The sequence below is a fragment of the Gorilla gorilla genome, chromosome 16 (assembly GCF_029281585.2).
Source record: "Gorilla gorilla gorilla isolate KB3781 chromosome 16, NHGRI_mGorGor1-v2.1_pri, whole genome shotgun sequence".
Taxonomy (NCBI): Eukaryota; Metazoa; Chordata; class Mammalia; order Primates; family Hominidae; genus Gorilla; species Gorilla gorilla.
In genome coordinates this window covers 80,634,896-80,706,984 of record NC_073240.2, presented here as the reverse complement: position 1 = coordinate 80,706,984, position 72,089 = coordinate 80,634,896, and the positions used below count along the sequence as shown (strand labels likewise).

At 43.4% G+C, this 72,089-nt stretch overlaps 1 non-coding gene across 1 annotated transcript; it reads right to left on the bottom strand.

Annotated features, from left to right (window-relative positions):
• Positions 1-58,098: 58,098 nt before the first annotated feature.
• Positions 58,099-58,171, bottom strand: TRNAC-GCA (transfer RNA cysteine (anticodon GCA)). The gene has a single exon. It is a non-coding gene; the product is annotated as a tRNA-Cys (tRNA).
• Between the last annotated feature and the right edge of the window lie 13,918 nt (positions 58,172-72,089).

Genomic DNA, 72,089 nt, shown 5'->3' with positions numbered 1-72,089 from the left:
GGATGCTGGGCTTATACCTAGATGATGGGTTGATCTGTGCAGCAAACCACCATGACACATGTTTACCTATGTAACAAACCTGCACATCCTGCCCATGTACTCTGGAATGTAAAATAAAAGTTGAAAAAATAATAATGAAAATAGAAATCCTGCTCTACTCATTGGGTACCATGGGACAAAAGCCCAGCTTCCATCACATCTGGCCAAGGACCTCCAACATCAGAAAACTAACAAAGACAGAACTTTGCTAGAGAGTAGAATCAAGGTCTCCTGGTTTCTGCTCTGATAATATTAATCATCATGATCATAGTAGTAACTAACATTTTTCTCATAGGACAGCTTATGAAACATCATTCGTGTAAATTGCTGTATTTCATTTACTTTCCTACCTCTAGGTTCTCTGCTCTCCAGCACCACAAGGGACCCTGTAAAGATAACAGTTTGTAAGCTCAGCAATGTATGATTAATTTTACCTGATTACTATGTATGGCATATGCAAAGCATAGGTCTGGTCCCCGAAGGATGAACTCACAAAAATGCATTTAGTACATGGTGGAACCTGAATTTCAGCTATGCATTCTGATTCATAGAGTCAGCCTCCACTTAAAGTTCATGAAGAGGAAAAAATAAATTTATTTAAGGCAAAGTTAGTCCATTTTTAGAACACGGAGGCGAGAATGGTTTTCTATCTGATGTAATTGGATATACTAGCTATTTTTTATTTTTGTTTTTTATAGAGATGGTCTCACTATATTGCCCAGGCTGGTCTTGAACTCCTTGGCTCAAGCAACCATCCTGCCTTGGCCTCCCAAAGTGCTGGGATTACAGGCATGAGCCACCACATCTGGCCAAATATACTCGCTATTCACGCACCAAGGGACAGCTGAGGTCTATGTGAATAGTTAATCAGACTAAGGCATCCTCTACTATGTTTTTCCTGGGGGGAGAGAAGTTAAGCGATGCTAATTGGAATATGTAAATTTGGCCTATATAATATTATTCTGGCCAGGTGTGGTGGCTCATGCCTGTAGTTCCAGCACTTTGGGAGGCTGAGGCAGGAGGATCCCTTCAACCTAGGAGTTTGAGACCAGCCCGGGCAAGATGGGGAGCCATCATCTCTACAAAATAAATTTTTTTGAATTAGGCTAGGCATGGTGGCATGCACCCGTAGTCCCAGCTACCCAGGAGGCTGAGACAGGAGGATTGCTTGAGCCCAGGAGTTGAGGTGTCAGTGAGCTATGAATGCGCCACTGCACTCCAGCCTGAGCAACAAAGTGAGACGCTGTCTCTAAAAAATTAAAAAAGTATGTATGTATATACTTTGTTTATTATCATGTATGTACTATTAGAAGCCAATTTTTTCTTTTAAAAGAAGCCCCACAGCTGAGCATTCAGCTTTGCCAGGCCTCTCATGAAAACTATTATCAAATGAAAGAAAAAGCACTTTTCTTGATGTGATTGAACTTATCTAGAAGTTAAAAATCTGTGCAAGACAAACTGGAAATGCCTGTCTCTCTCTCTCTCTCTCTCTGTGTGTGTGTGTGTGTGTGTGTGTGAGAGAGAGAGAGAGAGGGGGGATGGGGAGGGTGGGAGACAGAGAGAGAGAGAGAGAGAGAGAGATGGGTAGCACATCCAAACAAATACAATTTAATGGAAGGGATGATTTATATCCATGCCTGGCTTCAAAACATTGATTACAATAACCATAGGGTTTCTGGTTTATAAAAATATTTGGAATGGGGGAAAGAAGAGGATTTTTTTTGTCACTGCTTCAGACCTCTTACCTTCAGGAGCTATAGGCTGTGGGCTGATGGAGTGACAAAGAGAAGGACAGGCTGGTTTGGCTCATTGGCTCTTAGGGCACTTTATAGACTTTAAGGTATCAGTTGGTATCACAGAAACAAACAACATAGCGGCTGTAGTTCAACGGAGTGAATTTGATCAAAGTGTCCATAAATCAAAATCCTGTCATTGAAACCAAATGAAGCAAAACAAGGATATGTAAAAAGTACAAAAGGGCAACCCTTATGAAGGTTTCAGCTGCCATTTTTGCAGAAATTGACAAGCAGATCCTAAAATTCATATAGAAATACAAAGAACCCAGAATAGCCAAAAAAATTATTGAAGAACTCAGCCTTCTCAACTTCAAAATTTACCACAAGACTGGGCGCAGTGGCTCACGTTTGTAGTCCCGACACTTTGGGAGGCCGAGGTGGGAGGATTGCTTGAGCCCAGAAGTTTCAGACCAGCCTGGGCAACATAGCAAGACTTCATCTCTACTGAAAAAATAAAAAATAAATATAAAAAAACTCACCACAGAGCTGTAGTAATCAAAATAGGGGTGGTATTAGCACAGGGATAAACATGTAAGTCAATGGTGTAGAATTGAGACTTCAGAAATAAACCTTCACATTTATGGTCAATTGATTTTTGACAAAGGTACTAAGATACTTAAGTGTGGAAAAAAATATTCTTTTCAACAAACTATGCTGGGACAACTGAATATCCATATGCAAAAGAGTGAAGCTGGACCCCTGCCTCACAGCATATGCAAAAATTAACTTGAAGGAATCAAAGACCTAAATGTCAAAGCTAGAATTACAAAATCTTACAGGAAAACATAGGAGTAAATCTTCATAATCTTGGGTTAGGAAATATTTTATTAAATATGAAATTAAAAGCAAATATGGGGGCCAGGCGTGGTGGCACATGCCTGTGTTCCCAGCACTTTGGGAGGCCAAGGTGTGTGGATCACCTGAGGTCAGGAGTTTGAGACCAGCCTGGCCAACATGGTGAAACCTGTCTCTACTAAATACAAAAATTAGCCGGGCGTGGTGGCAGGTGCCTGTAATCCCAGCTACTTGGGAGGCTGAGGCAGGAGAATTGCTTGAACCTGGGAGGCAAAGGTTGCAGTGAGCTGAGATGGCGTCACTGCACTTCAGCCTAGGCAACAAGAGCAAAACTCCGTCTTAAAAAAAAGCAAATGTGACAAAAGAAAAAACTAGATATATTGGACCTTGTCAACATTAAAAATTTTTGTGTTTCGGAGGATGTCATCAAGAGAGTGAAAAGAGAACCCATGGGAAGGAAGAAAATATTTACAACCTGATAAGGGGCTGGTATTCAGAACACTTACAACCCAATAGTAAAAAGACAACCCAATTAAAATAGGCAAAGGATCTAAAAAGACAACCCAATTAAAATAGGCAAAGGATCTAAATAGGCATTTCTCCAAATAAGATACAACAATGGGCTGGGCGCGGTGGCTCACACCTGTAATCTCAGCACTTTGGGAGGCAAGGTGGGCGGATCACTTGAGGTCAAGAGTTCAAGACCAGCCTTGACAGTGAAACCCTGTCTTTACTAAAAATAATAAAAATTAGCTGGGTGAGGTCGCACGTGCCTGTAATCCCAGCTACTCAGGAGGCTTGAATCACTTGAACCTGAGAAGCAGAGGTTGCAGTGAGCCAAGATTGCGCCACTACACTCCAGCCTGGGTAATGGGAGTGAAACCCTGTCTCAAACAAACAAACAAACAAAGAGATACACAAATGGCCAAAAAGCACATGAAAAGATGCTCAACCCACTAGTCATTAGGGAAATGCAAATAAAAACTACAATGAGATACCACTTCACAAGCACTAGTATGGCTAAAATAAAACACACAGATGATAACAAGTGTTGATGAGGATGTGGCAGAAATTGGAGGCCTCATACATTGCTGGTGGTGATGGAAAATCATGCAGCTACTTTACAAAAACAGTTTGGGGGTTCCTCAAAATGTTAAATACAGTTACCATGTGATCCAGCAAATAAGAGCTATGAAAACACACATCCACAGAAAAACTTGAACATACAGCCAAATATGTTGAATGTAAATAGCCAAAATTTAGAAACAGTCCAAATGCCCATTAGCTGATGAATGAAGACAAAATGTTGTCTATCCATACAATGGAATATTACATAGCCATAAAAATAATTAAAACACTGATGTATGCTATGACATGGATGAACCTTGAAAGCAGTATCCCAAATGAAAGAAACAGACACAGAAGGTCCTATACTGTATGATTTCAGTGACATGAAATATCCGGAATAGGTATATCTGTAGAGACAGAAAGTGCAACGTCTTGTTTGGGGCAGGGTGGTTGGGGGAAAATGGGGAGTGCCTGCTATGGGTATGATGTTTCTTTTTAGAATGGTGAAAGTGATCTAAAACTGCTTGTGGTGATGGTTGCACAACTCTGTGAATATACTAAAACCACTGAATTATGCAATTTAAACTACTTAATTTTATGGTATCTGAATTATATCGCAATAAAGCTGCAAAAGAAACAGGTAAAGCCTCGAATTACTCTCCCTATGTCAGCTCTCCTTTCAGAAGACAGCACTATCAACAGCATCAAGCCCATTTAAGTAAGTGTATACAACTCATAAGCTGTGATTACAAAGCCACCTATGACTCCTTTGGTCTGGAGAGACATGTTTATTCACAGGGCCACAGGCAGGGCCGCCCTTAGGGGAAGCTACAGCTGCTCTGGGTAGAGAAACGATCAGGAGCATAATAAGGAGCAGGTGTCAATTCGAAGAAGCGTCTTCTAACCAGTCAGGCTTAAAGTTGAGATTTCAGGAATTTGGTCTTGAGATGGTCCTAATTCTTACATGCAGGCAGTTAGACTTCCCTGACATAGCTTTGCGTTAGGGCAGCCCAGATGAATTCAGTGAAACTGAAAGACCCAGTGCTTTTTTATTTTTTTTATTTTTTGGCAGATGACCTTGGGAAAGGGAGATGGGTAAATGCTGTCCAAACTATCCTACACGTGGGGCTTCCATTCGTCTCAAGGTGCACCTGCCCCAAATGCTATCCTCTGATTGACCAAAACTGGCTAAAAGGATGAGAGGTAGCTCACTAGATGGAAAATGGGGAAAAAGCCATTTCAAGCAGAATGAACCACCTGTTCAAAAACAGTGACAGGACTAGACGCAGTGGACCGGCCTCCTCGAACCTCGCTCCCAGCTCCCAGTGCTACAGGTCTGTCATTTCGTCAGCCTCATCCCTCCCAGGACTCGGTTTTCTATTGATTCTACCACAAGTGAGTTCTTTATCCAGAGCTCTCAGCAGAGCTGGTATCTTCTTTGTTTTTCTACCTCCATGTCTAACCCTGTGCTTTATCCAGGGGAGGTGCTTAGTAGCTCCTTAGTTTATTTGTTTATCAGCGATTAATTATGATATAGCGTATAATGGTGTTTAGTCTTCTTGAGAAGACTAAGGACAGTTTAAACATAAAAAAACACTGAGGAACAGAGGTCTGTGATAACGTGATTTGATGATTGCACATCAGCCAAAAAGGATTAAGAATTTCTTGCTTTCTTTAAATTGACTTATCAACTTGAAAGTCTTTTTTAACCAATGAGTTTTTGCTGTGTTTGCTCCAGTTACCCCAGAGACTGTCAGGTTAGGGGAGGAATAAGAGTGAGACACCATATCTCACCCATCTTTGTAGAGAAGCTATGAGACAGGGTACATTATGGATGTGTCTACTGATTGGTTGGAAGATGTCACAGGCACAGATAAGGAAGGCCAGCAGTTCGGGACACATCAAGCTGACTTAAAGGAGGCTCCTGATTCAGCCTATCTTGGTGGAATAAATACAGGCGTCATCCCTGGATGCTGTTGCGTACTGACTCGCCTGGTTTGGCTGCTGTTCTCAGCAATATCAAGTCCAGGGAGAGTGACTCTGGGATCATGCATCCACCTAGGGGCATAGAGAGTGGCCTGGTTTCAGAGGCTTCTTTGGAATCTAAGAACAGTTCAGCCACAAGTCGATGGAACCCTTAGTTCTTTTTTTTTTTTAATTTTCTTATTCTTTTAATTTTTATTTTAGGTTCAGGGATACATGTGCAGGTTTGTCTTATCAGTAAATTTGTGCTGTGGGCGTTTGTTGTAAAGATTATTTCGTCACCCAGGTACTAAACGTAGTACCTGGTTATAGTTATATTTTCGGACCCTCTCCCTCCTCCCACCCTCCACTCTTGAATAGGCCCCAGTGTCTGTCGTTCCCCTCTTTGTGCCCATGTGGAATCCTCAGTTCTTATTTCCATTATTGCAAATAGAAGCCTAACTCAATTCCCCACGCCCTGTCTCTAAGGAGTGATTTGGCAGATGGTTAGAATGAAGCCTGAGCACCAGGACCCTCTAGATGGCCCAGAGGAGTATGTTGGGAGCTGGCTGGTTGGCCTCATTCATCTGCTGGCCAACTCAGCCTAGCAATGAGCACATTCAATTGTGAATACAAATGGAAGGAAGTGCTTCAGACCCTAAAACAAAGAAAATGATAAATAGCCTCATTTTATCTATCCAATTTCTTTTTACTTTCTTATCTAATTTTAAGTTATTTCATGATTTATTTAATAAATCACTGTTTTGGAAATGACAGAAAATGGAATTTGGCAAAGGGAGATTGCCTCTCATCTGCAATCAACTTTGGAACTTAGTAGCTGCTGTCCAGGGCTCTTTTGAGGTGGCACCCATGTCTCACCATCTTTCTTTCTTTTTCTTTTTTTTTTTTTTTTGTTTGAGGCAGCGTCTTGCTCTGTTGCCAGGCTGGAGTGGAGTGGCGTGATCTCAGCTCACTGCAACCTCCGCCTCCTGGGTTCAAGTGACTCTCCTGCCTCAGCCTCCTGAATAGCTGGGATTACAGGCACACGCCACCATGCCCGGCTAATTTTTGTATTTTTAATAGAGACAGGGTTTCACCACGTTGGCCAGGATGGTCTCGATCTCGACCTCAGGTGATCCACCTGCCTCGGCCTCCAAGAATGCTGGGATTACAGGCGTAAGCCACTGCGCCCAGCCGTCTCACCATCTTTCTAGTCTCCCTCCCCTTCTAGTCTTCCCCAGGAACCCAGTGCAATGCTCTATGCCATGTTATAAGTTGGAAATCTACGAGCATGGGGATCCCTGTGTCATCAATGGCTAGCTGGCTGACCTTGGGTGGTTCACCCACCAATCTAAAGCTGTTCTGATTATTACAGTACAGGACACTATATTACAGAATATGGTAGACTTTTATTTCTATCAAATGTTATCAGGGTTGGAACTAAGATGAGACAAATAACCCTGTGCATGTGTGACTCTGAGAGTGAATTCCTCATTAAATTTTGCACTCCAGGCCCCCCACTTGCCTCACCCCAATCGTGACCCTGGCTATTACACAAACATAGTTAATGAGCGCACTTTCCTCAAAGAGAACTTGGAGGATATGTCCTTATATCAGCAGTTCAAGCAAAGCAGGCAGGAACAAAGTCCACCAGAGGGATTCGGGTCCTGTTGTGTTTCAGAGAAAGGAGACGTCATTTCCTGCTAAGGGCATCCTGGAAAGCTTCATGGAGTAAGTGACATCTGATTGGCAGCCCTGAAGGATGGCTAGGATGAGGCAGCCGAATGATATAAATAGCAGCACAACCTTGGGAATAAGCATGACCAAGATTTAACTTTGCCATTAACTAGATATATGACCTTAAACAAGTCAGTTGGTAAATAAGAGATCTAATTTCCTGATTTATAAGGTGCTCTAGTGATTGCTCCTACAAATAGTGGCACAGGAGCATCAGAAAAACCTAGTGCTTCTGAAAATGATGCAGAGATGGTGAGTAGATCCCTTAATGTTTCCTGTGGACCAGTGGCCACCTGAGGAAGATGCTAATTGGGTTGATAGAAATTGGTTAAAGTGTTGAGCTGCGATTGGCATGGGATGTGTTTGGGCACTAATTTTAATTTTAGAAACAGAAAATGTTCATAGCATTTTCTCTCTTCTTTTTCCTCTTTTTATTTCTTTTTTTTAGACAGGGTCTCACTGCGTCTCCACACTGGAGTGCAATGACATGCTCACAGCTCACAGTAACCTTGAACTCCTGGGCGCAAGCGATCCTCCCATCTCAGCTTCTCAAAGCACTAGGATAACTAGGTGTGAGTCAGTGCACCTGAGCTAATAATAATATTTTCTTATTATAAAGGTTTTTGGAGCCGGACATCATGGCCCATACCTTTAGTTCCACCTCCACTCAGGAGGCTGAAGCAGGAGAATTCTTTGAGCCCAGGAGTTCAAGACCAGCCTGGGCAACATAGCGAGAACTCATCTGAGAACAAATTTTTTGTTTTGTTTTTTTTTTTTTTTTACTTCTTCATAACCTTGCAACTGATGTGCAACTTCCTGGATAATGATGAAGTCCTATTTGTAATATATAGCTTTAAAAAGATGGAATTGTATTATTAATATGGTTCTAAAATAACATTTCCCCTGTGCTTCATAATATAGCCTGGGCAGCTTTCCAAATCAGCATACCTAGATCTACCTAACTTTCTTTTAAAGGCTGCATAGTTTTCCATTGTATGCTGGTAACAATATTTTCTATCCAGTCCTTTGTTGATGGTCATTTTAGTTGTTTTCCAGGCAAATAATTCTGCAGTGAGCATACATGTACATACACCATTAAATATATAGGCCAATATATTTGTAGGGTAAATTCTTGGATGTGGAATTGAGATGGCATCTATATCATCTTGAAAGATGAGTTTGTTTTACTAATTACTAGTGAATTTACACTGAATGCCTGAATATGAAATATGAACTGGAAGAAGCTGAGACTGGGAGCAGAGAGGGAGGTTAGGGACTGCCCAGGAGGAAGGTACTGATAGGACATTCCTATAGAGTTCCAACTCTATAGGAATCATTTTTTGTGACTTAAGGCCTCAAGTCCTGTTAGTGACAGAACAGAAATAATGTATTTGAATTGGAGAAAAGGGATGGATTTGGCTAACATGGAGTTAGAAAAATATCTTTCTTCAGAGGAGCATTGTAGAAATAATCTTCTATAGTTGAAACAGTTTCATTTAATTTAGTTAAGATAAACAGTTTCTTAGACAACGATTTCATGTTTCATGTTTTTCCCTGTTCCTGATTTCTCGCACTCAGCTGATGACCTTGTTTCCTATTTCACTGGGAAACTAGAAGCAACTATAAGAGAAATTCCAGAAGTTCCCATCACTACAGTTATCTATTACTTGTGAAGATGATTCTGTGACTTTTCTCTTCAACTCTGTTATTATGGGGACTTATATTAATAGACTTCTTTTTTTTTTTTTTTTTGAGATGGAGTCTTTATCTATCGCCCAGGCTGGAGTGCAGTGGCACGATCTTGGCTCACTGCAACCTCTGCCTCCGGGGTTCAAGCCATTCTTTTGCCTCAGCCTCCCGAGTAGCTCGGATTAGAGGCACCTGTCACCACGCATGGCTAATTTTTGTATTTTTAGTAGAGACAGGATTTCACCATATTGGCCAGGCTGGTCTTGAACTCCTGACCTCGAGTGATCCACCTGCCTCGGCCTCCCAAAGTGCTGGGATTATAGGCATGAGCCACCGTGCCTGGCCAATAGACTGCTTAATATGAACCTTCCTTGCATTCCTGGAATGAATCACACTTAGTCATGATGTATTTTTGTTGTTGGCGTTAAACTCTAATAATTAAAAAAAAAATAAATTTTAGGCCAGGCACGGTGACTCATGCCTGTAGTCCCAGCACTTTGGAAGGCTGAGGCGGGAGGTTGGCTTGAGCTCAGGAGTGTGAGACCAGCCTGGGCAACATGACAAAACCACATCTCTATAAAGTATACAAAAATTAGCTGGGCATGGTGGCTTGTGCCTATAGTCCCAGCTACAGGAGGCAGAGGTTGGAGGATTGCTTGAGCCTGGGAGGTCGAGGCTGCAGTGAGCCGTGATTGCACCACTGCACTCCAGCTTGGGTGACAGAGTGAGACCCTGTCTCAAAACAAAACAAAACAAAATGAAAGCAAAAACAAATTTTTATTGTATATGTTTAGGGTATACAACATGATGTTATAGGATACATTCAGATAGTAAAAAGGTTTCTATGGGAAAGCAAATTAACATACCTGTTATCTCAAATTGCTACCCACTTTTCTGAGGCAAAAGCAGCTAAAATATATGCATTTAGCGTGAACCTATATTTAGGCCAATGTTATTATCTATAGTCCTCATGTACCTAGAGCTCTAAACTTATTCATTTTTACATCTTATTGTTAAGTGAGATTAGACTTTTTCTGTGAAATATTTGTAGGTTTTGGTATTAAAATATTTTTACATGTGTATCCTTTACTCCCTAGAATACTACCATTGCAAATAATCTGATCTTTAGAACTTTAGTTAGAACTTTCCTGTGAAACCATTTGCACCTAGTGATTGTTTAGGGGTCACTGGAGACTCACTTTGATGACTTTATTTCCTCAGTGACAGTGTCTTATTTGGACTTTATATCTCTATTGTGATCGGTGTTGGTAAATTATATTTTCCAAGGAAGTTATTCGCTTTATCTTTGAAAAATTATTTATATAGGTTTGTACATACTAATCTCTCATGATTTAAAAATTTCCTGTCACGAATATTTCTTCTTTGAAATTTCTTATTTTGTATACTTACATTTTCCCCTACTTCTTTTTAATTGATAAATTAAAAATATATTAATTTTTATTTAATAATTTCTGCTTTTATTCTTTTGAATGTTTTCCTTATTTTTTTCTGGTTTATTTCATTTTCCTTTCTCTAATTAGTTGAGTTGGGTATTAAATAACTTATTTTCATTTTTATCCTTATTGATATAGTTATTTAAGGATATATAGATTTTTTTTTTTCTCTAAAAGCACTACTTTAGTTGTATTTCTAGATACTAGTGACTAGTATCTAGTACTGTCATTACTGGGGTTTTCTAGAAATTTTGCAATTTCAGTTTGCCTTTCACTCGACCCGAGTTGTTTAATAAAGAGTTTTAAAACATTTCCAGGTAAAAGGCATTATTTCAAACAGTTTGTCAGTAATTTATAGTTTCATTGTATTGTGGTTATAAGCTTTTGACATTTCTATTTTTGCAATTAATTTAGATTTTCTTTGTAGCTTAAAATATACTCTTGTCATAACTGATCTATATGTACCTGAGAAGGAGATTATCAGGATATAGGCTTGAATATATAGTTGTTAGATATATCTTTTGATTGATTCAGATTTTCTATATCCTTGCTAAGTATTTCTCCCTTAATTTGTCTAAGTCTGAGGGAGGTATTTTAAATTTTCTTATTATTAGTGTGAGTTTGTCTATTTTTCCTTTTGTCTTCTATAATTTCTGCTTTGTGAAAGTTGTTGCTGTATTTTGTGTATACAGATTAACAACAATAACGTCATTATACATTACAGCTTTTAGCATTATAAAGTATCCTTCTTTATCTTGTCTAGTGCTTTTAGTTCTAAATGATAGCATATTTGACCATGACACCTGTTTTCATTTTATCTTTGCCATTTAAAATTAATTTTTTTTACTTTTTAATTTGATCTTTCTGATTACTTAGTTTTGTATGTGTTTCTTGAAAAAACATAGGGTTGTATTTATTTTGTTAACAGTTTTTTTGAGTGGGTGCATTTAGCCTATATACATTTATTGATATTAGTGGTAGGTTTTATGTCAATAGTCACATGTTTTCTGTTGCATTTACTATAAACACATGAAGTCCTTTACTCTTTGGCTTCCTGGTGTGGAAACCTAACCTAAACCAGCTTAAACAAAAATGTAGGACTTTTTGGAAGCTCATTAGGATGGCTCATGGAAGATAAGGTGGAACTAGAAACCAGGGCAGCAGATGGAAGAAACATTAATAGCCGGGTTGACAGAAACTTGGGGTGAAGCAGAGAAGAGATGGTGGGGGTAGGATGCAGAGACAGTGGTTGGGACTGAGACGGTGGATGGGTGGGCACCTGTGGAAAACCACCAGGGGAGCTTTCAGACTATTGAAGAAATGCCCAGTGCATTTTAAGAAGATTGTCTTATGTGTGATTTTAAAAAAATATTTAAAGATTTGACACAGAAAATGAATATTCAATGATGTTATCACACTTTTTTGAATAGTTTTTTTATTGTGGCAAAATATACATTACATAAAATTTATCATAACTTTTTTTTTTTTGAGACAGGGTCTCACTCTGTGTCGCCCAGTCTGAGTGCAGTGACACAATGATGGTTCACTGCAGCCTTGACCTCCTGGGCTCAAGTGATTCTCCTACCTAGCCAAGTAGCAGGGACTATAGGCACGTGCCACCTGCCTGACTAATTTATTTTTAATTTTTGTGGAGATGGGGGTCTTGCTCTGTTGCCCAGGCTGGTCTTGAACTCCTGAACTCAAGCAATCCTCCCTCCTCAGCCTCCCAAATTGCTGGGATTACAGGCATGAGACACCACACCTGGCGTCACCTTAACCATTTTTAAATGTACAGACTTTTAGTGCATTCACGCTATTGTGTGACCATCACCACCATATAGCTCTAGAACTCTTTTTATCAACCCAAGCCTGAACACTAAACACTAACTCCCTATTCCTGGCCTCCCTCTAGCCCCTTGTAATCACTATTTGACGTTCTGTCTCTATGAATTTCACTGTTCTAGGTGCCAAGATTATAAGTGGAATCCTACAATATTTGTCCTTTTGTGACTGGCTTATTTCCCTTAGCATAATGTCCTCAAGGTTCCCTCATGTTGTAGCATATGCCAGAATTTCATTCCTTTTTAAAGCTGAATAATATTCCATTGTATGTATATACAACATTTTGTTTATCCATTCTTCCATTCAACTGTCGATGGACGTTTGGGTTGCCTTCTCCTTTTGGCTATTGTCAGTAATGCTACTACAAACATGGGTGTACAAAATCTGTTCACATTCCTGCTTTCAGTACTTTGGGGTCTATACCCAGAAGTGAAATTTCTGGATCACATGGTGATTCTATGTTTTCTTTTTTTCTTTTTCTTTTTTTTGAGACGGAGTCTCACTCTATTGCCCAGCCTGGAGTGCAGTGGCTCGATCTCAGCTCACTGCAACCTCCACCTCCGGGGTTCAAGCGATTTTCTTGCCTCAGCCTCTCGAGTAGCTGAGATTACAGGCATCCGCCACCATGCCTGGCTAATTTTTGCACTTTTAGTAAAGATGGGGTTTCACCACGTTGGCCAGGTTGGTTACGAACTCCTGACCTCAAATGATCCACTGGCCTCGGCCTCCCAAAGTGCTGGGATTACAGGCGTGAGCCACCACGCCCGGCCTCTATGTTTGATATTTTAAGGAACCCCCATTCTTATGCACAATTTTAAGTTGTTGGGTCTATTGGACTTTCCAAGTTTCCAAACTTTCAAAGTCTGCTAAACACATTAATGCCTATGTTACCCATGACACCTCTCTCTCTCTCAAGCTCTACATCCAGTCCTTCATTATTGATGTTACCTTAGAAATAGCTCCCTCTGGCCAGGCGCAGTGGCTCACGTCTGTAATCTCAGCACTTTGGGAGGCCGAGGTGGGTGGATCACTCGAAGTCAGGAGTTCGAGACCAGCCTGGCCAACATGGTGAAACTCCATCTCTACCAAAAAATACAAGAAATTAGCTGGACATGGTGGTGGGCACCTGTAATCCTAGCTACTCAGGAGGCTGAGGCAGGAGAATTGCTTGATCCCAGGAGGGTGGAGGTTGCAGTGAGCCGAGATTGTGTCACTGCATTCCAGCCTAGGTGACAAGAGCGAACCTCCGTCTCAAAAAAAAAAAAAAAAAAAAAAAAAAAGAAATAGCTCCCTCCTCAATCTGTGCACTTTCTTTCCATCTCCACCATCACTATGGTTGTCTGAATGGTCTTTATCTCTCTCTGGGCCACTTCACATCCACTATTGTTTCTCTACAATCTGCTGTTCACACTGCAGCCATGGTATAAAATGTATGCCATATGATTCCTCTGTAGTCTAAGAACAGGCAAAATTATTTTATGGTGAGAAAAATAAAAACAGTGGTAATTGTGGGTGGGGGTGTTGGAGGTTGATTGGAAAGGATTGACAGAACTTTCTGAGGAGATGAACTATTCTGTATCTTATTTGGGTATTGGTTATACTGGTAATTACATTTGCAATACTCAAATACTCATTGATTTGTACATGTACCTTTTTTTTTCTTTTTCTTTTTTTTTGAGACGGAGTCTGGCTCTGTTGCCCAGGCTGGAGGGCAGTGGCGCAATCTCGGCTCACTGCAAGCTCCGCCTCCTGGGTTCACGCCATTCTCCTGCCTCAGCTTCCTGAGTAGCTGGGGCTACAGGCGCCCACCACCACACCCAGCTAATTTTTTGTATCTTTAATAGAGACAGGGTCTCACCGTGGTCTCTATCTCCTGACCTCGTGATCCGCCCGCCTCAGCCTCCCAAAGTGCTGGGATTACAGGCGTGAGCCACCATGCCTGGCCACCTTTTTTTTTCTTGAAAATTATAGCCATGCCTTTCATCACTCCTTAACCCACCCTAGACTCTCCCTCCCACCAACACCTGAAATTCCTTGCTGTCTTTGCTTTGCTCTCAAGTGAAAGACCACATGTTTGCCTTGACCTGCATGCCACAGCCCACCTACAGCTCCTCCCCTGTCTCTCATGGCACTTGCCCTCTTTCTGCATACTGCTCATGTGGCACTCTTTGGCTTCCTTGGCTCCCTCTTCCACGGGGCCTTAGGATATGCGATTCCCTCTGCCTGGTATTCTTTTCTGCCTTCTCTTCGCTGAGTCAATTCCTATGTATCCCTTAGAATTCAAGGATATGTCATTGACCCAGGAAAGTCTTCTCTGACCCGCCAGGCTGTAAGGTGCTCTCCAGCCTTATGGACAGCTCTTTTGTTCTTATGACTCTATGATTCTGTATCAAGTTGTATCATTATTTGACTCCTGTCCATCTTTTCTACTGTAAGCTGCACGACAGCATGTCTGAGTTCACTCATCAGTCTGTCCTCAGTGCCTAGCATAGTTGCTGAGTACATGGTAAATGCCCAACAAATGTTTGTTTGGAAGACTGAAAGACAGACAAACGGAAAGAAGGAAGAGAAGAAAGAAAGAGAGGAAGGCAGAAGAAAGAATGATACATAAATAAATAAAATTTGGAGAAGTCAAAGAAAAACATTGTGCTGCATGTTTGAGGGAGAAACAAATGGAGTGGGATGTGAGTGAAACCCAGAAGACACAGGGCATTTGAGCAAAGGTGTTCTGCGAGAATCTAGGGCTGAAGGAATTCACAGAAATCTTAGAGAGGGATTGGATTCCCCATAGAGCCCAAAAGAGGAAGTATGAGTCAATTCTATCTGAATTCAAAGGACGAGGTGACCCTTGCAGGGCGATTATCTGGGTGGCCTTGAGCTGATTTAGTTTCTCCCCTGCACCTGTCTCATTTGTAGTTCTCGAATATAACTGTAGAATGTGTTGGCAATGCAACATCCTGAGATAAGGGGGAATTGACTGGAACAGCCCAGGCTCTATTAAGTCCCCCCTGGAGAACAGGAATGCTCTTCAACACCTTAGCCCAGTATGTCATGTTACCCAGAGGTATATAATCCGGGACAGGCTGCCATTTGGGGTTCCTCAGCTGTGGTACAAGTGTGCCATGTGAAGATAAGACTCCATCTACCCCAGGCAGCTTTTCTAAGCTTGGGGGGACCAGGTCACAGTAAATGCTAGGCTTCTGTCATCCCTTGCTGTCTATCTGTAAGTAATGAACTTGCTTCTTGTCACTTGTATATGAATGTATTCTGTCTCACTGACTCAGACAAGTTGGGAACTAGTGCATGGTGAACCTACTTCACAACCATCCAATGAGGATACACATGCCGGTGAAGTTCTTAGTAGGGAGCAGCCTCAAAATAAATGTTAATGCCCTTTCTCCCTTCTTTCTCCATTGGGTGATGGCCTTAAGTGGCATTGTGGTACCCTTACTCTTTTGTTGGTCTTTGTTCATCTTTCTCTTGCCCATCAAAAACAGAAAGAAAAAGAGAACATGTTACCTGGCTGTTCTTTTTTTTTTTTAACTTTTAAGATCAGGGGTACATGTGCAGGATGTGCAGGTTTGTTACATAGATAAACATGTGTCATGGGGATTTGTTGTACAGATTATTTCATCACCAGGTATTAAGCCTAGTACCCATTAATGATTTTTCCTGATTTTCTCCCTTCTCCCAACCTCTGCTCTCTAGTAGTCCCCAGTGTGTATTGTTCTCCTCTATGTGTCCATGTGTTCTCATCATTTAGCTCCCACTTATAAGTGAGGACATGTGGTATTTGGTTTTCTCTTATTGCATTGGTTTGTTAAGCATAATGACCTCCAGCTCCATCCATGTCCCTGCAAAGGATGTGATATTGTTCCTTTTTAAGGCTGCATAGTATTCCATGGTGTATATGTACCACATTTTCCTCATCCAGTCTATCATTGATGGACATTTGGGTTAATTCCATGTCTTTGCTATTGTGAATAGTGCTGCAATGAACATATTCGTGCATATGTCTTTATAACAGAACAATTTATATTCCTTTAGGCATATACCCAGTAATGGGATTGCTGGGTCGAATGGTATTTCTGTCTGTAGGTCTTTGAGGAAGCACCACACTGTCTTCCACAATGGTTGAACTAATTTACACTCCCACCAACAGTATAAAAGCATACTGTTTTTTCTTCACAACCTTGCCAGCATCTATTGTTTTTTGACTTTTTTAATAATAGCCATTTTGACTGGTATGAGATGGTGTCTCATTTTGGTTTTGATTTGCATTTGTCTAATGATCAGTGATGTTGACCTTTGTTTCATATGATTGTTGGCTACATGTATATCTTGTTTTGAGAAGTGTCAGTTCATGTCCTTTGCTCACTTTTTTATGGGGTTTTTTTTTCTTATGAATTTGTTTGTTTCTTATAGATGCTGGATATTACACCTTTGCCAGATGCATAGTTTGGATAAATTTTCTACCATTCCATAGGTCGTCTGTTTACTCTGTTGATAGTTTCTTTTGCTGTGCAGAAGCTCTTTAGTTTAATTAGATCCCATTTGTCAAATGTTGCTTTTGTTGCAATTGCTTTTGGTGATTTCATCATGAAATCTTCACTCATGCCTATGTCCTTAATGGTATTACCTAGGTTTTCTTCTAGGGTTTCTATAGTTTTCGGTTTTAAATTTAAGTTTTTAATCCATCTTGAGTTTGTTCTTGAATATGGTGCAAGGAGGGGGTCCATTTTTAATTTTCTGCATATGACTAGCCAGTTCTCCCAGCACAATTTATTAAATAGGGATTTTTTCCCTATTGCTTGTTTTTGTCAGGCTTGTTAAAGATTAGATTGTTGTAGGTGTGTAGTCTTATTTCTGTGTTCTCTATTCTGTTCCATTTGTCTATGTATCTGTTATTCTACTATGCTGTTTTGGTTATTGTACCCCTGTAGTGTAGTTTGAAGTCAGGTAGCATGCTGCCTCCAGCTTTGTTCTTTTTGCTTAGGATTGTCTTGGCTATTTGGGCTTTTCTTTTGGTTTCATATGAATTTTTAAATCGTTTTTTTTCTAGTTCTGTGAAGAATGTCAATGGTAGTTTAATGGGAATAGCATTGAATCTATAAATTGCTTTGGGCAATATGGCCATTTTCATGCTATTGATTCTTTCTATCCATGAGCATGGAATGTTTTTCCATTTGTTTGTGTCATCTCTGATTTCTTTGAGCAGTGGTTTGTGGCTCTCCTTGTAGAGGTCCTTCACTTCCCTTGTTAGCTGTATTCCTAGGTATTTATTCTTTTCGTGGCAATTGTGAATGGGAGTTCATTCACGATTTGCCTCTCAGCTTGCCTGTTGTTGGTGTATAGGAATGCTAGCAATTTTTGCACATGGATTTTGTATCCTGAGATTTTGCTGAAGTTGCTTATCAGCTTAAGAAACTTTTGGACTGAGACAATGGTATTTTCTAGATATAGGATCATGTTGCCTGCAAACAAAAATAGTTTGACTTCCTCTCTTCCTATTTGAATGCCCTTTATTTCTTTATCTTGCCTGATTGCCCTGGCCACAACTTCCAATCTATGTTGAATAGGAGTGGTGAGAGAGGGCATTCTTTTGTGCCAGTTTTCAAGGGGAATGCTTCCAGCTTTTGTGCATTCAGTACGATATTGGCTGTGGGTTTGTCATAAATAGCTCTTATTATTCTAAGCTATGTTCTTCAATATCTAGTTTATTCGGAATTTTTAACATGAAGAAATGGCAAATTTAGCAAAGCCTTTTCTACGTCTATTGAGATAATCTTTTTTTTCTTTTAGATGGAGCTTTGCTCTTGTTGCCCAGGCTGGAGTGCAGTGGCATGATCTCGGCTAACTGCAACCTCTACCTCCTGGGTTCAGGTGATTCTCCTGCCTCAGCCACCTGAGTAGTTGGGACTACCAGTGCCCACCACCATGCCCAGTTACTTTTTGTATTTTTAGTAGAGATGGGATTTCACCATGTTGGCCAGGCTGGTCTTGAACTCCTGATCTCTGGTGATCTGCCTGCCTCGGCTTCCCAAAGTGCTGGGATTACAGGTGTGAGTCACCATGCCTGGCCATCATCCATTATGCGTCTTTTTGTTTTTGGTCTTGTCTTCTGATTATGTGATGAATTACATTTATTAATTTGCGTATGTTGAACCAACCTTGCATCCTGGGGATGAGGCCCACTTGGTTGTGGTGGATAAGCTTTTTGATGTGCTGCTGAATTCAGTATTTTGTTGAGGATTTTTGCATCAATGTTCATCAAGGATATTGGCCTGAAGTTTTCTTTTTTTGTCATATCTCTGCCAGGTTTTGGTATCAGAATGATGGTGGTCTCATAGAATGAGTTAGGGAGGAGTCCCTTGTTTTCAATTTTTTGAAATAGTTTCAGTAGAAATGGTACTAGCTCCTCTTTGTACATCTGGTAGAATTCAGCTGTGAAATTCTCTGGTCCTGGGCTCTTTTCGGTTTGTAGGCTATTTATTACTGCCTCAATTTCAGAACTCCTTATTGGTCTGTTCAGGGATTCAGTTTCTTGCTGGTTCAGTCTTGGGAAGGTTTATGTGTCCGAGAATTTATCCATTTCTTCTAGATATTCTAGTTTGTGCGCATAGAGGTGTTTATAATATTCTTTGATGGTTACTTGTATTTTTGTGGGTCAGTGGTAATATCCTCCTTATCATTTCTGATTATGTTTACTTGAATCTTCTCTTTTTTCTTATTTATTAGTCTAGCTAGTGGTCTATTTTATTTTATTTTATTTTTTCAAAAAAGCAGCTCCTGGATTTGTTGATCTTTTGAAGGGTTTTTCATGTCTCTCTTTCCTTCAGTTCAGCTCTGAGTTTGGTTACTTCTTGTCTTCTGCTAGCTTTGGGGTTTGTTTGCTCTTGGTTCTCTAGTTCTTTAGTTGTGATGTTAGGTTGTTAACTTGAGATCTTTCTAGTTTTTTGATGTGAGTATTTAGTGCTATAAATTCCACCTCTTAACACTGCCTTAGCTGTGTCCCAGAGATTCTGGTATGTTTTATCTTTGTTCTCATTAGTTTCAAAGAACTTCTGGATTTCTGCTTTAATTTCATTATTTACCCAAAAGTCATTCAGGAGCAGGTTGTTCAATTTCCACGTAGCTGTATGGTTTTGAGTGAATTTCTTAGTCTTGAATTCTAATTTGATTGCGCTGTGGTCCAAGAGACTGTTACGATTTCAGTTCTTTTGTGTTTGCTGCAGCGTTTTTACTTCTGATTATGTGATCAATTTTAGAGTAAGTGCCAAGTGGTGATAAGAAGAATGTATATTCCATTGTTTTTGGGTGGAGAGTTCTGTAGATGTCTATCAGGTCCATTTGATACAGTGCTGAGTTCAGGTCCTGACTATCTTTGTTAATTTTCTGTCTTGATGATCTATCTAATATTGTCAGTGGGGTGTTAAAATCTCCTACTATTATTGTGTGGTAGTCTAAGTCTCTTTGACAGTCTCCAAGAACTTGCTTTATGAATCTGGGTGCTCCTGTATTGGGTGCATATATATTTAGGATAGTTACTTCTTGTTAAATTACATAATTACCATTATGTAATGCTCTTCTTTGTCTTTTTTGGTCTTTGTTGCTTGAAAGTCTGTTTTGTCAGAAATTAGGATTGCAAAAAAACTCCTGCTTTTTTTCTATTTTCCATTTGCTTGGTAAATTTTTTTCCATCCCTTTATTTTCAGCCTATGTGTGTCTTTGCATGTGAAATGGGTCTCTTGAAGACAGCATACCATTGGGTCTTGATTCTTTATCCAGCTTGCCACTCTGTGTCTTTTAATTGGAGCATTTAGCCCATTTACATTTAAGGTTAGTATTGTTATGTGTGGATTTGATCCTGTCATCATGATGCTAGCTGGTTATTTTGCAGACTTATTTTTGTGGTTGCTTCATGGTGTCACTGGTCTGTGTGCCTCAGTGTGTTTTTGTAGTGGCTAGTAATGATTTTTCCTTTCCACATTTAGTGCTTTCTTCAGGAGCTCTTTTAAGGCAGGTCTCGTGGTAACGAATTTCCTTGGCATTTGCTTCTCTGAAAAGGATCTTATTTCTCCTTCGCTTATGAAGCTCAGTTTGGCCAGATATGAAATTCTGGGTTGGAATTTGTGTTCTTTAAGAATGTTGAATATTGGTTCCATCTCTTTTGGCATGTTGGATTTCCACTGAGAGGTCCACTGTTAATCTGGTGGGCTTCCCTTTGTAGGTGACCTGGTCTTTCTCTCTGACTGCCCTTAACATTTTTTTCTTTCATTTCAACCTTGGAGAATCTGATGATTATGTGTCTTGGGGATGATCTTGTGGAGTATCTTATTGGGGTTCTCTGCATTTCCTGAATTTGAATGTTGGCCTGTCTAATTAGGTTGGGGAAGTTCTCCTGGATGATATCCTGAAATATGTTTTCCAAATTGGTTCCATTCTCCCAATCTCTTTCAGGTACCCTAGTTGGTCACAGATTCAGTCTCTTTATATAATCCCATATTTCTTGAAGGTTTTGTCCATTCCTTTTCATTCTTTTTTTTCTCTATTCTTATCTGCTTGTCTTATTTCAGAAAGCCAGTCTTCAGGCTCTGAGATTCTTTCCTCTGCTTGGTCTATTCTGCTATTGATACTTGTGATTACATTGTGAAGTTTGTGTAGTATATTTTTCAAGCTCTGTCAGGTCAGTTATGTTCCTTTCTGTAATGGCTATTTTGGCTGTTAGCTCCTATACTGTTTTATCATGATTTTTACCTTCCTTGCATTGGGTTACAATGTGCTCCTTTAGCTCAGTGAAGTTTGTTTTTATCCATTTTCTGAAGCTTACTTTGTCATTTCGGCCATGTCATCCTCAGCCCAGTTTGGAACCCTTGCTGGAGAGGTGTTAGGGTAATTTGGAGGAAAGAGGGAACTCTGGCTTTTTGAGTTTTCAGCATTTTTATGCTGATTTCTTCTCATTTTTGTGGGCTTACCTACTTTCAATCTTTGAGGTTGCTGACCTTTTGGATGAGTTTTTTGCGTGTGTGTGTTTTTGTTGTCGTCTGCCTTTCTTGTAACAGGCTGGTCAGTTTTCTGTAGGGCTCCTCCAGTTTGCTGGGGGTCCACTCCATACTCTAGTCACCTCAGATATTCCAGTACCTGGAGGTATCACCAGTGAAGGCTGCAAAACAGCAAAGATGTCAGCCTGCCCCTTCCTCTGGGAGCTCCATCCCAGGGGGGTATGGACCTGTTGCTGGCCTTAATGCACCTATAGGAGATGGCTGGAGATCCCAGTTGAGATGTCCCACCCAGTTAGTAGAATGAGATCAGGAACCCTCTTAAAGAAGTGGTCTGACTATATTTTGGTAGAGCAGCTGTGCTGCATTGGGGAATCCCTTCAGCTCCCCATTGGTTTGGGCTCTCCAAGACTGAAACTCCCAAATAGCAAAGGTGGCGGGCCGCCCCATTCCCCAGGCACTGTGTCCCAGGGAGAAATTAGAACTCTTTTGGCTGTAGAACATGGCTGGGGGTAGCTGGAGGGCCTGGCTGGGAGGTCCCACCCAGTGCAGTGGAATGGATCAAGGTCCCGTTTAAAGCAGCAGCCTGGCCATGCCTCTGCAAAGCAGCTGTTGTGTGCTAGGGTATTGCCTCCACTTCAGTTGGTTTGGGCTCTCCAAAGCCCGCAATCTGGAATGGCTGAGTTGCCCAAACAGCAAAGGTGGTGGCCCGCCCTCCCTGCAGGCACACTATCCCATGGAGAAATCAGAACTCTTGACCAGTCCTTGGATATGGGCGGGGGTGGCTGGAAACCCTGGCTGGGAGGTCCTGCCCAGTGAGGAGAAATGGATCTGGGTCCTGTGTAAAGCAGCCTGGCTACGTTTTGGTAAAGCAGCTGTGCTGTGTTGCGGAATCCCTTTCTCCTCTGGTCCATTTGAACTCTCCAAAGCCCACAGGCTGGAAAGGCTGAGTTGTCCAAACAGCAAAGAGGGGGAGCTCCCTCCCATTTCAGGTAGGCACTACCCTGTTGCTGGTGGCTGGTTGGAATTCCATGCCAGTTGGTCTTTTTTTGTGAGGTGCCATGGAAGTGGGGCCTGCAGACTGACGCTGCTTGGCCCCCTGGATTCAGCCCCCTTCCTAGGGGTATGTACAGACTTTTTGCCATGCCCGAGTTGCAGTCACCTTTGCCGGGGATCCTGGGGCTGCAGTATATAAAGCTTCTGGGTTTCTGTGCATGCCTGAGCAGCTACTCTTCCAAGACTCCACACAGCTCTGTGTGTCAGACCCAAGGCCCTGGTGGAGTGGGTTCATGAGGGGACCTCCTGGTCCATGGTTGCAGAGATCTATGGGAGAAGTGTGGTTTCCTTGAGTTGCACATTCACTCACCACTTCCCTTGGCTGGGGGTGGGGGTTTCCCTGGCTCCGTGTCACTTCCGGGTGAGCCATTGCCCTGCCCTGCTTTCCTCCATTCTACATGGGTCAAGCTGTTTCCCTGATTAATCCCAATATGAGTACCTGGGTGTTTCAGTTGAAGGTGCTGTATTTACTTGTCCCTTTTGTTCCTTTCTGTGAGTGCCATGCACTGTAGCTGCTTCTAACCAGACATCTTGGCCCCCAGTCTGGCTGTTCTTCTTTTGCACAAAAACTTGACACATGCGTAGAATGTGTAATGACCACATGTACCACATAAATATGTACAAATGTTATATATCATAAAAAATCCATTAGAAAATACTTGCTACTATTTCTGCTCATCCAGGAAAAGAACCACATTAGTGGTCTTAAAAACTTGTGGGAAGCAGACAGGGATGTACATCACTATCAATCAACCAACCAACTATTGCTAAGCTATTAATTATTTTAAATCCTCTTCTTTAAAAAAAAAAAATCGATAACCAGCCAGGCACAACGGCTTATGTCTGTAATCCCAGCACTTTGGGAGGCTGAGGTGGGTGGATCACTTGAGTTGAGGAGTTAGACCAGTGTGGATGATGTGGCAAGAGCTTGTCTCTACAAAAAATGTTTTAAAAAACTATCTGGGTGTCGTGGCGCATGCCTGTGGTCCCAGCTATTTGGGAGGCTGAGGTGGGAGGATTGCTTGAGCCCAGGAGGTCAAGGCTGCAGTGAGACATGTTCATGCCACTGCCTTCCACCCTGGGCAACAGAGCAAGACCGTGTCACTTAAAAAAGGAAATTAATGACCACTTTATGTTGACGACTTATTTGCTTTATTTAGTTGTTTTACATTTGACTTTCTGTCAGATACTTCTTTTTTTAATTTATTTTTATTTATTTATTTATTTATTTATTTTTAACTTTTTTTTTTTTTTAAACTGTTCAGAAAAATATCCTTCCCTGTTAGGAAGTATCTGTCAGATACTTCTTAACAGGGAAGGACATTTTTCTGAACAGTTTAACCACAGTCTAAAACAGGGTAGCTTTGAAACTGGTTTAGTGGTTTTCTTGTGCTGGTTACATAGGTTATTAGCTGACATTACTGGCACCCAGACTCGGGGGTCCCTTTTAGAGTTCAAGGCAAATGTCTACAAGGCCATTTCTTGAGTTAGGCCCTTGACTCCCCATTTACCTTGAAAAGGTGGAAGGGCTTCCATGCAGACCTTGATTGTCTGGGCCAGTGGTGCTGGAACCAGAGGTGATGTTGCCCTCTGTGGGACATTTGGCAATGTCTGGAGACATCTTTGGTTGCTGCAGCTTGGGGGAGGGGTACTACAGGCACCTGCTGCTAAAAATCCTACAATGCACAGGATAGCCTCTCACAACTAAGAACTATCTAGCCTGAGATGTTAAGAATGCCATGGTTGAAAACCCTGCTCTAGACCTGATGTGCGTGTGTGCTGTGAGGGGTCAAGGCCAGGAGTCCTGGCTCACTGTGTTCTTAGGGCTTCAACGTGAGAAGGCAGGTAGTACCCATAAATACTGACTTTGCGATAAGACACATGATGATATTAAAGAAGGATTATGAGCCTCTCAGGTCAGCATGAAAGAACTTTCTATTCTTAGTTGAAAACAAAACACGAAAACTACGAAAACCACCACTGTGGGGCTTTAAGGCAGGTCCACACAGAAAAACAAAACCAATGTAAAAGTCAACCCAATTCCATCACCCATCTCCCTATTTGACTAGGCTATCTTTTGTTTAAGGGAGTGTCTAGACAATTATGTATGCAGTTATTTTTCCACTGTGTGGGACATTTTGGTTCTAAAGTAATGATGTTTAATTACTCTTAAGGCACTATGCTAATTTCTAAGTGAGGTGTATTGAAAATTTGGCTGTTTACTCTTAGCAAACATGATTTGCAAGCATTCTCAGTGATGTTATTTCAGATAGAGCTCATTAAATTCTGGCTGAATAACAGAACTGTCAGTGCAGTGGAACCACCTTACCAGTTCTTTGATGTACTCAGATGCTTTGTTTAATGAAAAACATGCCCATTTCAGCCTAAATGCCTGTATTTGACCTTCCCTTTACAAGTGTGGCCAGGTCCCTAGATTTAGAGATTACCTGTGGCAAGGGTAGTTATTTTTATGTTAGCATTTGACCTTTAGTGCTCACCCAGCTAAGGGACAGGTCTCCAAATACACTCATGCCCTTTGCACAAGTGTCTAGGTATGTGAGTTGATATAGTTTGGATATTTGTCCCCACCCAAATATCATGTTGAATTGTAATCCTCAGCGTTGGAGGTGGGGCCTGGTGGGAGATGTTTGGATCATTGAGGCAGATCGCTCATGGCTAGGTGCTGTCTTCGTGGCTGTGAGAGCTGGTCATTTAAAAGTGTGTGGCATGTGATACCCCTGCCTCCCACAATCACCTGCATTCCCTCTCTCTCGCTCCTGCTTTTGCCATGTGATGTGCTTGCCCCCCTTCACTTTTTGCCATGACTGGAAGCTTCCTGAGGTCCTCACCAGAAGCAGATGCTGCCATGCTTCCCATATAGCCTGCAGAACTGTGAGCCAATTAAACTTATTTTCTTATAAATTACCCAGTCTCAGGTATTTATTTAAAGCAGTGCAAGAACTGCCTAATACATGAGCGCAGAGTGTGGGGTGGAGAATAGGCAGTGTCAGGCCCTTGTTCTCCTGTAGGACCCTCTTGAGATTCCCATTACTGTTGGCTTTGCTACCTCTTCTTGGCATTTGATGACCCAGTTGATTGACTGTTTAGTATCCCATTTCCTCTGCCTTCAAAGAAAGACCAGGACGAGGACCACTGCTGTTGATGTAACTTAGCCTCTGTTCTTTCCACTATAGGTGCTGTCATCACTCCCTTCTCTCCCACTCCAAGTCAGAAATCCTGAAAGCCAGGTAAGGATTCCTTGCTAAACATAAACACAGCTTTCCAAGTCAAACTCTGATGGCTTGACTTCAGCCAGCACATTTGGTTATTGGGCTTCAACTTCCAGTTTGCTCAGGGCTGTCATGGGTCCTTAACTGAGAGAGTCTGGTGGAATCTCATGCCAACTGGAGGCTCTGCCATTTTCAGAGTTGACCCTAGGTCAGCAAAACATTTCAAGTACACACTGTCTCAGGCACGTATAGCTCTATCTATTCAGCACTCACTTTGATTACTAGCTTTCTGGCACCTCAATCCTCATAGATTATTGCTTCAGTCAATCAACCTTCCTGTAGTTTTCTCCAGTTAGGATTTGTTTCTTCCTTCCCTCCTGGTCCAGTTCTCACTTTTTGGATCAGACCCAGGACTCTCTCTTTGTATTTCCCCAGCAAGCATTCCATGGACAGCAGAATATGCTCAGCCTGGCTCAAAACTACATTTTCAGCAGGTGCCATCCCCCATATCTTCTGCCTCCATCCTTCTGCCTTTACCAAGCTTCCTACAGAATGTATGATTTTATGAATCTCTGTAAATAGGTAATCTAGATAAGAGCTCCACCTCCAAGCAGCCCAGCGTAAGTCAATATTGCACGCAGCAAAATATATCCAGCAGCCAAGAGCAATTTTAAGAGTTGCCGTCACACTCTCCTTAGTGTATATTAACAGGGATCCAGTTAGTAGCCACAGAAATAGTTCTTAAAAGTTACCTTTCCTGGAGATAATGGGTAGTTACTGGAATCTGGAATGGGGAGATGGGTGCAGAGGGCTGCCTGACACACCTGGGAGTGGTGATGGCTTCGGGCTGTTCCGGGTGTTGTATTTAATTTTTGCTTTCACCTTTGTAGATAGTCTCTTTCTTAGGCTGTCTTCAAATGGACCCATTTGAGTGCATCATATGAGTCCTACCAGGACCCTGCTTGACACAGAGTTAATCACATTCTCATCTATGCCCCCGATATGGTTTGGCTCTGTGTTCCCATCCAAATCTCATGCCAAATTGTAATCCCCATGTGTTGAATGAAGGGCCTGGTGGGAGGTGATTGAATCAGGGGGATGGCTTCCCCCTTGCTGTTCTCGTGATATAATTCTCCCAAGATCTGGTTGTTTGAAAGTGTGTAGCACTTCCCCTTTCATATTTTCTCTCTCCTGGTCCACCATGGTAGGATGTTCTTGCTTCTCCTTTACCTTCCACCATGATTGTAAGTTTCCTGAAGCCTCCTAGGAAGGAAACTTAAAATCAGGCCTCCATGCTTCCTGTATAGCCTGCAGAACTGTGAGTCAATTAAGCCTCTTTTCTTCGTAAATTACTCAGTCTCAAGTCGTTCTTTATAGCAGTATGAGAATGGACTAATATACCCCACAGCAGCCTGTATACATCCCTGCTTCAGCAATACTGCTTCAGCAATACCACATTTTTTTGAAATCATCTATTTACAAGTCAGTCTTTCTGAGAAGATTGTGGGTTCCAGAGGGCAGGGATAGTATCTTGCTTACCATTCTACCTTGAAACCAAGGAAATATCTGGTGGTGTCTTTGTGAATATAGGAGATGAGGAGGTGAGTCTCTTCCTAGGCAGGTGAGAGAGAGAGTTCCCAAACAATCCTACCAGGCCTGTTCCATCCCTGAGCAGGGACCTCCCGCAAGCCAAGACTGGGAAGAACAGTAATTGAGACAAGGGGCCTGGCTTCCAGGCGCAGGCACCCGCTGGACTGCAGGCAGTACAGTGTGTGCATGCTGTAGATAAGATAAGAGAGAGATAAGTTATTTAAACTTTGTATGCCCAAATTTCCACATCTATAATATGGATATAATAGTCCCCTTCTTATAGGATTCTTGTATAAATTAAATGTAATACCACATACTTGGCATATGGTAAGTGCTTAGTAGTTGTTAGCTGAAAAATACATGAATAAGCCTGTGCAGTTTCAGTACAGAGCACACGCTGGGGCACCAGGAGGTCTGGGATTTCACAGGAGCTTTCTTTTATGACCATGAACAAGTCAGTCAGCTTCCCTGGGGTCTTAAGATGCCTCTAGCAGCAACTTTCCACTGACTTCTGAAGAGTTTTAGGTAAACTAATTCTTCATATATTTCTGCAATGGAACCATTCCTTTCATCTCCCTGCATTGGGAACTTGCACCCTGAGAACCCTGGGTGATGGATTCTGTCTTTTCCTCCACCCCTTCTTTGTTTCTCCCTTGGAGGCAGGGGCAGGGCACCTGTTTCATGGGTGAGGTTTGGAAAAATGCCATCACACATGTGTGTCCTTGCCTGAGCTTTTTTTTTTTGAGACAGAGTCTCCATTGCCCAGGCTGGAGTGCAATAGCACGATGTCAGCTTACTGTGGCCTCGACCTCCCACCTCAGCCTCACCAGCAGCTGGGACTACAGGTGTGTGCCACTGCATACAGCTAATTTTTTGTAGTTTTTTTGCAGAGATGGGTTTTTGCCATGTTGCCCAGGCTGATCTTGAACTTCTGGCCTCAGGCATTCCATCCACCTCAGCCTCCTGAAGTATTGGGATTACAGATGTGAGCTGCTGTGCCCAGCCTATTTCGAAATCTTGCTAGCACCTGCCTCCTCTCCTCTTCTCTGCCTCCTGCACACAATGAGCAACGTGGGGCAGGCTCTGTCCCTGCAAGGGCACAGTGAGGAGGCCCTAGGGGCAGCGTGAAGTTGTCTAGATCCTCTGCTTGCAGCTGGGTGGGGAAAAAGCACTTTGCCCTTGGGTATAATTTCCATTTTCTAACCTCATCCAACTTTACCAGCAATAAATAGATATTTTGATTTCTATGAGATCGGTGTGTTCCACATTATGAAATGGAGAGGAGTGTAATTAACCACTGCCCTGAATCTTCAACATATGGTATACTGACTGGGAAACCCTAGCAAGAAACAGTAATGGCATGGTAACTAAAATCCTGCATGGTGAGATTTGATTGGCACAGCTTGGAAGGTTTAGTTAGACCACTTGGTATTTGTGGTCTGCAATAGTTTGTATCATGACTGATGTTTTTAGGTGTACAGTAGGTTGAAATAGGTGCTGGCTGAACAGGCTTCTTTCATATGAGTGGACCTCAATGGTCAGTTGGTTACCCAAGCAAGGCTTTGCCTTCTTTATCTTAGGTCAGGATGGACTTGTTTGGGACCTTAGCATGTAGAAGTCTAGTATCAGGCTGAAGTAGGTATTTCCTTCTCTGGGTCTCAGGACGATCTTTCTTAGGGAGCTGACACTGAGGAAGCAGCTTCACTCCTTGGGGACTTCAGAGTCCCACACGAAGAGGGCAAGGCCTTTGCCATCTCCTAGACTGTAGGGGAGGAGGTAGACCCTCATGGTGTTTTGCCCCAGTCCCTGGGGCACAAGGTTCAAGTGCACATGCATTGATTTCTAGCATTTACAGTTTGTGCACTGCTGAGGATTGGGGGTAAAAGGCAAATACTTTTTTTTTCTTGTTTCTGCCTTCCTCCTTTTTTTTCAGCTCTGGTTAAGGGATTGGCATCCAGGATAAATCAAATGTTGCTGAAACAGGAAAAGAGTGGGTGGAGAGGTTTTTTATACTCCCATCAGAGCAGAGAAGGTTAACTAAGGCATGAGAAATTAAAAGCTGAAAAGGCAAGATTTGGGGGAAAAGAACATGGTGGGAGGACATTGCCTCTCTTTGAGTTTCCATGGGAAGCCCAGGGCTGAGAGAGCTTCCACCTTCTGCCTGGTTGGGGAGGAGAAGGACTTGGGAGCACAGCTGCGCCCTTGATGAGAGGTTTCTTCCAATTGAGCGAATGCTCGCTGGTCGTGAACTCTAGATGACCAGCATGGACGGGCCAGCATCCTGGCACAACTGAAACAAAGAAGGCTTTTTCTTTCCTTTCAGAATTTTTCTCTTTGCCCAAGAGGCCACTAAATCTCTACTGGATTGTTTTCTGACAATAGCAGTGTGGGTTTGGGTGACACTGGGCACCGCATCCTGAAAAATGAATGTCCCCTGGGACAACTGCTCTGGTATCTAAGGATGTTGGTGGCTAAGGCTGGTGCTCTGATACCTTTCTGTAGCCTATGGACACTTAGAGTCTAAAATATTGAGCCTGAAAGAGTTTGAACCACTCCAGGAAAAGAGCCCAGACTGTGAGCTGCTGACAGAGGCTTCTCTCTACTCAGGCTGTAACCTTAACGGCTGGGATTGACAGATTGAATTGAAGGATCAGCGAGCAAAAGAAAAGAAGCCATGAGAATTTACATGAACTTTAAGTTACGAGGGAAGGGAACTTATGTTTTTGGACTTGAACTTTTCTTGGGAAATTAGACATGAGAGGAGGTCCACCTTAGAGCACTATGTATATGATTGGCATTGTAATTCTTGGAGAAATTCTGTGTTGTCATTTGTATTTGTTACTTACTCTCTGAGCGGGCTATCTAGACAATATGGGTGTGCATAGTTTAAAATTAGAAATAGAATAGTGACTGCCATCTTGGCCTAACGTTCCATATGGCCTTTAGCTAATATGCTGTTTAGATCCATCCCGAGTTCTGGAATGGCTGCAAAAACTGAACTGCCTTCACTCCCAAAGGAGAGGTTGCTATTGGCAGAGGAGCCACACAGAAAGGAGGAGCAGGCCTGTCTTGATGAAAGTCTGGTGTCCCTCTTCTGTCCCATTTCTCAGGGGACACCAACGCTCCTGGTTGGCCATGTGCTTCATTGTGAAGGCCATAGAACAGTCACCTTGAGTAAGGTAAACCATTGTTCCCTGACCAGCCTGGCTCCTGGGAACTTCCAGAGTTACGGAAGGGTTGAGGAGAAGGCACCGCTCTTCTTGTCCCCAGTGCCATTGGCACGGCTCACCTGATGATGAGGTTAGAATAGGGCATTGCCCCTGCAGAGCCTAATTTCCCCTCTCATTGGCCCTCTTTTTCTGGGCATTTTTCATGGCATTTTCTGGGAATTTTTCATGCATTCTTGTGTGTGGCAAGCCTAGCTTCTTGGTGAGGAGAGACACAGGTGTCCAGCTGTTCTCTGTGTAACTAGGAGTTACAGCTATTCTCTCTGTAACTAGGATTTCCCTCACGGGGAAGGAGAAGGAAGACTATTTTATCCTTGGAGCTAACTAGCAGCCATCAGACTGACACATTGATCGCCATCTGAATTCTGTGGCATCTCTCAATTGGTTAAAGCCCTAGAAAGAAGAGGAATGCTTTATTAGCACTCTACATTCCAGCACTTTATTCTATTCTCTTTCCAGTGGCTACGGGTGTCCCACAGAGCAATGCTAGAATCCCATGACCACAGACATGGTGTGGATTCATCCCCACCCCCTTCTTTGCATAGATTGTTCCTCTGCTGAGGGCCAAGAGCTTTGAGGACACGGAAAGCCTATCTTGTTGATGGGGCATTCTCAGCAGCTGGCTCAGTACCTGGTGCACTGTCAGCCCTCAATGGCTATTTGTGGAGTCCAGTTGTTCCTTAAAATTGCCAGAGAGGGAAATGCACTTAATCTTCCCTGGAAACACATTGCAAGGCACTGAAATTCTTCCAACTGCCCAACCTGAAATTCTAATGATTACACTATTTTTTTTTCACATTCTGCTAACTCTTAAAAGAGTTTTTTGAGAACTCATTGGTTAATTAGAGAAAGAACTTCCCAGATGCAAAAATAGAGCGGGCTCCCTCGCTGTCCAATATGGCAGCCTCAGGAGCTGCGTGCAGTTACTCCTGATGGAGATGTGCTGCAAATAGAAAATGCACACACACTGGGGTTTGAAGACTTAGTAAAGAATGTAAAAGACTTAATTAATAGTTTTTTCTATTGATTACATGTTGAAATGATAATATATTGGATATACTGATTTAAATAAAATATTTATTATTTGTGCTTATTTCCCTTGGTTCTTTTTTATCTTTTAAAAATGTGCCTACTGAAAAATTTAGAATGACATGTGCAGCTTGCATTTGTGGCTTGCATTGTATTTCCACTGGCCAGAGCTGCTCTAAGTTCTGCTGATCTTAATTCTCATCCTGAACCAGGAAGGAAGCCAGGAAGGCAGGGGCTTACTGTGTATCTTTAAGGAAGTCCTTGCTTTTGTCTGGCCTCTGTTTTCACTCCTGTGAAGTGGATCCCATACCCTGTAAGGTCAGTTCCAAATTTCTGTTTCATGACTTACATAGAAGAAGGGCCAATTTCCCCCGAGGCTCTACCAGAGAGGTGTTCAAATATTTAGTGTCTGGTATAGCATGGCTACCTACTTATCTTGGTAGTTCTTGGCCATCAACAACAGGATGGCTGTGATAGTGTGTCCTGACTGAACATGTGCTGCAAAGCCACCAACCAATAGGAAAATCTCATAAACAATAGATGCAAAATTGGCTTAAATAGATTAACAAAATGGGAAGGAGCATGAATGTTCCTTTTGCTGCCGATTTAGACATTTTGGTTTTTTGACCTTCGTGACTGAACTGCATCTTGACAACAATTAGAGGATGAATCAAGACCTCGTGTTCAGGCAAACAGCCAGAAGAGGTGCTTAATACAACACAGGAGAGAGATGCTGCATTTGAAACGATGACCCCCCACCCGTGCCCTAATCACTGTTCCTACAAATTTAAATGTGATACTCCGTCCTGGCTATGGAAACAGCAATCTAAATGGCTCGATTTTGCTTCATCAGACTTTGCTTAACACAGACTCATTGAAGTGGAAATCTAGTTTGTACAGAATTATTTACAGTTTGTTGGATTTTTAAAGGACCTGTTTATAAGAAGACACATAATGGGCTCCACTGAGCTGGCCTCTGGAATCAGAATCTCATTTCATAAACCCTCTGCTAATGTGTTCTGATCTCTTTACCTCATTCCTCTCATCGGCCCTGCCTGTTGGCCTAATTTCTGAGGTTATGTCCTCACAATGGGCATTCTTTTATTTTTTTTCAGCCTGGCATCTGATGTGTACGTCCTACTATAGAAGCCAAAATGGCCAGACATTTGCCATCCCATGTCTGGGGAGCTGGGATGCAGTCATGTGAGCTGGGATGCAGTCATGTGATCCAGGCTTGTCCAAGCAGATGCTCCTACCTGAGACAGTAAGGCTGGAGTTAGTGATGCTGAGAAGCAAGGGACAGAGAATTCATTCCTCTAGCAATGACCTGTACAGTCTCAGGATAGAAGTGATATTCATGGTCTCCAGTGGGCAGCAGGCAGGTGCCAGAAGTAGTGAGTGACCTGCGTGTGGCAGTGATGTCTCAGCTAGACTAAATCAGGCCTATCTTTCCCTATCCCCTCTCAGCATCCACGTCTCCCACTTATCTTCCTATACTTTTTAAAAAGGCTGCATTTGCCATTTTCTAATATACCATGTTACTTACTTTCTAAAATGTTTATTGCTTATGGTTTTCCCCACTGGAATGCAAGCTTCATGGGGATGGGCGCTTTGTCTGTTTTGTTTGCTGACGTATCCCAAGGGCCTGGCACATGGTAGGCACTCCATCCATCGTTGTTAAATTACATATTTGTTGGAAGAATGAATGAAGTTTTCCTGTGGTGTGATACCGGTGATCTGGCCCCCTCTGTTCCCTCCTCTTTTTTCCTGAATCTTATTCTACGGCATCCCCATGGATCTTATGAGTCATCCAATACCATTTCCAATGCATCCCTTTTTTCTCCCCTTAAGTGAACCAGGATCAGTTTCAGTTATTTGCAAGCAAGATCTGAGACTGGAATGGGGTCAAATCCTTTACACTGTGAACATCCATGGGGCATTTTGCCACCAGGGCTTATTTGGCAATTTTTATTTTTTGTTGTCATAACTGGGAGGTGCTACTGCCATCTAATGGGTAGAGGCCAGGGATGCATCTTACCGTGCCCAGCACAGCCCCTGTACAGAAGAATTATCTAGTCCAAAGTGTCAACAGTGCCAAGGTTGAGAAAGTCTGTTTCACCTCCTAGGAATGTCCCCGGTGGAATCAGGCGGCCCTGAGGGATGGAGGTGCTGGCTCCAGGGCCTGGGGACCTGGCATTGGATCCTGGCTCTGTCTCTGATTAGTTGTGCAATGAGCGATGAGTCCCTTGTTCCTGCTGACCTATGCTTTCCTGATCTGTTCAATGAGTATGATAATGCCAACTTTTGAGAGGAGTTTAGAGGCTTATAAGAGAAGATACATATGACAGTGGCTCATAGACGCTGATGGGACACGCTAGGTAGGTGCCAGCCCTACCTTCCACTCCTGAGGGTCACTATTCTAAAGTGGAGTGTTTCTGGGAATTTTGAACTTCAAGTTGAATCTACAATGCAGTGTTCCTTGGAGTGAAGAGAAAGGGCAATGGGAGCTGTCCTGTTCTGCAGATGGAGCCCAGGGAACGGGACAGCAGGCAAGGAAGGGTCCGGCCAGGAGCTGGGCCTGGCTGTGGTAGCAGAACACCAGCTGCCGCATAAGCTGTCACCTTAAGGGGCTACATTTGCAAGGCCAGCTCTCTCCTGCAGCTGCTTTATTGCTCTTTGTATGTCAAGACCCCACCCATGTGGTTTCAAGGTCAAGCTCACTACAGGTGGAGACAGAAGAATCTGAGAACAAGTAGAGTCTTCCTTGCCCGATTATGATTTTTATTCCTATGAAAGTGAAATTTATTAATTTAACTAATATTTCTGAGGGCCTGAATTGGGTCATGGATGATGTTATGAGATGGAGAAACAGAGAATACTTATCAAAGAGCTCAGATTCTCAAAGGGAAGAATTACTGTTCAATAATCATTAAAATAACTTGGGATAAATGGCAACAGATTTATACATAATGTGCCTTGAGGATAAAGGAGCAAGAAACTGTGCCAATGGGGTCTGGGGAACGATTCACAGAGGAGATGACACTGGGACTGGATCTTGTATGACGAGAAATCATGGGGGGGGATTTTCTACTCTGAGAGAAGAGCATGTGCAAAGGCCTGGAGGTGGAATAAGCAAGCCCCATGTGGGAGAGCCCCCAAGAATCTCTGTAAGGTTAGAGCAGAGCGCTTGGAAGAAAGAGGTCAGAGATGAGCTCTAAAGCAGTTGTTCTCAGCCTTGGCTGCACACTAAAATCCCTGGGGCTTTTCAAAAGCTATCTTCCTCTAGGCCACCCTCACTCCCACCTGCTCAGAAATGGTTTCCCAGGTGACTCCAATGTGCAGCCTAGGTTGGGAGCCCCTGCTCAGAAACAAAGGTTCCACATCAGGAAGGAAGGCAGCGAAGTGTAGTAGTGGGATCAGCTGGGCCTTGGAAACCGGGGTTCAGGTTTTAAGTTTAGATTTAGAATCGGGTTCAAATCCCACATCTATGCTTATAGCTATGTGCTGTAGGTAACTACTGAATCTTCCTGTGACTGACTGACTTTAATTAAAAACTTGGAATAATAAGACTTACCTCTCAAGAGGGTTATAACTTCAAATAAAATAACCCATGTAAAGTGGTTGGCACACTGTAGACTTACAGCAAATGTTAGCTCCTCGCCCCCTTCCTTTACAGTAGTTCCTATTAAGGAATTTAAGCATTGTCCTCTTAGTGATGGGGAGCTGCTCAAAGATAATCAGATGGCATTATTGAATGTGGTTTCTGTCTCTGAAATGCAGAAGATATACCAGAGAGGGGGAAGCTTGTGTGAAAGAATATTGATAAACGTGGCTTTCTGTGTTGTCTAGAATTGCTGTCAATGCCTTAAAGTTGAGGAAAATAAATACTAAATACTAAATATTCCATACTGAGAGAGGTGCCAGAGCCATCTCCCTGTGTCACGGAGAGTACCTTTCTGAAAAACTCATGCCCCGCTGCCTCTAACCTCCCCAAGAACCAGCACTTGAGTGCCTGCTACATGGAGGGCATGGATGGTCAGTCGGTGTAACTAAGAGAACACTTGGGAGAGGAGACAGGATAATAAGAAGTTGAAGTTTTCAATGCAACTGGACTTAAAAAGAAAATTACCTAAAAGTGACCAGAAAGCTATGTAGGTTTTGCCCTAAGTGTCATCAAGGTGTTGATAAGAGAAACAGACAAGGCAGAGTTGAAGACTCTGAAAAAAATTCACGTTTGTGTCCCACTGAGTTCAGACCATCAACAAACCAGTTTTATATCTTCAGTCTTTAATAATAACAGCAAAATGTTTTATGTAACTTTGCAAATAAGATTTAAAGAAATATATGTATTTCACAGAGATTTTGAAATTTATTTTTACGGAGCTGAACACAGCATACTCTTATAATTTGCATATGGAGAGTCCATATTTGGGGCTTCTGGCTTCTGCCTGGGATGTGGAGAGCAGGGAGGAAAATAGTTTTCATTTTTACAGCTAAGACAGTATTAGAAACCTACAAATACACAGCTTTTCTTGAATTCATCAGAGAGCTGAGGCTGCCGGACAAATGACTGAAATAAAATCCAGGGAAAGGCAGCATCACCAAGGAGAGATGGGTCATGAGCATTTCCTTACCCAGGGTAGATGGCAGTGGATGCTGGTAAGAAGAATTCAGCTAAAACCTTAACGAAATGTTAAAGGCAGAGTGTGGGCTAGTGAGTGAATATGTAGTATCTGGGACCACAGACACAAAGGGAATTCCCACCCACCTAAGACTCTTCTCCAAGGATTTCAACAGGTGCTCAGAAAAAAGATTAGGGGCAGGGTGAGAGTCCTAAGAAAGTGTCCATGCTGGTGCAGGACTGGGGGAATAGGACAGTGTCTTCTCTCTGGGACAAAAGTCCCAAGTCCTGTTGGGACAGGGAAAAATACTTTGCCTATAGGGCACTGGTGAAAACTCATTGCAGCAGGTGGAAAGAAATAGAAAAAAACCCTCTGCCCCTAAGAGATGGGTAAGGATATGTGACCAGTCCAGACCTACAAATGGGGGCAGGGAAGGACCACTGAAAATACTCCACCCTTAAGATTTGTGGATACTATGCCTGTCCATGTCTGAGGCTTAATTAAGAATACTAAAAATGCTGCCCCCCATTTTTCACTCACCTCTTCATGCTAGTAAATGTCAAGTAACAGTGGTATATTCTGGGAGAGGGACAACAGCATGGGAAGAAATCTCAGAAATTCAGTGCAAAGGGAAGCCCCAAAGTTGTGAGTAGAGCATATGTTAAGAAACCCTCTCTGGCATACCAGCCACTACTCTGAACAAAAAGCAACACTGGAGAATTTTGAAGACTATAGAACACCGAGATTAACCATAACAGCAACAAATTCCAAAACTTGTTTAACTTCCAACTATGTTGATTCAAACGTCACGTAAAAGTCCTGGCAGAAGGAAAGGCATTTCCAGGCATAATCCTTATTTAATACATTCTCTAATATCCTATCAACTTTCAACATGTATTTATGAAGCATACAAAGAAGCAAGAAAACCAACACACTGTGAAGAGACAAAGAAATAAACCATAGCAGACTCAGATATGACAGAAGTTGGAACTGTCACACAGGAAATTAAAAACAACAATGATTAATATGTTAAAAATGATAATGGAAAAGGTGGGCAACATGCATGAACCAGATGGTTGATTTTATTAGATGGAAACTATGAAATAATTGGATGAAAATGCTAGGACTGAGAAACATAACAACACAGAAGAATACTTTCTATGGGCTCATTAGTAGACACAACACAGCCGAGGAAATGATCAGTGAACCTGAAGATAAGTTAATCAAAATTAGCTAAATGAAATTTAAAAAGGAAAAAGGTTTTAAAAAAGCAACAACCCACAACAAACCCAGAATAGAGCATTCAAAATCTGTGCCACAATGCCAGTGGTGTAGTACAGCTGGCTTTCAGTAGCTTATGAGAGACAGTTATGCACATATATTTCCAACTCTTTGTTCAGTGACAAAGAACTGAACTGAAATTGACCTTAGTGGAATTATTTATCATGGAAATGAGCAAATGCCACAAATCAGGAACCATCTCTTGCTGCCTGGAGAGCTTATTGTTACACGTTAACCAGCATACCACTGGACAATATCAGGGACCAGCTGTATAAGCAATTTGAATCTCAGAGTGACAAGAGAAAAAGAATGGCTGAAGAATAGTTCTACTAGGGATACATCCACTTGCTGCCTACAAGAACTTTTTCTTTAGATGCTATCAACTAGGAGATAAGTAAAAATTTCTTCAGCCAGTTTCAATCTACATGAATTGTATAAAATTTCTTGCCTTTGATGGTACTCTCCATTGCACTGATACAGATTTTTCTGTCTTTATGTTCTTAGACATTTTATTAGAAAATTAGGAGAGCAGGAAGATGATTGCATGGGGTTCACTTTCCATCTGGGAACAGGCTAGTAAAGCTCTTGAGTAGAAGAATAACATCTTTTAAGTGAGATCGTGGAGCTACCTTCCACATACAGACAGATTCTCCACTTACCGTCTCAGCAAACCTTGGACTAACAATACTTGCAACTCGTTCATTCCCAAACAACTCCCAGGCTGAGGCAAAGCACAATTTCCTTGCCGTGATCTTCCTGAGGTCCGTGCTCAGATGATTGTTTAAACTCTCACCTTTGTTGTCCAGATCCCTTGTTTGTATCCCCTTTGGTTACAAAAATTCTCCTTTGTTAGATCTTTTATGGTGTCAGAGATCATTCATGCATGGTATTTTTTGACTACTCCTTGCCTACTTTGATTGGATTCTGGATATTCCAGTTGAAGACATAGGCTCTTCTTTCAATGGGAGTTTCAGCTCTCAACATTAAAAAGTGATATGGCAGAAACTTCTATTTTTCTACCCAGTATTCTCCTCCTTTTCCTTACTAAAACAAAACAAAACAAACAACCCCTTTGTTGAGAATGACATTGTGCTCAGATGAAAAACTATTATTCTATACCAGTTTTGAAACCAGTAGTTGTAAACAAAAACCTTTTGGGGATTATTGATAAAGTTTTGTTTTCTTAAAGTAAACACTATGCCTTCCTCCTTCTGGTCCTTCCCCCCATTATTGGAACTCAGACACAATGACTGGAGCTGAAGCATCTTTCTTCCAAATATGAGGAAAAAGCCAAGATAATTTTAGAGATCTTGGCCCTGACATCCTTGAGCCAATAAACCAAAGCCAGTGATTATCTATCTCTAGGCTTACTATTACAGGACAGAAATAATTTCCTTTCTTACTTAGGCTTCTCTCTCTCTCTCTCTCTCTCTCTCTTTTCCCCTGCCCCTCTTTTTGAGATGGGGTCTCGCTATGTTGCCCAGGCTGGTCTCAATCCCCTGATTCAAGGGATCCTCCTCCCTCAGCCTCCTGAGTAGCTTGGATTACAGACGTGAGCCACCATGCCTGGTTCAGCTTCTCTTGAGTTTTCTGTTACAGTTAACCAAATTCAATGACTGGCTGATATTGGTAATGTATAGTTTACAGTGTGTTCAAATGCAAGTAAACTCAAAATGGCTTAATGGGCCCAGGAATTTATCATCTCACATAGGAAGGAAGCCTATCGGTCAGACAGACTGGAAGTGTGATACTTCAGAGCTCCAGCTATTCTTCCCTGCATATCTTTTGGCTCTGGCCTTGTCTGCACATTGCTTTCATCTCCAAGTTGGCTGCAGTAGTTCCATACATCACATCCAAACCTGGCCACATTCACTTGAAAAAGGAAGATCACCTCTTCCCGTGTCTCTTTTTTATCTCTCCCAGGAGGTCCCCAGCAGACTTCTCCTTACATCTCTGGGCCAGCTTTGCATGATATGCCCATCCCTAAAGCAGGAGCCCGTGGCTGTGTGGGGAGGTTGTCGTCCTCGAACAAAATCAGATTTTCTTAGGAAGAAGAGGAAGATGACCGTTGAGTAGGCAGCCAACAGTGTCTGCTGCAGATAGGGGTGCCAGTGCCAGGATGCTGACCTCTGGCATTTAGTATTGCACTTTAATTTTCTGGATTTAAACCCATCAGTGATTCCAGAGTATAGCACACTGCATTAAACCCAGTAGTCATGTATCTGGGCACCAGCTCACCTGCTATTGCCTCTATGATTTACAAAGTAATTGTATATGTTTTATGGCAACCTAGTTTTCTGAGACAATATTTGCACAGACTAGGCTGAGACAGGCCTGAGGATGAGAGAATTAATATTCCTCATATACCTCACCAGGCAGTGAAATCTCTGAACAATTCTTCAGAGAAGAAAGAGAGAAAATGTTCCTACCACAGAAGGCAAGTTATTAGCTAGGTCACCCTGACCACATACATCTAAGTGGGAATCACTTAAGAGACAGTCATTACTGGCCACCATCCTATGTGGCACATGGTACCCGTACTTATCCAGGCCACTCTGACAATCTAAACTCTCTGAGTGTCAAAGTTTTCTTTGGTAAAACCAGGATTGTTGCGGGAAGTCAGGGACCCCAAATGGAGGGACCGACTGAAGCCATGGCAGAAGAACATGGATTGTGAAGATTTCATGGACATTTATTAGTTCCCCAAATTAATACTTTTATAATTTCTTATGCCTGTCTTTACTTTAATCTCTAAACATAAATTGTGAAGATTTCATGGACACTTATCACTTCCCCAGTCAATACCCTTGTGATTTCCTTTGCCTGTCTTTAATCTCTTAATCCTGTCATCTTGTAAGCTGAGGAGGATGCATGTCGCTGCAGGACCCTGTGATAATTGCGTTAACTACACAAATTGTAGAGCATGTGTGTTTAAACAATATGAAATCTGGGCACCTTGAAAAAAGAACAGGATAACAGCAATTGTTTAGGGAACAAGAGAGATAACCTTAAACTCTGACCACCGGTGAGCCGGGCGGAACAGAGCCATATTTCTCTTCTTTCAAAAGCAAATGGGAGAAATATCACTGAATTCTTTTTCTCAGCAAGGAACATCCCTGGGAAACAGAATGCATGCCTGGGGGTGGGTCTCTGAACTGGCCCCTCTGGGCGTGGCTGTCTTCTATGGTTGAAACTGTAGAGGTGAAATAGAACCCAGTCTCCCGTGGCGCTCCCAGGCTTATTAGGAAGAGGAAATTCCCGCCTAATAAATTTTGGTCAGACTGGTTGCTCTCAAAACCCTGTTTCCTGATAAGATGTTATCAATGACAATGGTGCCCGAAACTTCATTAGCAATTTTAATTTTGCCCCAGTCCTGTGGTCCTGTGATCTCGCCCTGCTTCCATTTGCCTTGTGATATTCTATTACCTTGTGAAGTACTTGATGTCTGTGACCCACACCCTATTCCTACACTCCCTCCCCTTTGGAAAGTCCCTAATAAAAACTTGCTGGTTTTGCGGCCTGTGGGGCATCACGGAACCTACCGACATGTGATGTCTCCCCCAGATGCCCAGCTTTAAAATTTCTCTCTTTTGTACTCTGTCCCTTTATTTCTCAAGCTGGCCGACACTTAGGGAAAGCAGAAAAGAACCTACGTGACTATCGGGGCAGGTTCACTGATACAGGATAATAAGAACCATATTACCAGAGTTTCCCCACTCAGAGAACAAACAGTTTTATACAAAGATACGCTGAATGAGTGCAGATCAAAACTGAAATCAAATATGGGGAAGTGCTGTGTAAACTGCTAAACATCACAGAATTTCATTTCTTTTCTTCAAAAACTGATTTGGCAAACATCAATGACTAGCCATTCTGTTCCAGTAGCTAGACATGCAGAGTTAACAATGACCCAGTACCTCCCCTCAGGAGATATAAACTGGTAGGAAAGATGGACCCATGAATATCTGTGTTATATAATAACAAAGCAAGTGCAGCCATGGACTCTTGTTCTAGTACAGCTTAAAAAGGAATATTAAACTATATGGGAGAGATTTGAAGGGTATATTTGTTATCATAATACTATCTGTAGCAGCAGTAGCAGCAGCAACAACAACAACAAAATCCAAAGTTTCAATGGCTTGACTTTATGGAAGCTATTTCTTATCCATCTAATAGTTTATTGCAGGTGTTTCTGGTAGGTGGGGATTGGGGTTGTGGGCAAGGGAGTAGGGAGATGGAGAAGTTCTACTCTGCGTGTCTGGAGACTCAATCCAATAGAGGCCATGCGTCTTCAACATGCTGTGGCTTCTGGGGTCTCTGTGAGGGTTGAACTCCAACCAGCTGATAGGAGAAGAGAGAGATTAAAGAAGATACGTACAGTTTTTAATTATCTTAGCCTGGAAGTGACACTCATCCCTTTTCCTCACATTTTATTGGCTAGAACCAATCAAATGGCCCCATCTAGGCTTTAGAGGGTTGGAAATTTATTCCCTGGCTAGGTAGCCTTTTTCCAAAATCAGCTCTGACTTATAGAAAGGAAGTATAAGTCTTTGATGGGCAGCGAGCCAACTCTGCCCTGGAGAAATTCCTGAAAGAGGTAGACTTAAGGTAGGGTTTTGAAAGACAAATTGTACTTAGCTAGAAACTCCGGATATTGACAAACATTCCAGCCACAGTGAAAATGTTTACAAGGGCATTCATCATGTGAAGATTTGGAAAGATTTAGAATCATCTTTGTCCATTATAAAGCTTTCAGAAGGCCGGGTGCGGTGGCTCATGCCTGTAATTGCAGCACTTTGGGAGGCCGAGGCAGGCAGATCAGGAGATGGAGACCATCCTGGCTAACACAGTGAAACCCCGTCTCCACTAAAAATACAAAAAAATAGCCAGGTGGGCTGGTGGGTGCCTGTAGTTCCAGCTACTCAGGAGCTTGAGGCAGGAGAATGGTGTGAACCCGGGAGGCAGAGCTTACAGTGAGCTGAGATCGTGCCACTGCACTCCAGCTTGGGCAACAGAGTGAGACTCTGTCTCAAACAAACGAACAAAAAGATTTAAAATAGCTTCCCAGCTCTGGATGTGAGGGGTATTTGTATTCAGGATGGCAAGGGGGAGAGGGAGGGAAATCAACCAGTGCACAGCGGGCTTAGGCAAGGCTGGCCAGGCCTGGGGTAGTGTGGCACATTGTAGGGGAGCAAGCAAAAGTGGGTAGTGATGAAAATGGCCTGGAGCAGATTTCCTCATTGCGGCTAACAAAGTGAGTAGATGATGTGGGAATTCCTGGTTTTGCCCAAGCTTAAATCTCAGGTTAGATCTGTCCTCAGGGGTACCTGGGAGAGGCAAGGACTGTCCTTGGCACAGAAGGCAGAGCATGGCCTGCAAGCTGTGCTCATCAAGTGCTCCCATCCTGAGCATCCACAGGGTGTTCAGTACCAGGCCAGTATGTCAGCACGTTCTTTCTTCTCAACCTCATCACAGCTCTTGAAGGTGGGTTGTTAAAGATGAGTAAGCCCCTGAGAGGTTAGCTAACCTTTCTTTTCTTTCTTTCTTTTTTTTTTTTTTTTGAGACAGAATCTCACTCTATTGTCCAGGCTGGAGTGCAGTGGTGTGGTCTTGGCTCACTGCAACCTCCACCTCCCAGGTTTAAGTGATTCTCATGCGTCAGCCTCCCAAGTAGCTGGGATTACACCACCACACCTGGCTAATTTTTGTATTTTTAGCAGAGACAGGGTTTCACCATGTTGGCCAGGCTGGTCTGAAACTCCTGACCTCAAGTAATCTGCCCGCCTTGGCCTCCCAAATTGCTGGGATTACAGGTGTGAGCCACCATGCCCAGCCTTAGCTAACCTGTCTTAATCCAGCAGCTGCTGATTAACCTGATCTCAATAGAATTGGGATTTGAGTGTCTGACTCCAGAGCCCAGACTTCTTTATAATTCCTCCAGGGGTTCTTAACACGGCTGCCCGTTCAGTTTACAAGGAGGGCTTCATAGGCATATAAATATCATGGAGCTGGGTGTGGGGGTGCGTGCCTATAATCCCAGCTACTTGGGAGGCTCAGGCAGGAGAGTCCCTTGAGTCCCAGGAATTTGAGACCAGCCTGGGCAACAGAGTGAGACCTTGTCTCAAAAGAGAAAGAAAGCGCACAGTGGCTCATGTCTATAATCTTATGCCTACAATCCCAGTACTTTCTGAAGCTGAGGCAGGCGGATCACTTGAGGCCAGGAGTTCGAGACCAGCCTGGACAACATGGTGAAACACTGTCTCTACAAAAATTAGCCAGGTGTGGTGGTGCATGTCTGCAGTCCCAGCTACTTGAAAGGCTGAGGTGGGAGGAATTGCTTGAACCCAGGAGACAGAGATTGCAGTGAGCCGAAATCATGCTACTGCACTCCAACCTGAGCAACAGAGTGAGACTCTGACTCCAATTAAAAAAAAAAAAGAAGGAAAAGGGAAAATCAATGCCTATGCTCCAGACCCAAAGACTCTGATCTGGATGTGAGTGGTGGAGCCTGGGCATCTGCATTTTTAAACAGCTCTGTCAGTGGTTCTGTGCGCAGTTGGGATTATAAGCCAGCAAGCATCTGAGGATACCCTCTTGCTAGTTGGGCCTCAGGGTATTGGGCTTTGGGTGTCCTGACCATTGTTCCCTGCCATAGGTTTGGTAAAGGATGTGGCCAGGCCTGTGTACTGGGCGCCTGACCATGAAATCCTGCACTCCACAAATGCTGGAAGGACTTCAGCATCAAGTTTTCCAAGCACCACTGCCTGGCCTGCAGACAAGTGCTCCCAGGGCCACCGGGCTGTCCCCTCTCGTGGATGGGACCATCCCGTCCGAGTCTGCTTCAACTGCAATAAAAAGCCCGGTGACCTTTAACCCCAGCCCCTCTCCAAGTCCTTCACAATTCCTTAGGTTCTCAGGGTTAGAAACAGTCTTGCGAGGTAGGCCCTCCTCCTGGTCACCTGCTGTGGTGTGTGTCCTCTCCTCTCTGCATCCCAGGGCCACTTTCCCTCAGTGGGGGTTAGCCTGGGGGCAGTCCTGAAGGCGTGAACCCCTCAGGGCAGGGGACCGAGCAACTCATCTCAAAGGGGAATGAACCTGAATCCGTTGCTTTTATTTCAGTTAAAAATAATGAATATATATGTGTATGTATCTCTCTCCATATATACTTATGAAGGGCACTCAGGGCATATCAAGGGTGCTGCTGGCTGCGAAGACTTTGCACAGTCTCACCTGCGCAGGGTGAGACGGCAGTGGCAGCACGTCTTCCTCACATGCCCAGCCAGGTCCATGCCCACCCTGTGGCTGGCCTCTTCTGCTGCTGCTCTCAGAGCCTTGGAAGCCTCTCCTGTCCTTGGCTCTTCCTTCCATGCCTCTCAGCTGCCTGGGGAGTGAGCCTCCCAGGTCCTTCCTGCCTGAAATGGCCTGAAGGGAATTCTCCCTGGGTCTTCTGGGAGTCAAATCCCAATTCTTGGCTTAAGCCTGTTTTAGTCAGAGACCACCCAACTTAGCGTGCAGGTCACTGGAGTGGGTGGAGGGTCAGAGTTTGGGTCTTCGGCCCCGAGAAGTGGAAATGCAGGGGCCGTGCTGCCTCTGGTCCCCCAGGGGACAGCAAGGAAGGAACTGAGTCTTCCCTGGCCGGGCTTCCTGCCCCGATGCTTCTGTCTCCACTTAGCTTTCCCAAAAGGTGGCACCCAGCTCCTCAATCGAAGCACCCGCCTTCCACCCCTCAGCCCCCTCAAGCCCACCATCTGCTTCTGAGTGTCGCACTAGGATTTTCATTGCTTATTTTAAAGTGTCTTAATCCTTTGGTCCCAGACACACAACCCCTCTAGCTCTTGGAGGGGCGATCATGAGAAACCTTCCAGGGAAACAGAGCACAGAATGGACTGTTAGTTGTTTTTTTAAAGTCTATATAAATATTTCAACAGATGGTAAAGAAGAAATTTCTCTCTTTGGTCCTTGCAAGAGAAGTCAAAGGAATTTTTGTTTCTTCTCAAGAGCCTGGACAGCTCTGTCTGTCGTGACTGGAAAGGGCCCGTTGTGCTGAAATCCTATCATCATGGTGGATTTGATCTTCAGTGGCCAAACATGAAGAATGAAAGTATAATTCTTGACTGAACTGGTGGGTGGGTTGAGCTTTAGGGAAGTATATGGAGGTCATTCCTGGCGTGTGTATCGGTGTGACATGAGCCCTGGAGTGTGTCGTCCCTCTCAACCCTGCTCCTCCTGCCTCCTGGGGCCCTACTCTAGAACTGTGTACCATCCAATTCGCCATCATAAAGGGATCTTCCTGCATCTTGACTGTGCTGGCTCTTTCCTCTCATTCCATCAGTGCCTTCTGGCCACCATCTCTCTCAAGCTGATGGTGGCTTTCAAAGCAGAGGCCAAGTAAGGGGCATGTTTCTAGGGTGGTAATATTTTACCTGCAAATACTGCAGTCTATTACTCTGACAACTAAGAGCTTTTTAAAAACCATAGCTGGCCGGATGTGGTGGCTCATGCCTGTAATCCCAGCACTTTGGGATGCCGAGGCGGGGGGATCACCTTAGGTCAGCAGTTCGAGACCAGCCTGACCAACATGGAGAAACCCGTCTCTACTAAAAATACAAAAAATTAGCTGGGTGTGGTGGTGCATGCCTGTAATCCCAGCTACTTGGGAGGCTGAGGCAGGAGAATTGCTTGAACCTGGGAGGCGGAGGTTGCGCTGAGCCGAGATTGCGCCATTGCACTGCACAGCCAAGTACCCCCAAACCATGATCCTGTGGAGTGGATGTCAGTCTCATGACCACAGCCTGTTGTCCCCAGCTCTTTGCTAGATAGCATGCCCCACCCAGATCAGTATGCTGACTGGGACCATAGCTTTGTGCTTGTCATGAATATTCCTTTATTTAGGGAAGGAATTCTCTCTAGTGACTAGAGGGCCCCCACGTTCTCACTCACCACTTATCCTGTACTTAGAGCTGTTCCTCAGACTTTTCTGCAGCCGGGGTTACCTGGCAGAGCCCCTTTCTGCAGCCATGGCATTGGCTGAGCAAGGCTCAGTGGTAGCAGTTTCACAGCTTGGGTTCTCCGGGTTACACTCTGGCAGCTGTCAGGTCAGGGTCTGTTGAGGAATCCTCTTGCACAGTAGAAGAGATCGGGTATTAGTCTTGATTTTCACTCCCTAGGTTTAAGATACATAGTCCTGGCTAGGCGCTGTCACTCATGCCTGTAATCCCAGCACTTTGGGAGGCCAAGGTGGGCGGATCACTTAAGCCCAGGAGTTCGAGACCACCCTGGGCAATGTGGCAAGCGAACCCCGTCTCTACGAAGAAAACCTCCTCCCCCCGAAAGCTGGGCATGGCAGTGCATGCCTGTAGTTCCAGCTACTCAGGAGGCTGAGGTAGGAGGATTGCCTGAGCCTCGGAGATGCCACTGTACTCCAGCCTGGGTGACAGAGCAAGACCCTGTCTCAATAACAAAAACAAACCTATTGAACTATTATACATTTATACTTCAGCTTGGTTTTCTCCAATTGAATACCTATATAACCAATGAGCACCCAGATTAAGAAACAGAACATGGCTGTCCTCCAAAAACTCCTGGTGCCTACCCCCGACCGGGAGTAACCACTATCCTGACATGTAGTAACAGAATCTAGTCCCCTCTCCTTTTCAGGGGGAGCCACGTAAATGCTTTTAATCACTTTCTGGTTTAAAAGACTTGCTCATAGGTACAGACAGTTGTTGAACATATCCCTGAGGGCTTTGACTGGAGATTGCAACTTGTGCTTGTGGCTGAGAATGATGCAGTCTCCTGATCAATGAGACCCAATGGGATCCTTACACATTCCTTGGGTTTAACTGCTGATTTATTTAGGAACTGGAAAAGCAAAGATAACCAATATTTAGGTGCCTGTTACATGCTTGGCACTATGCTAGGAGCTTTACATGGTTAATTCTCACAACCACACTGGAAGGTCCACGGTAGTATTCTTGTCTTACAGCCTAAGATGCTGGCTCCTAGAGGATCAGAAGCCCAGCATTGCTGGGCACACTCCAAGCTGGCCTGAGTCCAGGCAACCCTGGACCCCTTCCACCACCAACACACTGTAGAGCTTCTCTCCCTGTTTTCCTTCCCCTTCACAGCTTTTGAATTCTTTTACATTTCCAGGTAAGGTCAGTGCCTTTTCCTTAGGAGTAAAGTTAAGAATCAATGTACCTGCTAGTGTGATCAGCAAGCTTAGCTTTGATCATTTCCATTGGCCTTGGAGATTCTCATGGCTGAGGGCAGTAAAAGTTTGTCACTAAAAGCAACTTTATCTTTCACTAAAAAGACTCACTGGCTGAGAGATTAAGCAAGTTGATCTAGCCTATAACACAAGCTAAGCTTCCAGTTTTATAGAGATGGGCTTTTGCCGTGTTGCCCAGGCTAGTCTTGAACTCCTGGGCTCAAGCAATCTGCCGCCTTGGCCTCCCAAAGTGCTGGGATTACAGGGGTGAGCCACTACTGACCAGCTTCCAATTGTTAAAAAATTTCTGATTTAATGTTAATTTTGCAGTTATATTTGCATTTTCCATTTCAGACCTACCATAATTAGGGAGAGATGATGGAACCCACAATAGCAGTCTGTAATTCTTCTCATCATGAATAGGATGTTTTAGTTACTGTACAAAACTGGAGCACTTTCTAACTCCTAACTCTTAAATTGCACCTGGTATAATTTTTTTTTTTTCTTTGGAAATTGTCAGAGTCGTGACCACTAAAGTCCATGGGGTATAGGGTTTTGTGGGATTAGATAATCTGTAATTTAGTGACAGGCTCATCTGACCAGAGCCATCTTTCAAACTAGCATTTGTAGACAGTGGGCCCTGGAGTCCTCCAGTACATGATGCTGTACTGAGGGACTTATCCACTGCCACGTTTTCAACAGCCACCTTAAACTGGCCATACCCCTAACTCTAGCCAGAATCTCTCTAAGGCTCTGGCCTTATCCTTACATAACTCCATTTCATGTCCAAAGATCCTGGAACTCGGGCTGGGCACGGTGGCTCGTGCCTGTAATCCCAGCACTTTGGGAGGTTGAGGTGGGAGGTTCACTTGAGGCCAGGAGTTTGACAGCAGCCTGGGCAACATAGCAAGACCCTGTCTCTATGAAAACAAACACAAAAATACTGCAACACGAGCAGAGCCGATTTCCCAGCCACCATGGCACCCCAGTTCTGGCTGCCCTGGACTACCAGGAGCATTTGTGTCTGTGCACCTTTGCTCAGATTATGGCGTCTACAGAGAATATCCTTTTTGGTATTGCAATAGCTGCTTTTATTCACATGAAGCCAAGAGTACAAGCAGGGAGATGTGAGCAAAGATACGATAGCCAGGCCCAGGCCAGAAGGCACTGTGGGAGACAGGCAGTCTGTCTTAAGGAAAGAGGGAGAAAAGGGGAAACTGCTGAACTGAACCCAAGAAGATCTTAAATGCAACTTCAGTAAGAAGCCAATTCTTCCCAACTCAAGGGGCCTAATAGAGTCTCGAACTTGAGGAGGAGCTCAGCTGGCTCTGCTACACTTATTAGCAGAAGACCTTGGGCAAATCACTCTCTTGAGATTCAGTTGTTTTCTTCAGTAAAGTGTGGAAACTTATTTCCTAGGGTTGTAGGAATGAAAACGAAATCATGCTGGCAAAAACAACAACAACAAACAAAAACAAAAACATTGTCCATCTAACATAACAAGTGTCTAGTTGCGACAAGTGCTGGGGAAATGAAACTTCCCTGAGGTGTCTTTTACACTGAGCCTTAAAAGTTGGACTTTTCTGGATGAAAAGGAGTTGGGTGGCTTGAGCAGAGGCCCAGGTGTGTGGGGGACAGGCTTGAAATGTGGTGTCCCAAGAACACCAGGTGTGAGGCAGAGATGGCGCAACAGGATGGGGAGGCATATGTGGTCGGATCACAAAAGGCCACACACTCTATCTGAGGCACAGGAAGCCATCGAAAGCAAAGATCTAGAAATATCGTTCTGGTGGCAGTACAATGGATGAACTGGAGAAGACAGACTTAGAGTGGGACCAGAGCCTTTTAGCAACACGTACAAACGGAGAAATGCAAGAAGAAATGGAGTTTAGCCTGAAATTGTTTTTGGAGATGGTTAGGTGGAAGATTTAGACCAGGACAGATCTAGATAGGGAGGGACTGACTTGGTCTTAGATGAAGGATGTCTCTGAGGACCCTTGTTGGGGGATGCCTAGGAGGTTGGCAGTGCCCTCCAAACCATGTTGGGCCAGTTGGATTCTAGGGTGTCCACAGCAACATGGGACATGAGGCAGTATTTATTTGTGGGCATTATTCTTCTTCTTCTTATTTTTTTGAGATGGAGTCTCACTCTGTTGCCCATGCTGGAGTGCAGTGGTGCGATCTCGGCTCATTGCAAGCTCTGCCTCCAGGGCTCCAGGGATTCTCCTGCCTCAGCCTCCTGAGTAGCTGGGATTATAGGCATACACCGCCATGCCTGGCTAATTTTTGTATTTTCAGTAGAGACGGGGTTTCACCATGTTAGCCAGGTTGGTCTTGAACTCCTGACCTCAAGTGATCTGCCCGCCTTGGCCTCCCAAAGTGTTGGGATTACAGGCGTGAGCCACCATGCCTGGCCAGTATTTATGGGCATTTTTAATAACCGGTGTGTGCCATTCATTGTTATCTCTAGAAAGCTATAAGTAAGCAAACACTGAGCTAGTTAGCAAGGTGTCTATGACAGCTCAGTGCTGCTGTCAAAATCACCTGCTCATTTGCTACTTTTCATTGTCACCTGGGGAGTAGGGCAAAATGGAAACTCCTTCAAGGCCATGCACAGTGGCTCACACCTATAATCCCAGTGCTTTGGGAGGCCAAGGCGAGTTGATGGCTTGAGGCCAGGAGTTCTAGACCAGCCTGAGCAACATGGCAAAATCCTGTCTCTACAAAAAAACCCCAAAACCTCAAAAATCAGCCAGGTGTGGTGGCGCACGCCTGTAATCCCAGCTGCTCAGGAGGCTGAGATGGGAGGATTGCTTGAGCCTGGGAGGTCCAGGTTGCAGCTGCAGTGAGCCAAGATTACTCATGCTGTACTTTAGCCGGGGCAAAGGGGGAGACCTTGTCTAAATAAACGGAAGAGAAATGCTCTGAGATTGTAACATATTAATCTTTTTTACATCAGTGGTAATAAACAAACTGGCCAAAATGCTTAATCAACTTCTTGGCCAAGTTTAACCCCTTTACATGCAACCTAGACCACATTTTAGGTGCAGTGAGTGTTAACCAAGGACAAACTGCTGCTCTTTCCCCACCGCCACTGAGTCACGGAGGCAGAGGCTCAGGTGTGTTCAAGAATCAGCTTCACCCATAACCCACCACCATGGCCCAGGAAGGCATCACTGCTGGAGGTGTCATGGACCTTAATACTGCATTACAAGGGGTCCCAAAGGCTGCCCTCATCCATGATGGTATAGCACGTGGAATTCGAGAAGCTGCCAAAGCCTTAGACAAGTGCTGGGCCCATCCTTGTGCTGCCCCCAACTGTGATGAGCCTGCCTATGTGGCTGGCTGGTGAAGGCCCTTGGTGCTGAACACCAGATCACCCTAATTAAGGTTGATGACAAGAAACTAGGGGAAGGGATGGACCACTGTAAAACTGACAGAAGGAAAACCCCATAAAGTGGTTGGCTGCAGTTGTGTAGTGTTAAGGACCATGGCAAAGGATGTCATCAAAGAGCTTTTGTTTGTTTGTTTGTTTGTTTGTTTTTGAGACAGTCTTTCTCTGTCACCAGGCTGGAGTGGGGCAGTGGCATGATCTTGGCTCACTGCAGACTCCACCTCCTGGGTTCAAGCAATTGTCCTGCCTCAGCCTCCCAAGTAGCTGGGATTGCAGGCGCACACCACCATGCCCGGCTAATTTTTGTATTTTTGTATTTTTAGTAGAGACGGAGTTTCACCATGTGGCTCAGGCTGATCTTGAACTCCTGACCTCAAGTGATCTGCCTGCCTTGGCATCCCAAAGTGCTGGGATTATAGGCGTGAGCCACTGCACATGGCCCTTCTTTCATGTTTTAATTCAATGGAGTTTTGCGTGTACTAAGTTTTCAAAAATACATGTTGAAGGAACATTTTTATCTGTACTCCGACACACACCCAATTGTCAAATTGTCTTCACAGCTCTCAGACTTATAAATTTAGAATCTCCTCAGGGACTTGATCTTAATTGAAGACAAAGGAGATCCTAAAGCGACTTTTTGTCGTAGTGGTCAGCTGGAATGTGGGAGGAACAATTTCACCCCAAGAGCAAGTTGAAAGTTTTCTCGGGGAGGAGCCAAGATGGCCGAATAGGAAGAGCTCTGGTCTGCAGCTCCCAGTGTGAGTGACGCAGAACATGGGTGATTTCTGCATTTCCATCTGAGGTACCGAGTTCATCTCACTAGGGAGTGCCAGACAGTGGGCGCAGGTCAGTGGGTGTGCGCACCGTGCGCGAGCTGAAGCAGGGCGAGGCATTGCCTCACTTGGGAAGCACAAGGGGTCAGGGAGTTCCCTTTCCTAGTCAAAGAAAGGGGTGACAGACGACACCTGGAAAATCGGGTCACTCCCACCCGAATACTGCGCTTTTCCGACGGGCTTAAAAAACGGCGCACCAGGAGATTATATCCCGCACATGGCTCGGAGGGTCCTACGCCCACGGAGTCTCGCTGATTGCTAGCGCAGCAGTCTGAGATCAAACTGCAAGGTGGCAGCGAGGCTGGGGGAGGGGCACCCGCCATTGCCCAGGCTTGTTTAGGTAAACAAAGCAGCCGGGAAGCTCGAACTGGGTGGAGCCCACCACAGCTCAAGGAGGCCTGCCTGCCTCTGTAGGCTCCACCTCTGGGGGCAGGGCACAGACAAACAAAAAGACAGCAGTAACCTCTGCAGACTTAAATGTCCCTGTCTGACAGCTTTGAAGAGAGCAGTGGTTCTCCCAGCACGCAGCTGGAGATCTGAGAACGGGCAGACTGCCTCCTCAAGTGGGTCCCTGACCCCCAAGCAGCCTAGCTGGGAGGCACCCCCCAGCAGGGGCAGACTGACACCTCACACGGCGGGGTACTCCAACAGACCTGCAGCTGACGGTCCTGTCTGTTAGAAGGAAAACTAACAAACAGAAAGGACATCCACACCAAAAACCCATCTGTACATCACCATCATCAAAGACCAAAAGTAGATAAAACCACAAAGATGGGGAAAAAACAGAGCAGAAAAACTGGAAACTCTAAAAAGCAGAACGCCTCTCCTCCTCCAAAGGAACGCAGTTCCTCACCAGCAACGGAACAAAGCTGGGTGGAGAATGACTTTGACGAGCTGAGAGAAGAAGGCTTCAAATGATCAAATTACTCCGAGCTATGGGAGGACATTCAAACCAAAGGCAAAGAAGATGAAAACTTTGAAACAAGTTTAGAAGAATGTATAACTAGAATAACCAATACAGAGAAGTGCTCAAAGGAACTGATGGAGCTTGAAAACCAAGGCTCCAGAACTACGTGAAGAATGCAGAAGCCTCAGGAGCCGATGCAATCAACTGGAAGAAAGCGTTTCAGCAATGGAAGATGAAATGAATGAAATGAAGCGAGAAGGGAAGTTTAGAGAAAAAAGAATAAAAAGAAACGAACAAAGCCTCCAAGAAATATGGGACTATGTGAAAAGACCAAATCTATGTCTGACTGGTGTACCTGAAAGTGATGGGGAGAATGGAACCAAGTTGGAAAACACTCTGCAGGATATTATCCAGGAGAACTTCCCCAATCTAGCAAGGCAGGCCAACATTCAGATTCAGGAAATACAGAGAATGCCACAAAGATACTCCTTGAGAAGAGCAACTCCAAGACACATAATTGTCAGATTCACCAAAGTTGAAATGAAGGAAAAAATGTTAAGGGCAGCCAGAGAGAAAGGTCAGGTTACCCTCAAAGGGAAGCCCATCAGACTAACAGCAGATCTCTTGGCAGAAACTCTACAAGCCAGAAGAGAGTGGGGGCCAATATTCAACATTCTTAAAGACAAGAATTTTCAACCCAGAATTTCATATCCAGCCAAACTAAGCTTCATAAGTGAAGGAGAAATAAAATACTTTACAGACAAGCAAATGCTGACAGATTTTGTCACCACCAGGCCTGCCCTAAAACAGCTCCTGAAGGAAGCACTACACATGGAAAGGAACAACGGGTACCAGCCACTGCAAAATCATGCCAAAATGTAAAGACCATCGAGACTAGGAAGAAACTGCATCAACTAACGAGCAAAATAACCAGCTAATATCATAATGACAGGATCAAATTCACACAGAACAATATTAACTTTAAATGTAAATGGACTAAATGCTCCAATTAATAGACACAGACTGGCAAATTGGATAAAGAGTCAAGACCCATCAGTGTGCTGTATTCAGGAAACCCATCTCACGTGCAGAGACACACATGGGCTCAAAATAAAAGGATGGAGGAAGATCTACCAAGCAAATGGAAAACAAAAAAAGGCAGGGGGTTGCAATCCTAGTCTCTGATAAAACAGACTTTAAACCAACAAAGATCAAAAGAGACAAAGAAGGCCATTACATAATGGTAAAGGGATCAATTCAACAAGAAGAGCTAACTATCCTAAATATATATGCACCCAATACAGGAGCACCCAGATTCATAAAGCAAGTCCTGAGTGACCTACAAAGAGACTTAGACTCCCACACATTAATAATGGGAGACTTTAACACCCCACTGTCAACATTAGACAGATCAACGAGACAGAAAGTCAACAAGGATACCCAGGAATTGAACTCAACTCTGCACCAAGCAGATCTAATAGACATCTACAGAACTCTCCACCCCAAATCAACAGAATATACATTTTTTTCAGCACCACACCACACCTATTCCAAAATTGACCACATACTTGGAAGTAAAGCTCTCCTCAGCAAATGTAAAAGAACAGAGATATAACAAACTATCTCTCAGACCACAGTGCAATCAAACTAGAACTCAGGATTAAGAATCTCACTCAAAACCACTCAACTACATGGAAACTGAACAGCCTGCTCCTGAATGACTACTGGGTACATAACGAAATGAAGGCAGAAATAAAGATGTTCTTTGAAACCAACAAGAACAAAGACACAACATACCAGAATCTCTGGGACGCATTCAAAGCAGTATGTAGAGGGAAATTTATAGCACTAAATGCCCACAAGAGAAAGCAGGAAAGATCCAAAATTGACAACCTAACATGACAATTAAAAGAACTAGAAAAACAAGAGCAAAGACATTCAAAAGCTAGCAGAAGGCAAGAAATAACGAAAATCAGAGCAGAACTGAAGGAAATAGAGACACAAAAAACCCTTCAAAAAATTAATGAATCCAGGAGCTGGTTTTTTGAAAGGATCAACAAAATTGATAGACCTCTAGCAAGACTAATAAAGAAAAAAAGAGAGAAGAATCAAATAGACGCAATAAAAAATGATAAAGGGGATATCACCACCGATCCCACAGAAATACAAACTACCATCAGAGAATACTACAAACACCTCTATGCAAATAAACTAGAAAATCTAGAAGAAATGGATAAATTCCTCGACACATACACTCTCCCAAGACTAAACCAGGAAGAAGTTGAATCTCTGAATAGACCAATAACAGGAGCTGAAATTGTGGCAATAATCAATAGCTTACCAACCAAAAAGAGTCCAGGACCAGATGGATTCACAGCTGAATTCTACCAGAGGTACAAGGAGGAACTGGTACCATTCCTTCTGAAACTATTCCAATCAATAGAAAAAGAGGGAATCCTCCCTAACTCATTTTATGAGGCCAGCATCATCCTGATACCAAAGCCTGGCAGAGACACAACCAAAATAGAGAATTTTAGACCAATATCCTTGATGAACATTGATGGAAAAATCCTCAATAAAATACTGGCAAACCAAATCCAGCAGCACATCAAAAAGCTTATCCACCATGATCAAGTGGGCTTCATCCCTGGGATGCAAGGCTGGTTCAATATACGCAAATCAATAAATGTAATCCAGCATATAAACAGAACCAAAGACAAAAACCACATGATTATCTCAATAGATGCAGAAAAGGCCTTTGACAAAATTCAACAACCCCTCATGCTAAAAACTCTCAATAAATTAGGTATTGATGGGACGTATTTCAAAATAATAAGAACTATTTATGATAAACCCACAGCCAGTATCATACTGAATGGGCAAAAATTGGAAGCATTCCCTTTGAAAACTGGCACAAGACAGGGATGCCCTCTCTTACCACTCTTATTCAACGTAGTGTTGGAAGTTCTGGCCAGGGCAATTAGGCAGGAGAAGGAAATAAAGGGTATTCCATTAGGAAAAGAGGAAGTCAAATTGTCCCTGTTTGCAGATGACATGATGGTATATCTAGAAAACCCCATTGTCTCAGCCCAAAATCTCCTTAAGCTGATAAGCAACTTCAGCAAAGTCTCAGGATACAAAATCAATGTACAAAAATCACAAGCATTCTTATATACCAACAACAGACAAACAAAGAGCCAAATCATGAGTGAACTCCCATTCACAATTGCTTCAAAGAGAATAAAATACCTAGGAATCCAACTTACAAGGGATGTGAAGGACCTCTTCAAGGAGAACTACAAACCACTGCTCAAGGAAATAAAAGAGGATACAAACAAATGGAAGAACATTCCATGCTCATGGGTAGGAAGAATCAATATCGTGAAAATGGCCATACTGCCCAAGGTAATTTATAGATTCAATGCCATCCCCATCAAGCTACCAATGACTTTCTTCACAGAATTGGAAAAAACTACTTTAAAGTTCATATGGAACCAAAAAAGAGCCCACATCGCCAAGTCAATCCTAAGCCAAAAGAACAAAGCTGGAGGCATCACGCTACCTGACTTCAAACTATACTACAAGGCTACAGTAACCAAAACAGCATGGTACTGGTACCAAAACAGAGATATAGATCAATGGAACAGAACAGAGCCCTCTGAAATAATGCCGCATATCTACAACTGTCTTATCTTTGACAAACCTGAGAAAAACAAGCAATGGGGAAAGGATTCCCTATTTAATAAATGGTGCCGGGAAAACTGGCTAGCCATATGTAGAAAGCTGAAACTGGATCCCTTCCTTACACCTTATACAAAAATCAATTCAAGATGGATTAAAGACTTAAACGTTAGACCTAAAACCATAAAAACCCTAGAAGAAAACCTAGGCATTACCATTCAGGACATAGGCATGGGCAAGAACTTCATGTCTAAAACACCAAAAGCAATGGCAATCAAAGCCAGAATTGACAAATGGGATCTAATTAAACTAAAGAGCTTCTGCACAGCAAAAGAAACTACCATCAGAGTGAACAGGCCACCTACAGAATGGGAGAAAATTTTTGTAACCTACTCATCTGACAAAGGGCTAATATCCAGAATCTACAATGAACTCAAATTTACAAGAAAAAAACAACCCCATCAAAAAGTGGGCAAAGGACATGAACAGACACTTCTCAAAAGAAGACATTTATGCAGCCAAAAAACACATGAAAAAATGCTCACCATCACTGGCCATCAGAGAAAGGCAAATCAAAACCACAATGAGATGCCATCTCACACCAGTTAGAATGGCAATCATTAAAAAGTCAGGAAACGACAGGTGCTGGAGAGGATGTGGAGAAATAGGAACACTTTTACACTTTTGGTGGGACTGTAAACTAGTTCAACCATTGTGGAAGTCAGTGTGGCGATGCCTCAGGGACCTAGAACTAGAAATACCATTTGACCCAGCCATCCCATTACTGGGTATATACCCAAAGGACTATAAATCATGCTGCTATAAAGACACATGCACACGTATGTTTATTGCGGCATTATTCACAATAGCAAAGACTTGGAACCAACTCAAATGTCCAACAATGATAGACTGGATTAAGAAAATGTGGCACATATACACCATGGAATACTATGCAGCCATAAAAAATGATGAGTTCATGTCCTTTGTAGGGACATGGATGAAATTGGAAATCATCATTCTCAGTAAACTATCGCAAGAACAAAAAACCAAACACCACATATTCTCACTCATAGGTGGGAATTGAACAATGAGAACACATGGACACAGGAAGGGGAACATCACACTCTGGAGACTGTTGTGGGGTGGGGGGAGGGGGGAGGGATAGCATTGGGAGATATACCTAATGCTAGATGACGAGTTAGTGGGTGCAGCGCACCAGCATGGCACATGTATACATATGTAACTAACTTGCACATTGTGCACATGTACCCTAAAACTTAAAGTATAATAATAATAATAAAGGATTTTAAAAATTACCATAATAATTGACCTATTATCCTCTATAAGTCTCATCATCTGATAAAGATTTATTCTCAATTGTATAAAAATCATCAGTTATTGTGAAATAAGAAACTCAGTATATGTACACTCCTCCAGTCTCTTGGATTTACATATATAGTTTTAATTGTACAATATTATTGTAAAAGTTAATATCCTTTCAATGTATCTGATTTAAAATGACCACAGAGCATTGTGGGATTAAAGGAGTGCTGTGTCCAGGGGAAAAAAAAAAAGAAAAGAGAGTTTTCTCATCTTTTCTGGTGACACTGCGGCTGACGGTATCTACTTTAAAATGGAAGTAAGAAAACTTTCCGGAAGGGGGCACCCGGATTTGAACCGGGCACCTCTTGATTTGCAGTCAATTGCTCTACCCCCTGAGCTATACCCCCTTCACCTGTTAGAAGCTCCTTCATTGTCCATTTATGGTGACTCAATACAATCAAGTTCCACCCACACTAGAGTTCTGGCAAGCTTTGTGTTCTAAAGCCCCACCTTCTTAATTATCCATCATCTGCTTTGGCTTGTCCCTTGGCCACTAATAAACTGAAAGGGAACACATGAAAAATGACATCCTGGGCTGGGCACGATGTCTCACGCTTGTAATCCCAGCGCTTTGGGAGGCCAAGGTGAGGTCAAGAATTTGAGATCGGCCTGACCAACATGGTGAAACCCCGTCTCCGCTAAAAATACAAAAAAATTAGCTGGGCGTGGTGGCAGGCACCTGTAATCCCAGCTACTTGGGAGGCTGAGGCAAGAGAATTGTTTGAACCCTGGGAGGCGGAGGTTGCAGTGACCTGAGATCACACCACTGTACTCCAGCCTGGGCTAACAGAATGAGACAATCTTCTCTCTCTCTCTCTCTCTCTCTCTCTCTCTGTCTCTCTCTCTCTCTCCATATACATATATATGTATATGTATACATATTTTTATAGTACACATATGTAGTGCACATATATGTAGTGCATTATATATAGTACACATATATATAGTACACATACATAGTGTGCGTGTGTGTGTGTTTTGTAAAGGCAGGGTTTCAGCATGTTGCCCAGGCTGGTTTCAAGTGATCCACCTGCGTGAGCTCCAGCAATCCTCCCATCTGAGCCTTACTTCGGCCTCCCAAAGTGCTGGGATTACAGGCGTAAACCATGGAGCTTGGCCTTTGCTCTGTTCTTGATGGAAACAATAGCCACCTTTGACCTGGGGCCCTGCTGATAGCTGGGGAAGTGCGTTATTGAGGTTGAGCAGTGTGGCTCCTTCTTATCCCACTGGCAGGAGAGAACTGAAGCCTCTCCTTTCAAACCTGGCACTCGTTGGTATGGAGTGCAAGGGCGTGGGCCTGAGAAGCCCTTTCTCTTCTCACCTCCTCTCCAGGGAGAAGAGAAGCTGAGAGTAGAGCTGGCTCCTTCTCCAATCTCAGGGAAGAAACAACACACTTGGAGACACAATTTTTTTTAATGTAAAATAACATTGAGAGTTCATCTAAATATCTGTCTTAGAAATTCAGGTCAAGGGAAGAGATGCTGTTAGAACAGAGGGAAGTGGGTGACCTCTCCAAAGATGGACGTGCTCCAACAGTGGGCTAGGGTGTTCCAGCGATAGCCAAACCTTCCATTGAACCCATTGACCGGTTTCAGATCGGTATTGTAGTTGTCATGGCCAGTCACCTGCTGGAGAGGATGCCCTTGGAGGCAAGGAGAGAGAAGCCTGAGCCTGCATTCAGTCCATCTCTTGGCTTCCCCATTCCCCTGGGTGTGGTAAGGGATGCCAATCAGTGGTAGTCACCGAATTCCCCATGCGCACAGCCAACATGCAATCCTCAAATGTCCTGAACCTCTGGGCTGAAGAACCAAGGGCTGGTGAGGTTGAGGGACAGAAGGCTTCCTAGAGACAAAACGCCGCACCAGGAATAATTGTATGAAGACTGTGAATGGTTTGTGCTGGGACAGGAGGGGCTGGAAATTCTGGGCTTGGCAGAGCTTGCCTTTCTCCCATGAGAAATGAGAAAACTCTCACCCTGTCTCTGACCCATGTGTATGAGATCAATATCAATTGGGCCAAATGGTACAAAGGATCATGTGACTAGAGGAGTGGCCCAGGATGGTGGAGTTGGGCTGGGAGGAGGGTTTACCCTGTTAGAAAAATATTTCTCAACTCTTTCCCATTGTTGTTAATCTGGGCCTGCAAAATGAGCAGGATGCAGCAGTGAGGGGAACAGGGGCTTCAGAGTTGGGAAGAGCGGAATCTTAATCCCAGCTCAGCCCTTCTTGCCAAACCACTTTAACTCAAGAAATGTGTTTCCCCAACTGTGCCAGAGGGTTAATGTGACTGTAAAAAGTGCCTAACAAATGGCTCATGTCTGTAATGCCAGCACTTTGGGAGGCTGAGGCCAGAGGATCACTTGAGCCTAGGAGTTCAAGACCAGCCTGGGCAACATAGGGACACTCCATCTCTACAAAAATAAAAAATTAACTGAGAGTGGTGGTGCACACCTGTGGACCCAACTGCTCAGGAGGCTGAGGTGGGAGGATTGCTCAAGCCCAAGGAGGTCAAGACTGCAGTGAGTAGTAATTGTGCTACTGCAATTCATGCAGTCCAACTTGGGTGATAGAGTGAGACCATGTCTCAAAACAAAACAAAAAAAAAGCTTTCAGAAGTTTCATATTTGATAGTGTTCAACAGAGCAGTTTATTATCCATCTGTGTGGGACAAAGATCTGTAAACCAATTTCTAGGTTAAGAGAGATGACTTCAATTTTCTTGCTAAGAAAGCTGTCTGGATGTGGGATTTGATCATGAGTTCATCTGACGATTAGATAAATCAGATGGATAGCTGGCATGTCCGCCATTCTGGGCCAGAAGCTGAGTGAGTCGAGCATGAGGCTGGGGCAAGGAAAGATCCAGCCAAGTTGTAGAGCAGGACAGGCTTTGAGTTGCAGGGGCAGTACATGGGGGAGGCTCTGGTCAGAGGGTCAACTTAACAAATGGCCTTTCTGAATGTTCATTTCTTTATCTGCAAAACCATGCTACCTGTGAGCGCCCAATCCTGCCTGCTTAAGCCACATAGTTGTTGGAAAATAATAAATAGCAAATGAGGGAAGGTCCAAAAAAATAAATAAGTAGATAGAGACATTTGTGAATGATTAAGTGTTATGCAAATTGATGAATTAGTTGATTTGCATTTCTATTCAGCATTTGATGAATAGTTATTCTGGGGCAGATGTAGAGCTAGAAGCTGATGAAGGACCATGAATGTAGGTAGCAAACTTTACAGTATGTATATTCTACAAGGTGTGGGAAACTGCTGAACGTTTTTGTTCAGCCAAATGGCCGAATAAACAATGTTCTTTCAGGAAGATAAGCTGGTGGCCATGTGAGGACTGTGACTCTATCAATTCTGTTTTCTGAATTGCTCCTGAATTTGTTCCCTCCTTTCTAGTCCTACAGACACTGCTATAGTTCATACCTTACCATTTCTTATGTGCAATAACCTCCTAAATGGTCTTCTTACTTCTAGCCTTGACTGCTTTAATTCATCCTCCTTATGCACCTAGAGAATTTTATCCAATTATTTCTTGGCTTATGCATTCATTTATTTGTTCATTCACCCAGCATTTATTGAGCTCTATCATGCCTAAGGCCTTGGGACCATGGCAGTAATATTTGCTGACAGGTAGGTCTTAGCACATTGCTGCTTCCTATCCCCGATATAGCAAAGTGAAGACCTCTTAGCATGTCCCACAACGCCATTGACCAGCCTCTTACCATTCTCATGGCTCAGCATTCTTTTCTCTGCCTTACAATCTTTTTGCATTCTATATGCTATTTGCTATTAAAGTGGCAAGAAGGGCTCTAGGATAAAGATTGAGTAAAATTGTGCTTTGGAGATTTAATAGTGAGGTGACCTTGGGTAAATCACTTAGGCTCTCTGTTTTCTTACTTGTAAAGGTTGAGAATTATAAAGCATACCTTAAACATCCAGTGTAAAAATCAATGAGATACGGCATGTAAATTGATTAGCATGGCATCCTATATCAGTTAGGTGTGTATTTGGTTATAAGTAACAGAAAATCTGACCATTGATGTTTAAACAACTAAATATGTAACAAGAGACTGAAAGTAGTTTTTGATGTTGATTCGGTGGCTCACAAATGACAGAGTTGAATTTCTTGACCTTTCCCTCATGCTGGTTACCTCATGGGTATAAGATGGCTGCCAGAGTTCCAGACTTCACATCTACATCCAAAGTGGAAAGAAAGAGGAAGGGACAGTGCCTGCCATGTTACTTCCCCTTTTATCATGAAAGCAAAGCAAAGCTCTACTAGACCTTGAATGGGAAGTAGCAGACTTCCTATTAGATAATTTTGTACAGAAACAGATCATATGGCCTTCTCCAACTGCAAGGGAGGTTGGAAATTTAGAGAAAAAAATTTCCAGATTGGTTGAGACAAATCATGATTTGTCACTTGAGGATGAGCACATTAGCACTCCGAACAAATCTGGAGTCCTGTTAACAAGAAAGAAAAGTGAATAATATTCAGGAGCAATTCTTAGTGTTTTCCCCCGAAATGCCATGCATGTGCATATCCCTAGGCATTTGCACACGGTATTTCATGTTGGCTACAACACTCTCCTCCCATACTGTACCTATACAATTTTGTATCATTTTTTTTTCAATATCAGAAACAATTTTTAATTTTGTCACTTATTCAGTATCATTATTTTTAAAGGATACACAGGGGTCCATAACTGGTTGTAGCGTGGTTTATTTAACCATTTTTCAATAATTGGACGTTTATGTTGTTTCAATTTATTATTATATAAGGGGGGAAATTTGGTTTTGTTAAGTTTGTGTTCTTGGCCATACATTACACAGATTATCTCATTCAAACCTTGAAACATTTCCGTATGGTAGGTATTATTCTCATTCAGCAGTCACAGATATCTAGGTGCAGAGGAGTTAGTTTGCCCTAAGTCCTACAGCTAGTGAGTGGCAGAGTAAGGATTCACAGAGAAGATGATTTAACTGCCACGCCTGGGCTTCCTCACTGGAATCCACACTGAGATGGACACAGTGAAAAGCCACAGCCACACTGAGGTGTGTATCAGACCTCTTATGACCTTACAGCTTCCCCATCTCTATGGCTTTTGGGCATCTACTCCTGAACTGCCACTCCGGATAGACCCTGTCCAACTTCATGGGAGCACAGCCTATTGCACTTCACCTCCTGCTCCCGGGTTCCTTGTTGAATCTGGGGTGTGAGACACAGTGGGACCCTCTCAACATCCACACACGTGTAACCTGGAAGTATGAAGGAATTAATGCCTCATAGGGCAAAACTTTGACCAATGGGAGGCGGAAGCCATGGAATAAAGTCTTCACCTCACACTCCCACCCCTCCATGGACACCCTAAGTCACAGTCATGCTATGGCCTTGGAGAGGCTGTCTAGTGAGATCAAGCAATCAGTCTCACTTAATACCTAGCAATGGGGAGCTCAATAAGGCACCCCATGTTGGTTCTCCTCCGTTCTTGCTTCCTTTGCCTTTTTCCTCTCGCCTGTTTCCCTGATATTACACCCTTTAATAAAGTAATTGCACATAAATATTTGCAAATTCAGCCCAGTTTTCTGGGCAGCCCAGGCTAAGACAGTGCATAAAGTTTTTTCATTATTTGGGATGATTTCCTTTTGTTTAAAAAGCTTTCTGCTGTTGGGTGACTGAGTTTAAAAGTATGAATAGCCCCATGCCTTTGAGAACATTACAACAGCCTTCGAATCTACCCAGCTCTGGCCCTTGGGTCACCCCATAGATGATTGTGGGGTCAGACCACCCCATTCATTACCGAGCCAAGGGCAAAGCTAAGGTCCTACTGGCAATGAGTCACAGAAAAGGCTGTAAATAGGAATGTTTATGACCACATTTATACAACCAAAGTTGGTTCGATGATAATGTATGGAAAAATAGAATCTTTGTTGAAAAGAAATTTTAACTCCATTTGGGTATGTGTTCCCAAGAGAAAGAAAACCTGGGCACACAGCCTTAAAGAGTGTGCTGGACCCTGGTAATTGCTCTAATTACCTGTGACTGATAACTTAGACAGCTCCTTGTGGGGACTGCTTTTGAATTTGCTCAGAATCACAGACTTTCCAGGAGAATCCAAGTATCAGATACCTCAGCGGATAAGAAATGGTCATAGCCTAGGCCCTTATAAGAGTCCAGGGGAAGGCTTTCAGTTGTTCAGGTGGGGCCCGCTAAGGTGTGTGCAAAATAAATTATAACAGTCTTCAAATTTACCCAGCCCTGGCCCTTGGGTCAACCCATAGATGACTGTGAATCAGAGCGGCAGGCCCCACCCAAATAACTGAAAGCCTTCTCCTGCACTCTTAATAGGACCCAGGCAACGAGAATGTTTTACTCAGGGAGGTGTCTGGTATTTGGTTTCTCCTGGAAAGTCTGTCATTATGACTGAGAAAACTCAAAAGCAGTCCCTGCAAAAAGCTGTCCAAATTATCAGTCTCTCTTCAAATACGTCCTTCTGGGGCTAGACAGATTCCAGACCCATCTGTCTGCCCCAGAAGCCTGCTACCTCTTCCTGGCTTTTTGGGGCCCTGTCTAATGGACCTCTGATTATATCAGTCACAGAGTGAGCCTGGTTATATATGAGGAAAAGAAATCAGCAGGGAACACTCACCTTATGATGCATAGAGAATGAGCTGCTCGCTGGAAATGCAAATTTTGAAGGATGAAAATCTCACTTCTGAACACGTAATGGTCTCTAATTAACTCACAGGTAATTAGAGCAATTACCAGAGGCCAGCGCACTTCTTAAAGCTGTGTGCCCAGGTTTTTTTTCCCACTTGGGAACATATACCCAAATGGAGTTGAAATTCCTCCTCAGCAAAGATTCTATTTTTCCATACATTATCATTGAACCAACTTTGGTTGTATAAATATGGTCATAAAATGTTCCTATTTATAGCTTTTTCTGTGAGTCATTGCCAGTAGGACCTTAGCTTTGCCCTCAGCTCAGTAATGAGTGGGGCCAGCCTGTCAAGGTGTGTGTAACAGTAAGCATGGTGGCCTGAGGAGTTCTATGTGGTCTGTGAGCTGCTTGCTTCCTCTCTGCTTCTCCACTGACTTCCACCTTGTGTCTTGATGTCTTCTTGGTGTCCTGATGAGTCAAAGTCCAGTTCCCAGTCTTCTCACTTCATCCAAGAGTTGTGGCTTATTCCTAGCTTCTTGGGAGAAGAGAGGGAAAGGAGAAGGAAGAGATGGCCTCCTCTCACTGGCCGGTTCTGAGCAGAGAGTGGGTTGCAGGGATATAAGCTCCTCAGGGTGGATCTTATAAATATGGTCCCCAGGAAGACCTCAGTGCTCATGATGTGAGCCATGGGCTGCTGCCAGGCCCTGGGGGACTCCTGAGGTGCGAATTAGAACAGGATTAATATTTTAGCTCTGTTGAGTTTAGTAAACTGCACTGTGCAAAGAAAATTATATTTGTGTGCTAGGAGGCTTTGATTCCTAATTCTAGTCTTGATTGACTATGTAATTTTGCCCCTTCCCTGGGACTGCTGTTCCCAAATGAGTAGGCCAGACTAGAGTAGGAATAGCAAGGGTTTGTCAAGTATGCCGTCATCGCCAGGTCCTCTGCTCATGGCAGGTGTTGCTAATCAATTACAGATTTATTTTACCCTGAACCCAGGCTTGGCCTCACAATTCTTAACAGTCCATGCCTGGTAATCACACCAATTGATTCGAGTTGGCTTAAAATGCAGCCTGTTTACCCAGGGTCAGATGATCTCCAAAGTAGCTTCTACAAACATCTTGGAAACTGGTTAGTTCTAAGCAGGTGAACATCAGAATTGAAAGCTGGTTTACTCTAATAATTTGCTTAGCAGAGCTTCCCTACTCCCTCCACAAATAACTCTCTGTATTAGCTTCGTAGCAAATTACCTCAAATTTAGCAACTTAAAACAATATTTTTTGTCGCTCCAAAACTTCCATTTATTATTTTATAGTGTTGTAGGTCGGAAGTGGAGGCAGGCATGGCTAGGTACTCTGCTTAGAGTCTCACAAGGCTGAAATCAAGGTGTCTGTCAGTTGGGGCTCTGGGAGGCTCTGGGAGTAAATCTGTTTTCAAGTCATTCAGGTTGTTGGCAGAATTCAGTTCTGTGGTTGTAGGACTGAGATCCTCATGTCCTTGCTGGCTGCTTGCCAGGACTTGTTCTCACCTTTGAGAGGCTGCCTGCATTTCCTAGCTCGTGTCTTCTGTTTTGCAACCGGACATCAAATCTTCCTCGGATCTCTCCCTTCTGCCTCCCTCTTATGCACCCAGCCAGAGAAAGTTCTCTACTTTTAAGGGCTCATGTAACATTACACTAAGTTACTGGTTAACTCACCCTTTTGAGTTCAATTGTACCACATGACATAGCATAACCACAAGAGTGATATCTCATTCTAGTCACAGATTCCAGGAGATTAGGGTGAAACACCTTTGGGAGGTCATTTTAGAAATTCTGTCTACTGTCCTCAATTAGAAATATCACAGATTCTATGTGAATAAAGTTGGAATTAATGGGCTTAACCAAGATGGAATTAATGAGTTTGACAAAGATGGAATTAATGGGTTTGATAAAGATGTTGCTCCATTCACTTAACAGTCAAGCCCCTATTAAAACCAGGCACCCTGTCTTCAAGAAGTGCACAGTCTAGTGGGAGCCAATAATTATGCAACAATATAGGGGCTGTTTCTAATAGAGGTGGGTACAAAATATATTGATGGTGATGAAGAAGAAATAACCAATTCTGCTTGGGGCAGTGCAGGAGGGGTGTGATTACTGGGGAAAATTTCGCTAAGAAATAGACATTTTCATTGGGCATTAAAGGATGTAGTTTTGCCTCTGAATTGTATTTGGTAAGTACCCTTTCTTCCCCCCAGAATCTCAATTTCCTCAGAACTATCATGAGAAGTTTAAAGAAGATGGGCTCTATAGGCCATTTCATTTCTATTGCCATTGGAATTTAAATTCCAGGCACATGAGTGGGGAGGAGATGGTAGTGAAAATGAGTGAGGATAAAGAGGGTGAGAGGATTCTAGAGATGGTCTTTTGTCTGCCTGTCTCCTTAACTTTTAGTGTCAGCTGGATTCCTCTGTCTTGCTCAGGAGAGAGGTCAGTCTAACATCAACTGGGATGCAAAAGAAGATTGAAATTCAAACGGCATAAACATGAAGGGCCTCAAGACTAGAGATTCAGAGGTAGGGAGATGTGGAGGTTGACTTAATCTAGCGGCACACCTTCTACTGCCCTGCAGTCCTCTTGGCTCTGCTCTTTGCAGGCTAGCAACAGAATGAGTGCTGATGTTTTGCACCACACATGTGGTTGCAGCAATATCCAAAGAAAGAACCCCCAGCAACCTTTTCTAGAGTCTCACTGGCTCCAGTTGGACCAATCCTGAGGACATAGGAAAACCGTATGTTGAAAAATATTATCCTGGGGTCTCGATCTATTCATTGGTAAGGAGGATGGGAGCACCACGACTGACTTAGACCAATCAGGATGCACCTCTAAGCTGTTACACATTGGGGGAGGGGTGGAGCCAACCAAAATGTCTGCTCCCTGGCTCTGAGTCCTGACCTCTCATCTCAGAGCACTTAGGGCTCTATCTGGGGTCCAGTGATTGATCCAGCTTTGCTAGAGCACTAATGATGGAACAGTTAGTATAATATGACTCCTTCAGTATCAGAGAAGTATATGCAAAAGGGCCTTGCAGAGAGGTATGAGTTGTTCCAAGGTAGTGACCAAACAGGGTAAACGTGGGGCACTGTGTCAGTAGGTCAGTGTCTCTAACAAGACCCCATGGTGGTGACTACATGGGATGAATCTCAGAGACTACTTGTATGAGCTTTTGCAAATAGGCCACATTCTTAGAATAAAACATAGATAAATTACACCCAGATAAAATGACCTTTCTCTTTAAATCAAGCCTTCCTTTTATTCAGGCAAAAAATTAAAAAATTCTAATGCAGAGGCTCTTTGCTTCTCCATGCTATGGCTCTGCACCATTGGTTCTGTCTCATTTTAGAAATGTGGGAATTTATAATTGGTTTTCCAATTGTCACCGAGGCACCTTAATGGCTTTTTACAAATTATTTGTTGTATGAGCAACATTAATAGAAACCAAACTGCAAAAAAAAAAAAAAAAAAAAAAAAATTAACCCCGTGCTCTGACCACTGCTACACAAATCAAGCTGTTTATATTCATCCATGCTTTGTTCAAGTGTTTGCTCATGTGCACACAAAATTTAATCACAGAACAGTCATCATTTATATTGGCATATTCTGAGCATATTCTGTGTTTATTGTGTAATTGTCATAATTATACTTTTTAATGGCTGTGTGGTCTATAATGGGTTTCTGGAAATGAAAGTCGACTATCTCTGATACGACCACTCTTTGACTCCCCCTACATCCCAACCAGATTTGGAATTAGTTTAGGGTTAATTTTTCCTCCATGCCCATTTAATTTTTGCAGAAAGAGAGTTATTGCTCTTAGGTGAAGGAAGGTGAGCATGAATTGTATGTTTCTAAAGGAATACCTCCTACTTCTGCAGGAAAATTTTTTAATAACCTTGCTATTTTAATTCCATATATATTTTTCTTGACTCTATTATTTAAGAATTACACCTTGTATAATTCCCAAAGGCATTTTGTGGGTTAGCAATAGAGACAGTGTGAAGCCTAATTAGGAACTTGTCTTAAAATAGGACTGAGTCCTGGCCTAGGGAAAGGAAGTGTGAATAAGACAGTGCAGGGGTTGCAAATCCCTGGTATAGGTCCATAACTCTTCCTTCCTTTGGAAGACATCGTTATGATGCTCTTCCACACCGGCTTAGGTGCAGCCTCAAAGGCATTTAAAGACTGAATTGTGAAGAGATTGGAAGGGGTATCTCTTGGGCTCATCTAGCTTTTCCATGGATTGGACTCCCACTGAATTCTAGAGGGTGTTTAAGTGACTTGTTTTGTATTTTCTTTTTTCTTGATATGGAGTTTCTCTCTTGTTGCCCAGGCTGGAGTGAAATGGTGCAATCTCGGCTCACTGCAACCTCTGCCTCCTGCGTTCAAGTGATTCTCTTCCCTCAGCCTCCCAAGTAGCTGGGATTATAGGCACCTGCCACCATGCCTGGCTAATTTTAATGTTTTTTTTTTTTTTAGTAGAGACGGGGTTTTACCTTGTTGGGCAGACTGGTCTCGAACTCCTGACCTCAGGTGATCCACCCATCTTGGCCTCCCAAAGTGCTGGGATTACAGGGGTGAGCCACTACTGACCAGCTTCCAATTGTTAAAAAATTTCTGATTTAATGTTAATTTTGCAGTTATATTTGCATTTTCCATTTCAGACCTACCATAATTAGGGAGAGATGATGGAACCCACAATAGCAGTCTGTAATTCTTCTCATCATGAATAGGATGTTTTAGTTACTGTACAAAACTGGAGCACTTTCTAACTCCTAACTCTTAAATTGCACCTGGTATAATTTTTTTTTCTGTACTTTGGAAATTGTCAGAGTTGTGAACACTAAAGTCCATGGGGTATAGGGTTTTGTGGGATTAGATAATCTGTAATTTAGTGACAGGCTCATCTGACCAGAGCCATCTTTCAAACTAGCATTTGTAGACAGTGGGCCCTGGAGTCCTCCAGTACATGATGATGTACTGAGGGACTTATCCACTGCCACGTTTTCAACAGCCACCTTAAACTGGCCATACCCCTAACTCTAGCCAGAATCTCTCTAAGGCTCTGGCCTTATCCTTACATAACTCCATTTCATGTCCAAAGATACTGGAACTCGGGCTGGGCACGGTGGCTCGTGCCTGTAATCCCAGCACTTTGGGAGGTTGAGGTGGGAGGTTCACTTGAGGCCAGGAGTTTGACAGCAGCCTGGGCAACATAGCAAGACCCTGTCTCTATGAAAACAAACACAAAAATACTGCAACACAAGCAGAGCCGATTTCCCAGCCACCATGGCACCCCAGTTCTGGCTGCCCTGGACTACCAGGAGCATTTGTGTCTGCGCACCTTTGCTCAGATTATGGCGTCTACAGAGAATATCCTTTTTGGTATTGCAATAGCTGCTTTTATTCACATGAAGCCAAGAGTACAAGCAGGGAGATGTGAGCAAAGATATGATAGCCAGGCCCAGGCCAGAAGGCACTGTGGGAGACAGGCAGTCTGTCTTAAGGAAAGAGGGAGAAAAGGGGAAACTGCTGAACTGAACCCAAGAAGATCTTAAATGCAACTTCAGTAAGAAGCCGATTCTTCCCAACACAAGGGGCCTAATAGAGTCTTGAACTTGAGGAGGAGCTCAGCTGGCTCTGCTACACTTATTAGCAGAAGACCTTGGGCAAATCACTCTCTTGAGATTCAGTTGTTTTCTTCAGTAAAGTGTGGAAACTTATTTCCTAGGGTTGTAGGAATGAAAACGAAATCATGCTGGCAAAAACAACAACAACAAACAAAAACAAACACATTGTCCATCTAACATAACAAGTGTCTAGTTGCGACAAGTGCTGGGGAAATGAAACTTCCCTGAGGTGTCTTTTACACTGAGCCTTAAAAGTTGGACTTTTCTGGATGAAAAGGAGTTGGGCGGCTTGAGCAGAGGCCCAGGTGTGTGGGGGACAGGCTTGAAATGTGGTGTCCCAAGAACACCAGGTGTGAGGCAGAGATGGCGCAACAGGATGGGGAGGCATATGTGGTCGGATCACAAAAGGCCACACACTCTATCTGAGGCACAGGAAGCCATCGAAAGCAAAGATCTAGAAATATCATTCCGGTGGCAGTACAATGGATGAACTGGAGAAGACAGACTTAGAGTGGGACCAGAGCCTTTTAGCAACACGTACAAACGGAGAAATGCAAGAAGAAATGGAGTTTAGCCTGAAATTGTTTTTGGAGATGGTTAGGTGGAAGATTTAGACCAGGACAGATCTAGATAGGGAGGGACTGACTTGGTCTTAGATGAAGGATGTCTCTGAGGACCCTTGTTGGGGGATGCCTAGGAGGTTGGCAGTGCCCTCCAAACCATGTTGGGCCAGTTGGATTCTAGGGTGTCCACAGCAACATGGGACATGAGGCAGTATTTATTTGTGGGCATTATTCTTCTTCTTCTTATTTTTTTGAGATGGAGTCTCACTCTGTTGCCCATGCTGGAGTGCAGTGGTGCGATCTCGGCTCATTGCAAGCTCTGCCTCCAGGGCTCCAGGGATTCTCCTGCCTCAGCCTCCTGAGTAGCTGGGCTTATAGGCATACACCGCCATGCCTGGCTAATTTTTGTATTTTCAGTAGAGACGGGGTTTCACCATGTTAGCCAGGTTGGTCTTGAACTCCTGACCTCAAGTGATCTGCCCGCCTTGGCCTCCCAAAGTGTTGGGATTACAGGCGTGAGCCACCATGCCTGGCCAGTATTTATGGGCATTTTAAATAACCGGTGTGTGCCATTCATTGTTATCTCTAGAAAGCTATAAGTAAGCAAACACTGAGCTAGTTAGCAAGGTGTCTATGACAGCTCAGTGCTGCTGTCAAAATCACCTGCTCATTTGCTACTTTTCATTGTCACCTGGGGAGTAGGGCAAAATGGAAACTCCTTCAAGGCCATGCACAGTGGCTCACACCTATAATCCCAGTGCTTTGGGAGGCCAAGGCGAGTTGATGGCTTGAGGCCAGGAGTTCTAGACCAGCCTGAGCAACATGGCAAAATCCTGTCTCTACAAAAAAACCCCAAAACCTCAAAAATCAGCCAGGTGTGGTGGCACACGCCTGTAATCCCAGCTGCTCAGGAGGCTGAGATGGGAGGATTGCTTGAGCCTGGGAGGTCCAGGTTGCAGCTGCAGTGAGCCAAGATCACTCCTGCTGTACTTTAGCCTGGGCAAAGGGGGAGACCTTGTCTAAAAAAACGGAAGAGAAATGCTCTGAGATTGTAACATATTAATCTTTTTTACATCAGTGGTAATAAGCAAACTGGCCAAAATGCTTAATCAACTTCTTGGCCAAGTTTAACCCCTTTACATGCAACCTAGACCACATTTTAGGTGCAGTGAGTGTTAACCAAGGACAAACTGCTGCTCTTTCCCCACCACCACTGAGTCACGGAGGCAGAGGCTCAGGTGTGTTCAAGAATCGGCTTCACCCATAACCCACCACCATGGCCCAGGAAGGCATCACTGCTGGAGGTGTCATGGACCTTAATACTGCATTACAAGGGGTCCCAAAGGCTGCCCTCATCCATGATGGTATAGCACGTGGAA